The sequence below is a fragment of the Macaca fascicularis genome, chromosome 7 (genome assembly GCF_037993035.2).
Source record: "Macaca fascicularis isolate 582-1 chromosome 7, T2T-MFA8v1.1".
NCBI lineage: Eukaryota > Metazoa > Chordata > Mammalia > Primates > Cercopithecidae > Macaca > Macaca fascicularis.
This window is the reverse complement of record NC_088381.1, coordinates 114,319,318-114,391,406: the sequence shown is the minus strand read 5'-3', so window position 1 is coordinate 114,391,406 and position 72,089 is coordinate 114,319,318. Positions and strand designations below refer to the sequence as shown.

General features: G+C 34.2%; 1 long non-coding RNA gene across 1 annotated transcript; it reads left to right on the top strand.

Moving 5' to 3' along the window:
- Nucleotides 1-25,499: 25,499 nt before the first annotated feature.
- LOC123574381 (uncharacterized) lies at nt 25,500-58,582 on the top strand. Its single transcript, XR_006699233.2, has 5 exons — nt 25,500-25,731; nt 32,873-32,967; nt 35,955-36,057; nt 54,693-54,807; nt 58,414-58,582. It is a non-coding gene; the product is annotated as an uncharacterized lncRNA (long non-coding RNA).
- The last annotated feature ends 13,507 nt before the right edge of the window (nt 58,583-72,089 follow it).

Here is a 72,089-nt window from a genome sequence, read left to right as displayed (position 1 = left end):
TGCCTCTGGGAAAAAAAATGTATAAGGAATTTAAAACAACTACTATGTAGTAAATTTTAGTATGTCATTGATTCAACTATATTTTTAAAAATATTTGTGAAACTAAATATGTATTTTAAACTATTTCTACTTAGCAAAAGTAAAAAATACTAAATCAGCAAGGAAAAAAGCAGTTTATCAAAAGTATATTTAGTGCGACTTAAATATTGTGAAGAAAACATTCATAGTTTTGGGTAGCTTTCCATTCTTCCAAAGATTGGGTAGTACTTGTATGTTAAAGAAAAATATATTTCAGTGACAGGTAAGAAGTATATGTAAATATTTAAAGATTTTAGACTTAAGGTTCAATCTAGATTTACTAGGAATTTACAGTCCTATATTATACATGAAACAAAAAATGTGTAGAAAAAATAGTTATATAAAATAAAGGTAATTTAAAGTAAATTTAATAATATAAAAATAAATGTTTTAAAGCAAGTAATAACCTAATTAAAATACATTCAACTTACTTTACTTTTGATTGAGATTTTTCATTTTCAAGTACGCAATTTTCTAAGATAGAATATTTTATTTTTTTTCTTACCTTATCAATTTTACCTTTCCTCATAAGATCACAGAGCTTTTGAACATTCTTTTGAAGGATAGACTTCAATTCAACAACAAATAAATTTTTCCAAAAAATGAATACATGCATCCACAAGAAAATTACAAACTACAAGGGCCATTTAAATACCCCAATTTGTCTAATGTGCCTTTAACTTCAAAAAATGGTATTGCTGTCACAACCTGTTAGAAAGCATGCTTTTGTTTCTAGAAGTAAATTGACTGTATCTTTAGTAAAAACTTTGATGACTCTGAGAATTCACATATGAGAAGACATAATAGAATATGGAGTGGTTCCAAGTAATTTACAACTAAAATTTTTAATGGGTAGGGATTATCCCTTTCTTATGTTCATGAGAAATCATGCCTGATTACGTTTATTTTCTGTCCACAATTAAGATAAAATAATAAGTTACAGAAGAAAAATAAGACAGATAACATTGAGTATATGACTTCAGGCAAATAGAAAGTAATAAATACTCCTTCTATATGGGTTTCTAAAGAGAAATGTAGACACAGTTCAAACCAGAAACAGAACATCAGTTGCTAGTCATGTGAAATCCTATAATTCTGTGTGTGTATGTGTTTCACATATAACCTGAATTATTAAAATTAAGGATAAGTTCCAAAATAAGTATTTCTCTAAAAGATATATCCTAAAGTAACCTCAAACTAAAAAAAAAAACCATATGACTTTCACCATAATATTCTAGCTCTTAGCATAAGAGAAATTCACACAAAATGTCAAATGATAGGGTATAACAAAAAATGCTACCAGCACCTAGACTGATTCTGTATATCTTCTTTCTTTCTGTCATGTATCTTATTTTCTCATACTTACGTCAAAAAATAAATTATTTTTGCATTGTTTTATTTGAAAACAGAAAGTTTTAACCACTACCTCAAAAATGCTTGTTTAATGAATAATTATTTCTCACGATTCATAAAGAGCTTTACAAAAACAATTATAGTATAATTTAGTTTCATAATATCTTCTTAGTTCTCTTTAAGCATAAATTCTGTTTCTTTTCTACCTGATACTGGGATAAAATGATTTTTGGGTTGTGAATTACGAAGGAGGACATTTTTAGAATAGCTGAAATATTGCTGGGCAAAGAGAACATCAAATCAAACAGAAGTAATGTCACTAAAATACGTAGCACATGTGCATCAATATATTGCCCTGGTTTACATGACTGAATCTTCCAAAGCACACTCCAGTAACCATGGATTTTTGAATATTAAGTCTGCGAAAACTAATTGCAATTTATTGAATATGTCAGTGAAGCAGAACTTCAGTAAATCAAGTCCAAGTCACTTTTACGGCATTTTCCCCTTCTCTTAAGCAATTGACAGTTTCTTCTTTCAATCAGTGAAAGTTACAAATAGTCCAGGAACTAGCTGCAGTAGAAGAGTAATGGTTGAAAGACCAGATGATCCTGTTTTATGACCCTTGGCACAAAGATTAAACCCTTTGTTTCCAGCAATGCACAATTTCATGCTATTTCAGGGAGCTTGACCCTGAACTGAACTTCTTCAGACTGTTCAGTTCAATCTGAATTTATAAGAGCTAGTGACAGTCTGGAGCATGTAATGAAAAAAAATAATGGAGGGACAGCTGTTTGCTTTCACAATCCTGCCATTGAGGTTGAGAGAGAGGAAAAGCTGCGGGGCTGGTGGATTCAGAAGGAAATGAGTTGGGATTTAACATTTGCAAAGAGAAATCCTTTTGTTAAGCACTGATTTGAAGTAAATCTCTGGCAATGTTTCCCAGGGTCAGATTTGGGAGTGTTTTCCCTGCAATGCTGAAAGGAACATAACCAATTTTCTAGTAGCTGATTGTATTCTACTAGTTCTGGCATTTGATTAAATGTTATAGGTTATTTATGTTTTCTAAATCTAGTATCATGTGAAACATATAGCAATATTTCTTGAAAGTTAACAAATTTGTAAAAGTACCAATTTAAGATAGGATTATTTTTAATTACACATTGAAATATTATTTATTTAAATCATTACAATAGAAAATATATTGAGTACTTTGTATTTTGCATTTAAATATCATGGGTTAGAAATTTATAAATGCATTTTTGTAGGTATGTGTGCAAAATCTCATTCTAAAATAAACATAATAAGGAAAATATGCCTTTTGTAAGGAAAAGTTTCAATTTTCCTTACATGTACAACAAAATATGAAACAGATTTCAGTACAACTATCACAAAGTTCAGTTTCACAATGACTATTATTATTGAACTTTACAACTGTGAAATCTATGAACAATGGCATTTAAAATTTTGCAGAGAAATTTAGAATGCAAATCTACTTATACAGTTCTGAATTGGAACATGAAATTCTTGAAAAGGTTGGCAAATATGACAATTAAAACAATTTCCTCTGGGACACAGAGGTCTCCTCCCACAATTTTTCCAACAAGTACTTGGCACCTAAGGAATTTGATGTTTAGCCATTCTTAAATATGAAGAGGGAAGAGTCCGGTAAAAAATATTGAGGAGTCTTAAGATTATGAAATGAATATTCCATAATCTTAGGGATGAACTCCAAAGTGTCCTGCCTAAGGAAGCATTGTCTGTTTAGTGAACTGTATTATTCAGGAACATCTTTGTGACATCTTCCAAAAATAAGTGCTTGTGTAATTATTCTTCTCTATTAATGACAAATTATTAAGACAAGCTGTGGATTGCCTTTAGAATCATAATAATTTCCTATGGAAACAATATGGCAACTTTCCTGAACATACCCAGGGGCCAACAGATGACACCTTATCATGGAGTAGACCAGGGTGGTGACATTGAGTTATGCATGTAGCTCTGCTGCAGTATGCTCCACATGAAAGGCCAGTAGAAATCATCAGTATTAGACCGATATATGTTAGACCCTACCATGGCCAGTGCTTAATAAACACACACATTCTTTTGTTGTTGTTGTTTTCTTTCTTTCGTTTTTTTTTTTTTTTTTTTTCAAAGTCTACAATATAAAGCAGGCTACTAAATTTGACTCCACTGAAATCAATGATAAAATTATTAATGTTCATATGATATGTGCTGAAGGAATTTAGAGTTAGGCAATTATTTTTCTAACTACAGTGGTTGAAAATCTTTGTGGAATAGCTAAATTTCAAATGACTCTTACAAATCACTTAGGAGAAGTTCAGCTTTCCTCATGTGAAATATTTCCAAATGAGTACATTATGAATGAGACAATCTAGATTATGTGAGGTTCTGAATCACATGCTACAGTGTTAGTGTGGCTGTGTTAAAGTATAGTACAGATGTTTTCAATAACATTCATAAAACAGAATAATAAGCAGGAGAAGTCATACACTTTCTCAGCTCATGTACTTTTAAAAAATATAAAATGTTATTTAAATGAAAACATTAAACAGAACTATCTCACATTCACAGAGTTAGTAATTTTATTATATGAGACCTTAAAACTTGGGGAAAAGCAATAGAATTTTGAGAATTCATAGTAAATGAAATAAACGATTTAATTTCTTAACATAAAAGGCAAATATTTCTAATTATTTTTCTTTCCCACCCTCTCAGAGTAATATGAAACTAAGTATTGCATATTACGTCTCAAGGTGATATAAATCATACAGATCTTTGTACCATCAGAAAAGTTAATATAGATGGTTACATGTAACTTGACTTTAGAGTTGGTACATAATACAGACTTAGCCAAACTGTTTCCCCAGTTTAGAGTGATTGGTTCAAGAGAAAATCACTTGATTCCAATGAATGCAATCACAGGTACTCAATGAAAATTGGTATAAAAGTTACGGGTAAAAGATTCTCTCAATATAGAATTATAAGAGATAAAGACCACGTAGTGCTGGAGCTGTCAGTAGATATTGTCTCTATCTCTCATTCATACACACACACACACAAACACACATGCACAGACTGATTTGGAAAATATATAATTCTGGGCATATGGAGTATTAAACATTTGAAACTACTAACTCTAGGCACAACTGGTCCATGATTATTCTCTGAATTCTGTTATTTAAAATTGTTACCTTTTACCTTGAAGGCTACTTTAAAAATTGAATTTTGGTCTTCAAGACTTCTTTTGAGATATTGTTTTTAAGTCTATAGACATACTTATAATCCAGGAAGCAAGATTCATAATTGAAAGTGTTTGGTTTGTAAAATATTTGACCACTTAAGAACCAAAACCCAAAACTTAATTACCAAGGAGAAAGGAATTATAATTAAATGTACGTCCATTATTAATATTTTTACCCATTTAAAGATCACCACTTTTTAATATGGCATGTCTGAACTTTTCAAATATATTGTTTTTCAGGGCCCGAGGTAAACTGACATTTTCACTTCACAGTAGAACTGAATGCCACAGTCTACTTTAATGTGTTTGCTTTTTCCTTCATAGACACACATAAATAAACACACACAGAAGCCCTGAAGGGACTCATATTTCTTTAAGTAACGTTAATAGTCAATAAATACATATAAAATCCAGAAGAGAATGCATTGATTTCAGCCACTGTCTGATTCAAAAACATCCCAGAGATTGCATGTAACACCTAGATATTCCAATGAGTTACTTGATAAAGTTCAGATGCAACTACCCATAACATAACACTTAAAGTGATGAAATATGAATTGTTCATGTGAAAAAAAATCTGTTATAAATAACAAATCCAAATAGAGCAATTGGCTCAGACAAGGTAAATATTCTTCCAGTATAAAATTTAAAAGTTCCATGAAAATTATCTATGCCTTTGAATAATGTTTTCAGTAGAAAGTTATTTTGAAAAGCTATTTTAATCTAACTCCTCCTTCATATATTGTATGTGATAATTTACTTCTTTAGGCATAAGAAAAGCTCAAAGAAAACTTTTTCAATTGAGTGCTCAATTATTGTGCAGAAAAAGTAAAACAAAAATATACAAAAATATATATTAATGCTAACGAAACAAAGGGTAACTGAGACATTTAAAAATGAATCATATATTAAACCAGAAGTTGACACATATATGGATACTGACAATGGAATCTGGAAAGAAATTTCAGTATTAAATTTTCAGTATTAAAGTCTTCAGCTGCCTATTATATGGTCACACACAACATAGCAAAAATAATCTGCTATGCTTCCACCCCGTATTTCATCTTTTTGTTAACTAACTAAAGGTCACACAGTTAGTTTGATTTTTCATATAAAATCCACACAATCAGTTTTAACTTGTCATTTAGAATTTCATAAACTGATAAATGAAGTTAGTGTTTGAAATGCTTTAGTGAAAATAATTTGTGATTGTTCATATCATTTAGGATGAAGTCAGGAATTCAGAAAGAACTCTGGTTATTTTTAACAGACATAATTTAATACACGGAGCTAGTTAAACAGGAGTTAGATATACTAAAAATAAAAAATAAAACACTCACACAAGAAACAGGCCATCTCTAGGATTTCGTGAAACAATATGATAGTTTGAGAGGGAGCAGATAGAAGCACTGATGAAAGACTCCACAAGACAGAGGTACTTAGCATTCTAAGGAGGGATTATTTTTTTCCTTTTTAGTGCCTTAGATGATAAAAGGAGACTCATAGAACAAGCACTCAGACTTCTGGGGAGGGGTAGGGCTGGTTGGCTGGCCTTCATAAGGGGTTTTGGTAAACTGGCCTTAGAATTAACTAAAGAAGCTGGCTACTATAACCAACTGTTCCTGCCAGAGCAGAGCATTGGTAGGGAGGCTCTAACAAGAATAGAAAACAAACAGGAAAAAGCAAATCCTCTCTCTTCCTCATGGAGTGTCCCTTTCATGCTCCTAATTTGCAGACTCCCGTAGAATTCTAGTCAATGAAGGGGAGAATTGTAGAACTTTAACTCCAGAATCACAAAGAAAGGTAGATTTGAAGCTAAGAAACAATAGCTTAATTATTGGTATCTTTTAGTTATCTGAAATATTTAAATAAGGATGTCAAGAAATGAAGATTGCTATAAACCTAAAAATTTTTAAAAGATTTTTGTGGATCTTGCTTTTACTTCTTATGTTGTTAGATTAAATTTATTTTATTTTAGTGTTAGAAATTATTTCTGATGATGGTAATGACTGTATCAGGGTTCAACCAGAAAACACACACGCTAGCCATTACATGTGTTGGTTAAACACTACATGACTGCTCTCTTTGCTTCCATTGTTAGAGCTTGAGGTCCACATGGTGACCATTGAGAAAGAAAGATGAATGTAAAGTGCATAGAGCAAGAATAAATTTAAACACACGATCATAATCTGAAATGTGTGAGCATAAGCTGGCTGGAAATCATAAAGATGGACTAGAACCCTTAGGTATCCTGCAAGACAAGCTGTCACCTTTCATCACAGTGTTGAGCACATCTCAAACCCAGTCAGTAAAGATCCACTAGGGCAAGGTGGAGTAATTGCAGGCTTGGCTTCTGCCCCAGACCAAATTAGCCAGCAGATAAGTGCCACACGTAAGAGCTGCAAAAGCACTTGTTTCAACCTTCTAAGCATAAAACCAGTAACTGCTGCTTTACTTCCACTCTCCAAATCTCCGCACAAAAGTATCTCTTGTACTTAATCGGTCATTAAAGAGTTCAAAGGCAGCAAAGAGATACTCCTGAGGAGGTAGAAAACACCTTTGGGATGGCAAAAGTGTTCTGAATTGAGAGTGTTGTAAGATAACCTGCAAATTTTGACTGGAAAAAAATTAAACTTCTAATTGCGTTAATAACAGTAGGCCTAGAAAATATTTGTGATATATCATTTTAATTTTTAAAAATATTATTTTGATCACTTATTAGCCTGATTAACTAATACAAAAAGCATTCAATGCTGTTGCAAAAATATGTATTTTATAACTTATTTGTATAATTTCTGTATAGTTAAATGTTAAAATAAAATTGTATATATGTATATAATTCACTTTTTACTTTATGTGTACTTTTAATAGGTAAATATATTTCTGTACTACAAATTAAAGAAAACACAAATATTTTTATAAATGGTTTCTCCCAGATGAGAATATGCAGGTGATTTTTCAAGGTATAATATACAAAAGGTATGTATTTTATTTTTATTTTATTACTTACTATTTTTAGAGATCTATTTTAAGTAGCTCTTCGAACTGGAGCTTTTTGAGGGAGTCCCTAAAATACTATTAAAGAACAATACAATAGCAGTTTTCTCTTCATGCAAGACTCTGTATTTATCTATATTGTAAAACGTGAAGCTCTAGTGACTGCATGGTATCAGTATTATAAATATTTTGCTTCTAGAAAAAAAATCACTCAAATCTACTCTTGTGAAACACTTTTGCTATGCAGTTTTCTTCTTTTACATGTATCCTGTATTCCATTTCTACTGTACTTCAGGGTAAGCCTTCTGGGACTACAGAATGCTCTAAATTGAATATACACCATATTATTTTTGCACTCCTGTTCTCAGGAATCTAATACAGTTTCCAGACTTCTCACCATCTCATTAAAAATTAGTAGAGGGATGTCAGTAGGCACACAACCTTACAAATGCAGGTCTGACTTCGTAAATTAAACATCCTTTGTGTGTGTACATTATTAATTCCTGTTTGCTTTTAGGTGTCAGCATGTGCACACTCATTGGTACCATCTTTGCATTTGGAAGTTCTCTGGATTTTGGAGAAGAAAGCAAATGAATGGCTTATATATGAATCAGGATTATGAATTATGTAAATCAAGCCATCAAGTCAGGGCATAGAGAAACTTAAAGTTACACTAAGGGCGTACTCCAAGAATTTCTTAGGAAAGACAAGAAAAGAAAATGCCAGTTTTAACAGGTAATTCCACTTACCTACAAATATTTTTTGCAACAGATATGACAATCCTTATTTTGTCGAATTTTCTCTCTTCAGCTCTTAAGGCAATTATATATGAAACTATTGTTTGTACCTGTATTCTAAGGTAAATTATTTTAGAACTCTTTTTAATGTGTTTTTTCAAAAGTGTTAACCTCCAGAAAAATAAGCAACCATAACAGAAGGGTCAGTTAATAGATGTTCCTAAGTGAAGTGCCAGCATTCTGAGCCATAATTTTTGTGACTTCTTATGAGGTTATGTTTTATACAAGCCAAACTTATTTTTAAGGGTAAAACAGAAGAGCAGGTTGAAATGCGGAACAGCTCAGAAAGTAGCAGAAAATGCTAGCTATGGAATCTTTGCCCACCTCCAGCCTCTGGACCAAATATTTTACTATGTACCATGTGTATAATAAGCTATTGGTGAATAGTTTGGCAGATGTCTCTAACAGGAGTCATGTGGCAGATGTGTGGAGACAAGAATGTAGGCACAATGTCGACCTTAAATGAAGAGTCTGAGAAGGCAAAGGGAATGCTATAGTCAGAGATTCCTGAGATAACCAAAGGAAGGTAGGGATAGCCTTTATGCAAAGCCTGACAGCAAGATGGGAAGCCATGGTAATGTGAATTTCACAGCAGAAACAAAGGCAAACATGATGAAATGCTTGGACTCTGCTTTGTGGCATATACTTAGGACGAAGTTGTAAACCCTACATATTTTTGTTATCTAGGACCTTGAACCAGTTATTCAAACTCACCCACAGTAGAATTTCTTTAAAAATTTGGATCAGTGCTCTCAAAACCTGCTGGTACTTTATGAAATATAAAACTACATAAACAATTCTTCATCCATTCAAGTTTTATCATCAGACCCTGGCTATTCAGTCACGTCTTCGGGCTCCACTTTTAATGTTAATTTTCTTGCTATTTCCACCTCATCTGCCATTACTTTCTCCACTGAAGCCTTTAACCCCTCAAATTCATTCATGGGACCGAAATCAAATGTTTCCAAACTTTTTTTTTTAATGTTGATATTTTCACCTTCTCTCATAAATTACAAGTGTTCTTAATGACATCTAGGATGGTAAATACTTTCCAGAAGGTTTTCACTTGACTTTGCTTAGATACATCAGAGGAATCACTATCTATGGCAGCTAGAGCATTATGAAATTTATTTCTTAAATAATAAGACTTGAAAGTCAAAAGTACACCAGGTACAATGGCTCACACTTGTAATCCCAGCACATAGGGAAGTGAGGAGCGAGAATCAGAGGATCACTTGAACCTAGAAGTTTGACACCAGCCTGGGCAAAATAGTGAGACCCCATTTCTATAACAAATTAAAAACTTGAAAGAATAGCTGGCTGTGGTGGTGTATCTCTGTAGTCCCAGCTGCTTGGGAGGCTGAGACAGATGAATCACTTGAGCTCAGGAGGTTGAGGCAGCAGTGAGCTATGATGACAGTATTGCACTCCAGCCTGGGCAACAGAGCAAGATCCTGTCTCTTAAAAAATGAAAAAAAAAAAAAACCATTTTTGATTAATGGTCTGCAGAATGGATGTTGTGTTTGTCAGCATGAAAATATTAATGTTTTTGAACATCTCCATCAAGGCACTTGGTGACTAGGTACATTGTCAATGAGCGATAATATTTTGAAAGAATCTTTTTTTTTTTCTGAGAAGTAAGTTTCAAAAATGGGCTTAAACTATTCAGTAAATTATACTGTGAGCAGATGTGCTATCATCTATCTAGCCTTTATTGTTCCATTTGTGGATCACAGCAGAGTGACATTAGCATAATTCTTAAGAGCCCTAGGATTTTTGAATAGTACAAGAGCATTGGCTTCAACTTAAAGCCATCAGCATTAGCCCTTAATAAGACATCTTGTCTTTTAAAGCTTTGAGGGCTAAGCATTGAATTCTCCAATTAGATCATCCTCTTGAGCTATGAAAGTCTTAGATCGCACCTTCTTTCAATGGAAGGCTGTTTTGTCTACATTGAAATCTATTGTTAAGTGTAGCCACCTTCACCAATGATCTCAGCTAGATTTTCTGGATAACTTGCTGCAGCTTCTACATCAGGACTTGTTGCTTCACCTTGTACTTTTTATTTATAGAGATGGCTTCTCACCTTAATCCTCAGGAACCAACATGTGTTAGCTTCAAACTTCTTCTGCAAGTTTGTCACCTCTCTGAGCCCTCAAAGAATTGAAGGTAGTTAGAGTCTTGCTCTGGATTAGGCTCCGGCTTAAAAGAATATGGTGGCTGGTTTGATCTTCTATCCAGACCACTAAACCTTTCTCTGTATCACAATAAGCCTGTTTCATTTTCTTGTCATTCACGTCTTCACTGGAGTAGCACATTTAATTTCCTTCCAGAACTTTTCCTTTGCATTTGTGACTTGGCTATTTGGCATAAGAGGCCTAGCTTTTGGCCTGCTTTGACTTTCAACATGCCTTCTTCACTAACCTTAATAATTTCTTGCTTTTGATTTAAAATGAGATACCTTTTTCTGACTCTTTCTTTCACTTGAACACTTAGAGGCCACTGTAGGCCATTAACTGGCCTACGCAATATGTTGTATCTCATGGAATAGGGAGGCCCGAGGAGAGAGAGTGAAACAGGAACAGCTAATTTGTGAAGCAGTCAAAACACACTGGTATCTATTAAGTTAGCTATCTTATGGCACCCTAAAACAATTACAAGAGTAACATCAGAGATCACTGATACAGTTCACCATAACAGAGATAATAATAACGAATAACGAACAAGCTTGAAATACCATGAGAATTACCAAAATATGACATAGTGACATGAAGTGAGCACATGCTGTTGAAAAACCGGCATGGATAGACTTGCTCTAGGCAGGTAGCCAAAATCCTCAATTGTAAAACACGGAGTATCTGTGAAGTGCAATAAAGCAAAGTGTGATATTACAAGGTATGCCTGTAAAGCGTTGTTTTAAAAACCCTGCTAAGAAAAATTTAAATAAATTACATGTATCGAATAAGAATAAAAAGTGTTAATAATCTGATTTTGATACCTGTTCTCTGCCTGTGTATAAGAATCTTGTTATTAGGAGATCCACACTAAAGTATTTAAAGGTAAAGAACATAATGTAACTGTATGAGTTGCTCATACATTTGGGAAAACAGTGTGTGTGTGTGTGTGTGTGTGTGTGTGTGTGTGTGTGCGCGCTCACCTGTTTGTGTACAGAGAGAGATACAGAGACCGGAAAAAAGGGAGAAAGAATATTAATAATAAAGCAAATGTATTAAAATGTTAATGCTTGGGGAATCTGGATGAAGAGTGTATATGAATTATTTCTACTATTTTTATGGATTTTCTATTCTTACATTATTTCAAAATAAAAAATTTAAAAAATATTGCTCAACACTAGTCTCACAATGTTATGTTGACTTTATGGGAAATGATATGAAAACAGATGCAAGACTTGCTGAATGCCGTATCAGACCCCACATTAATTATTTATGCATGTTTACTTTAGTGTAGAAATCTGTATGTTTATTTTCTAATATTTTGATGGCAGTATGCGATATGTGAGTTGCAGTTATTTTTGAGTCCTCATCAACTTTGTATTTGACTTTGATTTTTTTCCTATTGATACTCACATTAGATGTCAGCAAAAGGGCTTGTTAATTTAACAGAAAGAAAATTAATAATATTCTCATATATTTTCCTCATTAAATTCACATTATAGGAGTAATGGTTATTTTAAATGGGCATAATTATTAATAGGAAAAATGCAGGCATTAATTTTAAACACTAATGACTGTAGCACTACTTAATTTTCTAGAAATAATTTAAGCACAGTTGCGTGAGTTTCAATTCCTCTTTAACCAAACTTATTAATGATTTTATGGCAAACTCAAGACAATGTACAGCAAAGGTCACTGGAATGGGGCACATATAAACCTTTCACATTTCCGTGCTAATATGGCATTGTTGTCTGTGTCATGCTGCTTTTTGATGATACCTCACTAAGAATATATCTTAACAACACAACATCCTTCATAAAAGTGACTGTCCATAGAAAAGTTTTCTCAGCCCACTTATGTTTGGAAAGTCCTTCTATATATTTTTCTTCCCCATCCTTTCATTTTCTTTTTCTTTTAAATCCTTATGTTGCTACATGAACCTCCATCTAGACATTTTTTTTAATTATGTGTATAATTTTATGTGTATATATAAAATGAATCCAAATATTAAGTAGATCTATTACCTTATTTTTTAGCATCTGTTTGCTTCTTAACATTCTCAGTCTGCCTTAAGTTCCCAATATTCCATGAAATCAAAAGTTCTTTTCTTTGTCTCCATTGATTTTTATCTCTCAAATACTTCAGCAAAGTAATGAAAATAAAAGAATTCCACAATTAGCACAACCCCATCATTTGAATCCTGGCCTTGCCATATAATGAAACTTGTCTTATTTGAAACATTTCTATGACTAGGTTTCCATCTGAAAGATATGGATGAAATACCCATTTTCCAAGGCTTTTTTTTTTTGTATGTATTGAATGAAATCATGGATACAAAACAAATAACAAATGAAAACATACATACTAACCTCTCAAAAATCTCAATGTTAAATAAAAAGAAATGTATTTGGCAAAAGTTACTCCAAAGATATGGAGGGTGTTGCCTAGAATATTTCACTAGAAATGTAAAACTTGAGGTAGTTTTTGAAAGGGTAGACTTTAGTTATGCAGATAAGTAAAAATAATGTATTCTATGTCTAGATGAGCAAGTTATATCTTGGAAATGGTGAAGAGACCACTTCAGCTGAAGTAGAGATTTTCAGGGGCAAAAGTTGGGGGCTGATTTAGAGAGATATGAATCTATGAATGCTATATAAAAGAGGTTGAACTTTATTTTGAAGACAAAATGGAACTATTGAAGTTTCCTTTTTGGCAGGAGAGTGACTTTATAAAAGCAGTGATTAACGCACATTGGTTTAGAAAAGCACTGGACAGTATGATTTGGAGTTTGAAAAAGAGGGCCCAAAGGTTACCCACTTAATGGCTTATCACAAGTGCCCACACATGAGGTTCTAAGAGTTTTCCTTTGTTGTTTGCAATGAGAAGAAAAACCAAAGAAAAGTTTGATTTTTTTCATAATAAAAGTTGATAAAATGTATTATCTGGCTAACTGTTTTGCATTACAGAAAACAACGTTTCTCATAAAATTTGGAGTTTTTTGTCTTAAGTAATGCAGGAAAAAATGTCAAAGACAAAAATTATGGAAACTATAGTGAAGAAAGGTACTTTTAGTTAGATAAAAAATTGATTTTAAAAACAGAGATTAGGCTGAAATAACTATGTATCAATTCTTTGGAGACACATTGCCACATGAGCCCGGAACTTGAAAGAAAGGGCCTCCAAAATATGCATGTATATGTATATATTGTATTACAATGGTAGTGAAATTTTGGTGCTTGCCTACCAGCTATTGACACCAAGAGGAACCAGTAAATGGTAAAATGGAGACAGGTAGGATAATCTGAATAGGACACCATGACAAAGGCCAGTGTAAGAAAGAATTTCAAGAGGGAAAGGAGAAACATGATTATGGTAACTTTCAGTGTGTCCAGAATATTCTAAGCACTGATCCTAACACAGAAGTTCATTCAATGCCTTTAACAATCCTATGAGAAAATATTTTACATGCAGCCACATATCCTGTGAGAGTTTTTCCTGTTCAAGAATGTATCATAAACCCTGAACTGAGGACAAAAGGCACTATATTCTTTTCACAATAAGTATACAAAGTTATCATAAATCAGACTAAACCACAATCCAGCAGAACTATTCAAAATAGCCATTTAGAAGTCTGGCCTATTCTACCTAGCCCAGCTGTAGTCAATGTAAGAAGAGGGCTGAAAATTAAGGATGCTATTGGCTTCTTGAGGAGTTTAATCATTTTGAACTATAACATTGCTTCCTTGAGCCAAGAGAAATGGGCTCCAAGAGACTCACTTATAAAGATAAAAGATCCCTAAAAACACAGAGTAGCATTTTTCCCCCCTTTTCGGGTATCCTTTGAAAGTCTCAAGTTGATGATCTCTCTCTGTGCTAAATGGACAAGGCAAAAGAGAGAATTGGATAGTAATAAATGATTTCCTGGGGGACTTCCAAGCAAAGAGAAAGCAAGGATCTTCTCTATTCAGGTTTTGTTTTCTAAAAGGTGCAGGAGATAGATATTGAGTTTCAATGCAATCTGGATTGTTGGTCAGAGAGGCTAAATTTGAGGCTTCGGCTTTATTGGGGCACTCAAAGCATTGGGACAAAGATCACATGTCAGAAGGAGAAACTGTGAATGTCACAGGTGAAGAACAGCAGGAGGATGTGGAGGGACAGACAGCACAGGCCTAAGGGAGATGCAGGAAAGATGTGACTCTCTAATAGACATAGCTGAAACTGCTGGAATAGTCATCTGTCTCCTTTTATTTGATAGTCACAAGGATAACAAGAAAGTGCTTAAGCCCAATAAAAAGAGAACTACAATTTTTCCAGTTGGGTATTTTACACATTTCACTCTTCTTGCCACTCCACCACTACCCTGAAAACACACCTTCGATGAAGAGGAGTGTAAAAAGAGTAGACCCTGCCTTCCCTTCACACTGTAAGTCCTTAAAGCCACTGAGACCTAGTCAGCACGGGCAGGGATGATAAGAAGAGACAGGGATTGAAGTATGAAGTTTTTTAATGAACAGGACTTTATAGCAAAGTGAAACTGTTCTGATAGGAGAGAGAAATTGGAAAGTCATTGAATCTAGCCCAAAAGGGACTCTCTAACAATTGGGTGAAGGGGAAGTTCAACATGATGTATGTGTAAAGCAGTTGTTTCAAACATACCTCTAATATTTACCTGTATTTAACAGATAGAGAAGTATTCCTTACATTTAATTAAACCCACAAGTGCTATTAAACATTAACCCATTTTAACTTTCTCTGGTAATGGAGAATTTTTTTCCATATAGCAATTATACAATACTTTAATATGTTAAAGTCACCATTTATATTTTCTTTCTACTAAGTTAATAGTTAATACTCTAGAACTCTTTATATTCACTTTTTGTATCAATTTAAATTTCATGTTTTCCAAAAGTCTAAAAATTTTAGAAGTATGTTTGACTAACTATTTTTTAGGCCACTTAAATAAACACTAATAAATTATTTAAATGCCAAAGACCTAACATCCTGAATTTTACAAAAAATCTGCTAAGTCATTTTTTTTTCACATTTACTAGCACCAAACATTTTTCTCTGCTGACCAAGATGGCCTTAATGTTTCCTTCAACTTCACTAAACTTCAGGCAGGCTTCTTGTTGCCTCTAGGCCCCTGATCTCCCTCTCACACCAATCCTTGCAGAATCCAGAGGGCCTAAGCACAGAGTTCTCTCCTCATTCTTTTCTCAGTGCATTTACTTTAGAAAATTTGTGATTGTAGATAATTTTTCTGACCCTTTGAAATTTAAATCTATTAAAAAAAAACCTTATTCCTACTTATTTTTTATTTTTAATTACTATGAGTACATAATAATTGTATGTATTTATGTGTTACATGTTATGTTTTGATACAGGTACACAATGTATAATGATCAGAGTAATCAGAGTATCTGTCATCTGAATAATTTATCATTTTGTGTTCATAACATTCTAATTCTATTCTTTTAGTTGTTTAAAATGTATAATAAATTATTTTTTAACTATAGTCATCCTGTTGTACTACAATATTAGATCTGTTATACTAGATCTAATTTACTCTAACTGTATTTATGTACCCATTAACTTTATGTCTCTCTCCCACTTTGTGTCTTTATGTCTTTATGTCCCACTTTATGCCCACTTTATGTCGCTCTCCCCACTATCCTTCTGAGCCTCCGGTAACCATCATTCTATTCTGTTCTCTAGGTTCAATTTTTCTTTTAGCTCCATATTTGAGTGGAAAATTGTGATATTTGTCTTTCCACGCCTGGCTAATTCACTCAACAAAATATCCTCCAGTTACGTCCTTACTTTTGCAAATGACAGAATTTCATTCATTTTATGTCTGACAAATATTTCAGTGTGCATATGTACCACATTTTCTTTACACATTCATCCATTCATGGGCCCTTGGGTTGATTCTATATCTTGGCTATTTTAAATAGTGCTGCAGATATTCCCAGATAAGCAAGTGCCTATATTCCTTCGATACAGCTTTTTGAGGAACCTCCAAACTGTTCTCCATAGTGCTTATGCTAATTTACCTTCCCACCAACAGTGTACAAGGGTTCCCTTTTCTCCCTGTCCTTTCTAGCATTTGTTATTGCCAGTTTTTTGGATAAAAGTCATTTTAACTGGGAGGAGATAATATCTCATTATAGTTTTGGTTTGCTTTTCCCTGATAATTAGTGATATCAAGCATTTTTTTCATATAGCTCTTGGCCATTTCTCTTCTTTTAAGAAATGTCTGTTCAAATATTTTGCCCATTTTAAACTGAATTATTTGATTTCTTAAATTGAGTTGTTTGAGTTCCTTATATATTCTGGTTATTAATTGCTTGTCAGATAAGTAGTTTGTAAATATTTTCTTTCATTCTGTGGGTTATCTCTTCATTTTTATTTTATTTAGAAAAACCTAAACATTCCAAAAAATACTGTTAAACTGATAAATTCTTACAGGATTCTAGAACAACATACAAAAATCAGCAGTATTTTTATATGCCAACAGCAATGATCTGAAAAAGAAACCAAGAAAGTAATCATATTTGACAATAGCTACAAATAATATAAAATACATAGGAATAAATTTAAGCAAAAAACTGAAAGATATCTACAATGAAAACTGTAAAACACTGAAGAAATTGAAGGGCACACACACAAAAAATGGAAACATATTCTGTGCTAATAAATTGAAAAAATCAATACTGTTAAAATTTCTATACCACCCCAAACAATCTACAGATTCAAAGCAATTTCTATCAAAATACCAATGATATTCTTCACAGAAATAGAAAAAATTATCCTAAAATTTATACAGAAGACCCAAAATAGCTAAATCCATCCTAAGCAAAAAGAACAAAAGTGGAAGAATTATTACCTGACTTCAAATTACACTACAGAGCTATAGTAACCAAAACAGCATGGTACTGGCACAGAAACAGACATGTGGATCAACAAATCAGAATACAGAACCCAGATTTAAATTTATACATTTACAGTCAGCTCATTTTGACAAAGGTTCCAAGAGCATACATCAGGAAAAGGACAATCTCTCCAATAAATGGTGCTGGGAAAACTGGATATCTAATTCAGAAGAATGAAATTGGACCACTGTCTTTCACCTTATACAAAAATCCAACCAAAATGGATAAAAGACTTAAATATAAGACCCAAAAGTATGAAATTACTTGGAGAAAACACTGGGGAAGCACACCAGGACATTGGTCTTGGCAAAGATTTCTTGAGCAAGACCTCAAAAGCATGGACATTCAAATACATAAATGGACAAATAGGATCACATCAAGTTAAAAAGCTTCTGCACAGCAAAGAAACCAATCAACAAAGTGAAGAGACAACCCTTTTCCCATTTTTATAACTCAGGACTGTCTTTCTCAAGGACCTTGGAGCCATTCTTTGAAATATAATCATCAAGGAAAATAGTGGCTCTATCTCCCAGTCTTTCTGTGAATGTAGAAGTTTATCTTCAGTGATATCTCTTCAAAGTTGTGAAACTACCTCCTGTGATGATGATACCAGGAAGGTTTTTTTTTTGGTAAAGTCAATTAGCAAACACAGATGGGATATGTTCCTCCCAATCCCAGTTCTTAAAAAGTCTTTACCTCTTGAATTCAAATTGCATCTTGGTCTCTCTTCTTTATTGCAAGATCCTTCTATAAAGGATCTTCTACCTTCCTTACCTGTTTAACATTGCCTTGTGCAATTTTTGCTTTGACACTACCATCTTTTTCTTTCTACTGTTCTTTAAATTATGAAACAAAGAAAACATTAGCATCTGTAAGTCTGTATATAAATAATACAGTCTGCCCCTTCCAGACTTCTTTCAATGAAATCTTAAAAATGCTAACAACAAGAGACGGCTATTCTATTACAAATCCGGTGCTAATGCTAGTAATATAAATTTAGAGGAAAGGCATATTTTAGGAGAAGATAATTACTAGCCAATTTTATCTACCAAAAGTTTAATATTGAATGCTTTATTCCAACAGCAACACAAGTATTTTATTTCCCACAACATGTGCTGATTTAGCCATTTATGTAGAGGCCTAAATATACACTTGATACCTCTAGATTTTCATCTCTTCAGGAATGCTCCAGGAATCATGGCATTGCTAATCTTGTTTTTTTATTTTCCCCCATCCCTTCCCTTCTCTTTCATATCCTTTCCTCTTCTCCTTTCTTTACTATTGTTGCTGTTGTTATGGAAATTTCAGTCACTCAATTTAGTAATTGTTTGCTATCACTTTAAAGTTCCAGTTCCTCATCTTACCCTGACAAGCTCTTGAGTTAGCTCCCGCAATGCACCTAATTGTCACACTCATCCTCACTCTTCTAGTAGGAGAGAGTACACCTGAGAAGAGTCCTATGTCCATTGAGTGGAAACGAGGGGAAGAGAGAAAAAATATTGCACATATTTGGGAAGTTCGTATAAGAATTTTCATTTTGAAACACAGCAGTATAGAATTTGTAACAGCCAGTATTTACTAACTGCTCACTACCTGCTAGGCATTGTTCTAAATGCTTTCCATGAATTATCTTCCTTAATTCCCACAGCTATGCTACAAAATAATTACCAATATAAGGCCCATTTTACAAATGAGAATGTTGAGACACAAAGAAATCAGAAAGTTAGCCATAGATTCAAAACCCTAGATTCAAAAACAGAGTGTTGATTTCCAATGCTATCAAAGTGCCATATCCGCAGTCTTTTCTGGAATATTACATACAGATTTACTTTTCAGCGTTACACTTGAAATGAGTTGTTCATGAAGAAACAAGGACTGAGCTTATCACTTAAAGAGTATTCTTCCCATCTCTTGGACAAATACAAGTATATGTTTGTACTTCTCTGTGGGAACAAAAACTTTATTTTCACTTCTCTTTCTTCCAACTCATTATACATAATGATTCTACTAATAGGCATATAAAAGAGTTCAGAATATGGAACTGTTGTAATTTTTGTCCGAAAGCCTACCTCTTTTTCAGCTCTTTCCTATTTTATCAGAGAAAAGAGTCTAAAATTCTCATTGGGTCAAGCATGTTGTTACTTTGTTTAAAGGCTTATGTAAACCCTTACGTATTATTTCATCAGTGCTGTAGATGGACTCTTAGAAACAGTGTTGATAACTTCCAACCCTACTGAAATACCTGCAAATGCCTATAACATTATGATTGCTTGCTTTATCCTAAAAGAGGCTTTAAACTTGTTTGATAATTTTAAAGATTATGTTCTGTGACCGATTATTTGGTTTTTTGAGGTATATCATGCAATCATTCACCCCTATCAAAAGAAAGAAGAAAAAAATGGTCTCAGTGTAATGAAAAAAATTGTAAACATGGCCCAAACATGTAAAAGCCAACAACAACAACAACAATAAAAAGTATATAGTTGCACTATATCATTTTCTTATATCTTCTTAAAAAGAAATATATTTTTTTAATTATCCAAAATCATCTTTTTGACAATTGGATACACATTTTTCAGGCTAGAACAAGATGAACGTACAATTGAGAAAAGAGCAGAAGAGAAATTTCACACACAAACGGTCTCAGAGGTCACCTTCAGGTAAAGTTGACTAATTTTTCAAAGCAGAGAAAAGAGCAAAACTTATTCAAAAATCTTTATTCAGTAACAGTGGTTGTTTAGGTTACACTATCTTTGTCTTTAAATAATGTGAATTTTCAAAGTGGATTACATCAATTAATTTATAGCACTTACTCATCCTTTGTTTTCATAAGCCCTGGTACTCAGTTATTTTAAATTCAGTATTTTTAAAAGTTAGCTTGCTTGTGCATGTTGCTCTTTTCCTTCTACACATCAATTTATAATATTAAAAATAATTGTCAAACCAGAGGCAGCACCTCAGAAGTTTCCTCTAGCAGCTGACAAAAACGTGTTTTCACCAGTAATTTAACAAGGTCAACACCTGGCACATAGATTTTGCACTTGAGCTAACACAAAAAAGCTATTTATATTGACAGGGTTTTCAGAGACTTACATAGAAAACAACTCTGAAAAATTATAAGTATACATGGCTAAATGACTAAAATTTCTTTTTAAACATGTCTATAATGTAGTATCTGACTATTAATGTGGGCTAAAAGTGAATGATAGCATGTTATCCAAGGTAAAACCTAGTAATAGGAGGACACTGAAAGTGATTTTGGGGGCAATCACTACAAGGAGATACTGAGTCAAACATCTGGTCTATAGCGTATGAAAAATTGTTAAAGCTCAAAACTAGATGCAAATTTCTGCTCTCTACTAGTTTTAAGATATTTGGAAAATTAGCAAATCTCTCTACACCCAGATTTTTTCATTTGTAAAACTGAGATAATAGCTCCCCTTCTCATAGAATTGTCGTGAAAGTTATCTAAAAAACTGTGCAAACCGATTAACACGATGTTTCACGAACAAAAGAATAATAAATATTAGCTAAAATTATTATGGCTATGTTTCCTACCATTATCACTATCATTGTACATAATTTAAATCCATGCCTAATTGTTTATAGCCTTAGAACCTTAGTCAATAATGTCACATATCCTTCTCCTTAGTAAATTACCTCTATTTTTTTCCTTCTCCTTCTTAAAAGTATCTGAACTATCATATCCATAGACAAATACATTCCACACATATCATGACACACACTTGAATTAGAACTCCCAAGTCTACCTTTAAATCCATTTAACTACTCATCTTAGAAACATCTTGGAAGATCACAGCGCTTATATTATATATGACTTTCAGATATATTTAATACTGTGTCCTCTACATTTTCAATACTGAGGAGCAGACACTGTTTTCCAATCTCATATTTCATTTTATTATCTTCCAGAAATGTATTATTATTTGAAGACTCAAATGCTAAGTAACACTAGCTCTTCTGCTTCCTGTATGGCAGAGTATGTCCCTAAGAAAACCCTACTGCAGAGAACAAATATAACTCAGATTTGAACACACACACAAAAACTAGCCAAGGCTCCAGAGAGTGGAAAAAATTAAAACTGATTTTAGATAGGGATCCAAACATGATATAACAAATCAGAAAAATTGGGTTTCTAATTTTTTTGGACTGGCTTGAAGATTGGCCATAATTGTGGCATGATACAAGGCGGATGAAACTTTATTATAAAATCCTCTCTATTTCTAACATAATTAATCAGGTAATAGAGTCTGAAGTGACCACATCTGCTGGAAATTGAGCGGGTAGGGATCCTGGAAAGGAAGAACTCAAAGAAAGAGTGCCCTAGGTTATATGTGTAAACTCTGCTGAAGTTGCTGGTTGACTCTTTGTCATGTTCAGAGCTCTTTGGGTGGTCTAAGTTAACTAGTTTGCCCGAGGGACAAATTTTTCTTTTCAGCTCAACTCACATTGAAGATGAGCTTTAGACACTGTTTGATGTTCCAGCAGTTTATTCTGGCAGTGCTATTAAAAGATGAATAGCAGATGGAAGCCAGTGACATGGACCAAATGCAGGGGCCATATGACTGCCTAACCAGAGAGTCTCTGGAGAATATTCTCAGAGTCTGGGGGATTCTTCTCTTCTTTATACCTGTATTCAGTCTGGATCAGTTACCAGGTGATTCTTTCATTAAGTGAGTTTAAGCTATTCCTGTAAGGGTAAGCTTTGTTTTAAGGTTTATGAAAGTTGTGTCTATGCTGAGGTGTTTTTTTTACTCTTGGAAATCCTCAGACCAGAGTTAGCAATTCCTGGATCAGCCTCCATTGTACTACAAAGTAACACATTGTATCTATTCTGCAAGATGCCTGAGTGGGCTTTATGACTATCATTAATCTTAGATGCACAATATGTCTCATAGTATATTACAACCCTGAACAATGAATATGCAGACATGTCTCAAAGCAGTTTGCAAATAAGACTCAAATGTGATATAAGCAGGTGTGATAGCATTTGTAGTGTGAATCTAACCAACTGCCTGTTAAAAAAAAATAGCTACTGCTTTTTGAAGCAATGTAATAGAATCCACATTTGACATTCAACGTTTTCATGACAAAATCTAAAACAACTTCTTGCAAACAACCAAAGCACATCACGTTTTCTTAAGGGAAAATAAAATTAACACAGGCCAGCTCCAAGATGACCCAGATATTGGAATTATTAAACTAGAACTTTAGAACAGTTATCACAACTGTGCTCAATGAAATAATGAAAAATACACTCATAACAGAATCAGAGGAATCTCCAACATTTGTAAAAGTGGAGTCTCAGCATGAAATATTTTTTTAAAATGACAAAAATCTTCTTAAATTTGGTGAAAAATATCAATTTACAGTTTAAATAACTTAGCAAACTTCAAATAAGAGAAATAGGAAAAAAAAAAAAACTCACCTAGAAATATCATAGTCAAATTGATAAAAACCAAAGATCAAATAAAATCTTGAAAGCAGTAAAGATAAAATCATGAAAAATTATGGAATAATAATAGCCTTTGTGAACATAGATATAACAATCTTTAAAAAATTATAGCAAATGAAATCCACCAATATATAATGCATTATAATCAAGTAGAAGTCTTCTAAAGAGTTCAATCAACGTAACTCACAAAATAACAAAATAAAAGAGAATAACCACATAATCAATTCAATAGAGGCAGAAAAATTATTTGACAAAATTCATCACCAATTCATGGTAAAAGTTACCAGCAAACTATGAATAGAAGGGAACTACTTCTGTCTTATAAAAGTCATCTATAAAAATTCTACAGTTAATATAATATAGAGTGGAGTAACACTTAATACTAATGCCACCTTCCTCTCTCACAAACACATAGAAGATTTAAAATAACTTCTGTTTTATGGGGTATGAAATGTTTAGCCATTGGAACAAGGCAGGATAAAGAAATAACAGTAGTAAGAATCAAAATGGAAGAAATAAAATTGCTTCTATTTATATATGACATGATTGTTTTAATAAAAAAATCCTCAGGGTCTTAAAAATTTATTAGAATTAATAAGTAAATGTAGCATTGTTAAGGTACAAAACTCGCCAATATTTTATATACTAACAATAAGCAATTGGAAAGCATAATTTTAAAATGTCTATTAGAATAGAGTAAAAACCTAATCATAAAATTGAGAAAAAATATTTATGAGACATCTACACTCAGATATGTAAAACATTGCTAAGAGAAATTAAAGAATACCTATATGAGGAGATATACCATGTTAATGAAGAAAAAATTCAATATTTTTTAAACACTGATGCTCTTCAAATAGATCTACAAATTCAAAGCAAATACCCCCAAATTCTAACAAGGTTTTGGAAATACTTGATAAGCTTATTATAACATTTATATTGAGATGAAAAAAATCAGAAAATCCAAAGCAATTTTACAAAATAAAAACTAAGTATGATAATTTACATTAACCTTCAAAACCACAATATAAATCTACAATAATAAAGGCTGTGTGGTATTAGAATAACAAAGGATATATAGGTCAGTTGAGCAATGTAGAGTCCAGATAAATATATGGTCAAAGATTTTCAATCAAGATTTTAAAGCAAGTTAAAAAAAAAAAATTGATGGAAGTAGGTATCTGTGAAGTAATGAACATCAACCCTTAACCTGACAGCCTACAGAATTTACTCAAAAAGGAGAATATAACTAAAAAATAAAAGTAAAAAAATAAAACTTCTAAAAAACAACTAAAGATAAAATCTTCACAGCCTGGAAGCAGGCAAAGGCTTTTTTAGACAGGAATTGTAAAATAAAACGTTGAAAAAAGTGGCCTTTATTGAAATGTAATATATTTCTCTTGAAAATAGAACATTAAGAAAGTGAAAAGGTAGCCAGATAATGGGAGAAAACATTAATATCTTACCTCACCAAGGACTTTAATCTAATTTGTAAAAACGTTTACAATGGGCAAATAATTTGAACAGCAAAAGAGGAGAAGTAGAAAAGAAAGGAGAAGAAGGAGAGGATCAAGCAGAGGAGGAAGAGGAAGGAGAAAGAGGAAAAAGAAAGGAAATATACATGTAGTAATTAAGCAAATGAAAAGAAGATTATCATGATTAGTCATCAGAGAAATGCAACTTTAGACTATAATATGACACCATTATGTAGATAATAGAATAACTTGATTTAAGAAAACTACATATACCACATGGTGTCAAGGGTGTAAAACAATTGGCACTCTCATATATTACTGTAACATGGTACAGCACTTAGGAAAAGTTTTGCAGTTTCTTAAAAAATTAACCACGTACTTACCATAGGACACAGTCATTCCATTCCTAAGTCTTTGCCCAAAAGGAATAAAGTTATATGTTCGCATAAAATGTGTGACAGACACAGATATTTATAGAAGCTTTATTTGTAAAATAAAAGCCTGGTAAAAATTCAAATATCGAAGAACAAGTAAATAAATAAATATAATGTGTAAGATTTGCATAGTGAAACTCATAACAATAAAAAAAGAAAAAGAGACCCATAAACTCTTCAATAGCGATAAATTTCAAAATTATGCTGAGTGACAGAAGCTAGACACAAAAGGGTACATACTGATTTATTGAAAATGCTAAAAAGTGCAAAGTAGTTTATAGTGATAAAAAGCAAATCAATGGTTCCATGCGGTCATGGGCAGAGGGGCATATGGATTGCAAAAGTGTATGTGGTAGTCAGCCTCCAATTTTGCCTACAAAAATTCCTGTATCAGGTATTTACTCTTTTGTGTAATCCCTTCTCACATTTTTCGGGGTTTTGACTCACAGGGCATAGCAGAAGTGATGCTATGTCATTTCCTAGATACTCTCACTTGGATCACTCACTCTATGGGTAGTCAGCCGCTCTGCCATGGGGAAACTTGGACAACCTATTGGGCCTATAATGATGGCTACAAGGATCTGAGCCCATCTACCAATAGCGATGTAGCTGAACCACTTTGGACACAGGTCATTCAGCACCACTCAACTTTCAGATGACTGCAGCCTAGGCAATATCTTGATAGCAACTTCATAAGAGACGTCAGACTAAGGTAATCCTAAAATCCTCGCCCACAGAAAACATGAAATAGTAAGTATTTGTTGTTTAAAGCCACTAATTTTGGGGGTGACTTGTTACACAATAGAGAACTAATACAGATTTTAGTAACAAAATAGGATGCTACCATATCAAAAACTTAAAACGATGAAATTGCTTTGGAACAGGGCAGTGGACTTTGATGATAATATTAGCAAACATTTAATGAACCTTGAACAAATTATTCATGAAATTTGGACTTTGAGGTGACTATCAGTAAAGACTTAAAGAGAAGTGAAGAAAATCTTATTGGAAACTAGAAGTAAGGTCTAATTACTAAATAGTGGCAGAAAGTTTAGCAGGACTGTCATTTATAATAATGTAGAAGGCAGAAAGTGTATATAACCATGTGATCTAGCTTAAGGTGATTATAAAGCTATTACAATCTATGGGCTATTTTGTTCTTTAATGGATTTCTTACCAATATATAAGTTTGAATTAATAAATCCCTGAAATGTTCTTGGGATCCTCTTCGTTCCACAATATTCAAACGAAACAATTTTTTCACTGACAACACATTTTTTAAGTGGTTGTAGGTGTGTTATAGAAAATCCATTGAAGGAGCACTGGCTGTGGCTGCCTGCTGTCTAAGCTGTTTGAGCTCCTTGGGGGAGGGACAGCAGCCAGCACTGTGAATCACAACAGCCTAACTCGCCTAGCTCCCTGGGTGGGGGAAGGGAAGCACCCATTTCTATAGCTCCAGGCTGTGTTTTTACCCCACTGAAGCCAGGAAAGCTGAATGGCTTGGCCCCAAGACTTGTCCCTACAGTCCAACACAACAGCTGTGGCAATCTGTGGCTAGAGTGCCTCATCAGGCCTAACTCTGACACCTCCTTCCTCCGTGGGTGGGGCTTCCCCACAGGAACTCCAATACCTACAGCTGGAGGCTCAGGGACAGAATTTGGATGGCCCTGGGCCTGAGTCCCTAGGGGAAGGGGTGACCACAGTCTCTGCAGACCAGCAGACTAGCCTTTCCTCCTGGTGGTTCTGAGGAATCTGGGAAGCCCAGGCGAGTAGGTTCCCCCCAGTGAAACACACCCTCTCCACCAAGGGACAAAGTGTGCTTCGTAAAACGGGTCCTGCTCCCTGTGCCACCAAACTGGCCGAGACCCTCTAACAGAGGTTGTCAGACACCCTATACAGGAGCGATCCTACTGGCATCGGATTGGTGCCCCTTGAGGTCAGAGGTCCCAAGAGAAGAAGTAGGCATCTATCTTTGCTACTCTCCAGCCTCCATGAGTGACATCTCCAGGCACAAGAGTGAATCAGTGGAATAGGGGCTGAAGTGAACCCCCAACAAACTGTAAGCCTATAGAAGAGGGACCTGACTATTGAAAGAGAAACAAACAAGCAGAAAGCAACAATGACTATATCAACAACAACAAAAAGGCCCCCACAAAACGCCATTAAAGGGTAAGCAGCATCAAAGACTGAAACTAGACAAACTCACAAACTCATGAAGATGAGAAACAATCAACAAAAAAATGTTGAAAACCCAAAAGTCCAGAGTACTTCTCCTCTAAATGATAGCAACATCTCTCCATCAAGAGTGCAGAACTGGACAGAGGATCAGATGGACCAAACGACAGAACCAGGCTTCAGAAGATGGGTAATAAAAAACTATGATGAGCTATGGAGCATGTTCTAACCCAATGCAAAGAAGCTAAGAGCCGTGATAAAAGGTTAGAGGAATTGCTAACTAGAATTACCAGTTTTGAAGGCCACCTTACTGAAATAAGAGGTACAGATGATAATAGAGAAAAAAGAATGGAAAGTAATGAACAAATCCTCCAAGAAATATGGGACCTAATAAAAAGACCAAATCTACAATTGATTGGAGTACCAGAAGGAGACAGGGAGAATGGAAACAAGCTGGAAAACACACTTCAGAATATTAACCAGGAGAACTTCCCTCATCTAGCAAGACAGGCCAACATGCAAATTCAGGAGATACAGAGAACACCATTAAGATACTCCATGAGAAGATCAACCCCAAGACATATAATAATCAAATTCTCCAAAGTCGAAATGAAGGGAAAACTGTTAAGGGCAACCAGAGAGAGAGGCCAGGTCACCTACAAAGGGAAGCCCATCAGACTAACAGTGGATCTCTCTGCAGAAACTCTGCAAGCCAGAAGAGAGTGGGGGCCAATATTCAACATTCATAAAGAAAAGAATTTTTAACCCAGAATTTCATATCTGGCCAAACTAAGCTCCATGAGTGAAGGAGAAACAAAATCCTTTCCAGACAAGCAAATGCTAACGGATTTTGTTACCACCAGGTCTGCCCTGCAAGAGCTCCTGAAAGAGGCACTAAATATGGAAAGGAAAAACTGGTACCAACCACTGCAAAAACACAACAAAATATAAAGACCAATAACACTACAAAGAAACTGCATCAACTGGTGTGCAAAATAACCAAATAGCATCATGATGACAGGATCAAATTCTCACATAACAACACTAACCTTAGATGTAAATGGGCTAAATGCCCCAATCAAAAGACACAGACTGGCAAATTGGATCAGGAATCAAGACCCATCAGTGTGCTCTATTTAGGAGACCCATCTTAAGTGCAAAGACACACACAGGCTCAAAATAAAGGGATGGAGGAAAATTTACCAAGCAAATGGAAAGCAAAAAAAAAAGCAGGGGTTGCAAACCGAGTCTCTGACAAAACAGACTTTAAGCCAACAAAGATCAAAAAAGACAAAGAAGGGCATTACATAATGGTAAAGGGAACAATTCAACAAGGAGAGCTAAGTATTCTAAATATATATGCACCAAGTAAAGGACCACCTGGATTCATAAAACAAGTTCTTAGAAACCTACAAAGAGACTTAGACTCCCACACAATAACAGTGGCAGACTTTAACACCTCACTGTCAGTATTAGACAGATCAACGAGACAGAAAATTAACGAGGATATCAGGACTTGAACTCAACTCTGGATCAAGTGTACCCAGTAGATGTTTACAGAACTCTTTACCCCAGAAAAACAGAATATACATTCTTCTCATGGCCATGTGGCACTTGTTCTAAAATCAACCACATAATTGGAAGTAAAACACTCCTCAGCAAATGCAAAATAATGGAAATCATAACCAGAAGGAGTCTCTCAGACTACAGTGTAATCAAATTAGAACTAAGGATTTAGAAACTCACACAAGACCACACAATTTCATGGAAATTGAACAATCTGCTCCTGAATGACTTCTGAGAAAATACTGAAATTAAGGCAGAAATCAAGAAGTTCTTTGAAACCAATGAGCACAAAGAGATAATGTACCAGAATCTCTGGGACACAGCTAAAGTTGTATTAAGAGGGAAATTTATAGCACTAAATGCCCACATCAGTAAGCTAGAAAGTTCTCAAATCAACACCCTAACATCATGATTAAAAGAGCTAGAAAGGCAAGAGCAAACTAATTCAAAAGCTAGCAGAAGACAAGAAATAACTAAGATCAGAGAAGAATTGTAGGAGATAGAGATATGAAAAACTCTGCAAAAAATCAACAAATCCAGGAGCTTCTATTTGAAAAAAATTAACAAAATAGACCACTAGATAGACTAATAAAGAAAAAGAGAGAGAAGAATCAAACAGACACAATAAAAAATGATAAAGGAAATACCACTGCTGACCCCACAGAAATACAAACCACCATCAAAGAATACTATAAACACCTCTACACAAATAAACTAGGAAACCTAGAAGAAATGGGTAAATTTCTGGATGCATATGCCCTCCCAAGGTTAAATCAGGAAGAAGCTGAATCCCTGAATAGAACAGTAACACGTTCTGAAATTGAGCCAGTAATTAATAGCCTACCAACCAAAAAAGCCCAGGACCAGATGGATTCACAGCTGAATTCTACCAGACATACAAAGAGAATATGGTACCATAGGCTCTGAAACGATTCCAAACAACTGAAAAGGAGGGACTTCTCCCTAACTCATTTTATGAGACCAGTATCATCCTGATACCAACCCTGGCAGAGACACAACAAAAAAAAGAAAATTTCAGGCCAGTATCCCTGATAAACATTGATGTGAAAATCCTCAATAAAATACTGCAAACCGAATCTAGCAGCACATCAAAAAAATTGTCTCCCACAATCAAGTCAGCTTCAACTCTGGGATGCAAGGCTGGTTCAATATATGCAAATCAATAAACATAATCATCACCATAAACAGAACCAATGACAAAAAAAACATAATTACCTCAATAGATGCAGAAAAGGCCTTTCATAAAATTCAACATCCTTTCATGTTAAAAACTCTCAATAAATTACATATTGATGGAACATATCTCAAAATAATAAGAGCTATTTATGACAAATCCACAGTCAATATCATATTGAATGGGAAAAAGCTGGAAGCATTCCCTTTGAAAACCAGTACAAGACAAGGAGGCCCTCTCTCAGCACTGCTATTCAACATAGTATTGGAAGTTCTGGCCAGGGCAATCAGGAAAGAGAAAGAATTAAAGCATATTCAAATAGGAAGACAGGAAGTCAAATGGTCTTTTTGCAGATGACATGATTTTAGATTTATAAAACCCCATTGTCTCAGCCCCAGAACTCTTTAAGCTGATAAACAACTTCAGCAAAGTCTCAGGATACAAAATCGATGTGCAGAAATCATAAGCATTCCTTTACACCAACAATAGGCAAGCAGGGAGCCAAATCCTGAATTAACTCCCATTCACAATTGCTACTAAGAGAATAAAATACCAAAGAATACAGCTAACAAGGGATGTGAAGGACCTTGTTAGGATGTAAGGAGAACTACAAACCACTGTTCAAGGAAATAAGAGATGACACAAACAGATGGAAAACATTCCACCCTCATGGATAGGAAGAATCAGTATTGTGAAAATGGCTATACTGCCCAAAGTAATTTATAGACTCAACGCTATTCCCATCAAACTACCATTGACATTTTTTCACAGAATTAGAAAAAACAATTTTAAATTATTTTTGGAATCAAAGAAGACCCTGTATAGCCAAGACAATCCTAAGCAAAAAGAACAAAGCTGGAGGCATCAGGCTACCCGACTTTAAACTATGCTACAAGGCTACAGAAACCAAAACAGCATGGTACTGGTACCAAAACAGACATATAGACCAATGGAGTAGAACAGAGACCTCAGAAGTAACACCACACATTTACAACCATCTGGTCTTCAATAAACTTGACAAAAACAAGCCATGTGGAAAAGATTTCCTCTTTAGTAAATGGTGCTGGGGAAACTGGCTAACCATATGCAGAAAACTGAAACTGGACCCCTTCCTTACACCTTATACAAAAATTAACTCAAAATGGATTAACGACTTAAATGTAAAACCCAAAACCATAAAAAACCTGGAAGAAAACCTAGGCAATACCATTCAGGACATAGGCATGGGCAAAGACTCCATGACAAACACCAGAAGAATAGAAACAAAAGCCAAAATTGAAAAATGGAACCTAATTAAACTAAAGAGCTAGTGCACAGCAAAATAATAATAATAATAATAATAATTAATTAATTTTAAAAATAAAAAAATAAACAACCATCATCAGAGTGAACAGGCACCCTACAGAATGGGAGACAACTTTTGCAATCTACTCATCTGACAAAGGTCTAATAACCAGGATTTATAAGAAACTCAAACATATTTACAAGAAAAAAACAACCCCATCAAAAAGTGGGCAAAGGATATGAATAGACACTTCTCAAAAGAAGACATTTATGTGGCCAACAAACATATGAAAAAAAGCTCAACATCACTATCATCAGAGAAATGCAAATCAAAACCACAATGAGATACCATCTCATGCCAGTCAGAATGACCATTATTAAAAAGTCATGAAACAACAGATGCTGGCAAGACTATGGAGAAATAGGAACACTATTACACTGTTGGTGGGAATGTAAATTAGGTCAACCATTGTGGAATACAGTATAGATGATTCCTCAAGGATCTAGAACCAGAAATACCACTTGACCCAGCAATCCCATTACTGGGTATATACGCAAAGGAATATAAATCATTCTACTATAAAGACACATCACACGTATGTTTTTTGCAGCACTATTTACAATAGCAAAGACATGGAACCAACCTGAATGCCCATTAAGGATAATAAAGGAAATTTGGCAAATATTCACCATGGAATACTCTGCAGCCATAAAAAGGAATGAGATCATGTCTTTTGTGGGGACATGGATGAAGCTGGAAGCCATTATCCTCAGCAAATTAACACAGGAACAGAAAACCAAACACTGCATGTTCTCACTCATAAGTGGGAGTTGAATAATGAGAACACATGGACACAGAGAGGGGAACGACACACACCAGGGCCTGTTGAGGGGTAGGGGATGATAGGAAGGAACTTAATGGATGGGTCAATAGCTGCAGCAAACCACCATGGCATGTGTATATCTATGTAACAAACCTGCATGTTCTGCACATGTATCCCATTTTTTTTCTTTTTAGAAGAAATAAAGAAAAAAAGAAAATAAAAAAGAAAATCAATTGAAGTCTTCAAAGTACCAGTATTTAAATATTAAATATCCCATAAAAACATACCAGATTTTGATTTATTCCAAAAACAACTCAATATTTACTCTAGACATGATTTATTGAAAAATAATCAGGGACAAATTAAAGACACTGAACTTGTCACTATTTTCATCTTGATACAAAAAAGACCAGTCAGTAACCCTACATAATAAAACTGAGCTATAACTTTGTAGAAAAGAAAAACCCAATGAAAAAGTAAAGAGGACAATAAGCACATTTTATTTCTGACCTGATTTATTTCAAAGAAATGAAACAATTAAAAAGGTAAATCACTAAATAAATAATATTTCATGTTTAATATTTTTACATTTATGCAGTTGTATATTTTAATTGAAAACAAACTTGAAGACTCTAATATTGTCCTATTTATTTTGGTTCCTAGTGAAAAGACAGGCTATTAGCCTGACTTAGAAAAAGAGACGTTACAGAATCATTTTCTTGAACCAAGATGTCAAAATGATTTGAAGAAAGATAAATGTTTCTCATTACATTTTAATTACCACATGGAATTTGAATGGAAAGATATTCATAAATGCTTGTATCACTTTTTATTTTTAACTATGCAGGAATGAGAAGTCACTAAGGTCAACTTGTAAATAACTATAGAACCATATCATACAAGGAATAATTTGAAGAAAGACAAGAGTCAGGTTGTTATAAGGTAAAATATATTTAGGTTTTCTATCATCTAAAGTCACACTGGAATTAAGAGTCATGACCACTCATAGCTATTGTGGAAGGAAAACAGCCTATCATTGTACTTGCCACGTGCTTGGCAAATATTGAATGTGTCATATTTATAATCATATAGGGGTCTGATATTCCACATTAATATCAAAGCAAAGCTAGAGATTATTTCAGACAGATAACTTTGCATTTACTACTCTTCTTCCAGTATTCTTAAGACAAGAATGGTTATATGTGGCTGGTCTTCTGCATAAATGACTTCTTTCTCCCCAAGCATTCTCCACTAATTGAGGAATGGAAGATAATTCTAAGCAGAATTCTACGAATTTTGCTATCAAGGCACATTTTCTTCTCAAGTAAAGTTTCTTAACGTTCACAATATTAACATTTAGAGCTTGATAATTTTTGTTTTGAGGGACTGTCCTGTGCGTCATAGATTGGTCAGCAGCATTTCTAACCTCTACCTACTAGATGCACCTTCCCCCAAGTTATGACAATCTAGAATGTCTCCAGACTTTTTTTTAATGTGGAAAATTGTACTCCTCTACCCTTGGGAACAATTGCACTAAAGTTAAAAAAGGAAAAAAAAAAAAAAAAGAGAGTGAGAGAGGGCGGCGGGCGGGGGGAGGGAGGGAGAGAGACAGAGAGAGAGAAAGAGAGAGAGATAGATTATGGAGTAGGAAATGTTTCTGCTTTCCCAATGATCAACAAAATATAGGTCACTGAGGGTTTCATAGTTGAATGCTAAAGAGTTCCTTAAAATCTAATTCCAAGTATCAATTGGAAGAAAATTCTTTGCACAGAGAAATAACATCCATACTTTCCTTTTGTACCTTTTTTGCTATGAGGACTAGTATCAAGATAGGAAGAATTTGCTGAGAGTAGATAGTTGTGATAATTCAATGAATAAGCCTGGGGAAACTGAATTTTTCCCAACATGATTGGGCCATGACTTGTCCTGAATCACATGGAAAGGGGCTTATAATTTAGATACAATAAAGTCCTTTCATGATTTTCTTTACTAACAGTCTGGTTTACTCCTATATCCTTGCTAGTTACTAAGATAGTCCCCAGAGTAATCCAGGACACTTTGATGGTAGCATACGTCACTCTCATCATGCTATTATGATTGCCAGGACCTTTCCTTCTTCTTTCTCACTGTTACAATATCCTTGCGGGTTTCTAAGATATTCCTCAGAGTAATGCAGGACGCTATTGGTAGCATATGTCACTCTCATCATGCTATTAGGACTGACAGGACATTTCTTCCCTCTTCTTTGCTGTTTCAGTGTTGGATAACATTAATCAATAATGCCACTCTTTCCCCTGATCCCTTTACTGCCTCAGAATCCTCACCAGAGCTCTCTGAGAAATGTATGTCCTAAGTAATTTCATGTCCAAAAGATAAGAATGGGTGACAAACATTTGCATTGTTCTTTAAAAATAGAAAATGTTCAAAATTCTTTTTTATTTGAGTTTCAATACAGCTTTTCGATATATCAACAGAAAATCTTATGTTAGTTATGAGTGCTGTTAAGGGAGATTGTTCAAGTTCTTGTGACTAGAAAGTTACAAAGACAGCCTGTGGTATCTTTACTCTGGAAAAGAACTGCTCTACTTCCACCCCTAGGAAAAGATCCAATTTAAGGCAGGCTAAAAGTGTGATGTATTCTATATATTTTATTTATGATATTAACTATATCTTAAATACTTTATTAATATGTTTAATGATTGGATGTTTGTCTTGAAACAGCCCTAAGGGCAAGGTCCTTGTCCAAGTGAAAGATATTTATAAATTTTACCATATAACAAAGACATTTAAGTGGATTTCGGTGAATCATAAATACACTCTCTTTCTGTTTTAACTAAATCAGACATTTTGACATAGTAGGAATCTCAACTTGAAATCAAGCAGTCATTAGCTTAGGATTCATCATTGTCTTGTGCTTAAGAAACTGATAACGTCAGCGCTCTAGGATAGGTATGACTGCCTGGGTTCTAATTGGATGAAGGTCAAAGGAAGGAAAACAACCACCAAATTTGGCTTAGAACAATGTCTTAGAGACAGAGGGGAGACAGGATTCTGAGAATAACATGGTATCTCCCTCAAGTTATTGTAACATCTGGCACAGCCGTCACAGGTTTATGCCTGAATCATTCAGAGACACTGACTATAAGCAAAAACTAAAAGAGCTAACAAATTTAAAAATGCATATTCTTATGATACTGAAAACAAGCCCAATAATGAAAGAAAATCCTGTGAGATGCTGAGAGCCGAAGCAGCTCTGCCTGGGAACTTAGGCAACAGAGTTACCTTCCCCAAGGAAGGGGTGAGGGTTTTCTCCTATTCTCCCCGCTTTGGCCCCCATAGAGGGCTACAGAACATGGTGGTGACTCATTAGACATGCACAACTGTGACTTGGCACAGACCAGTTTGTGCCTGCAGTGCTGGTAGTCAGTGACTTGGCAGGAGCAGCGACAGAAGCCTCTGTACAGATAGGAGTTGCAGAGCTGCTTGAAGGACAACACGAATTTCTGGAGCCCTAACACCACAGAAGGAAAATAACATGTCACAGGGCAGCCAGAAGAATGTGTTCATTTCTATGTGCAACATGACTGAAAGACCACTTTTCTTCTAATGTGGATTCGGAAACCCAGGCTGGGTATTACTGACTTGGTTTAATTTTTCCTTGTATTACCTTATATTACATAACATCCTGAGAAAACACATGCAACTAATTAACACCTTTGATTGAGTTGACCAAAGAAGCCTAGTGAAAATCACATTAAAAGAGAATGGTGCTAGTGGTTTCATTTAACTCATTGATCCCCTGTCCAAATGTTCACTCTAGTTATATATCTTTTCTGAAGTTCCAGATTAAAGAGAAATAGTATATCTCAATTGCTTTTCATTTACTAATTCATACGATTAATTGAAAACCTATTATCTGCCCTTCCTAGGTATTGAAAATAGAGTGGTAATGAGAGAACGGGTGCTTGTTCTCGTAAAAGGCACATCCTTGTGGGAACCAAGTAAACAAGTAAACGAATTACATAATTTCAGGTAAGGGCAAGCACAAAGCAAAAATAAAATCGGATGACATATGAGTGACTGTGAGGTGGGGGGTCTGCTTTACATTGGCTTTGTTTTAGGGGGGCATATTTCAATTGGACTTAAATAATGAGACAGAGCCAGACAAAAAAAATTCTGGGGGAGACATTCTAGGAAAAGAGGTGTCCGGTGCAACGGTTGAAAGAGGGGGAAAGTTTGGCATGTTCAAGGAAGAAAAGAGAAGTCAGCATGGCTAGAACTTAGTGAGACAGAGAAAGGAAGAGGTGAGATTGAAGAGTCAGAGGCAAATTCTATTTGGCTTTAGAGTCCATGATAAAAACATAGATTTCATTCTAAGTGTGATGGGAAAGGCATGAAAGTATGAAGCAGCAGAATGTTTGTTATTAGCTGTGTGGAGGCTAGTTTTAGGGAGTCTGTGTAGTACTTCAGTTAAAAATTAAAAAGAAAACAGAGCTTTCTAGAGTCCAGTATTTAGGACTGCATAATTTACACTATTTTTTCTTCTTATGAAGATGATTACATTTGTTCATTAATGTCAAGAGTTTAATGACAATATTACTGACTTAACAGTAATATGTGGAAAAGAAAATCACCGTTAAGACTATAATTTCTGATTTTAATATTAGTGTCATTTATAATAAAGTTATGATGCTACACTGCATAAAATTCAGTCATAACCAGAGTATTTATAATAATTTTTAAAGTAATTATTGTGCCATTTTTAAGGTCAATAAGACAATTGCCCTTTTGAATTGAAGATACATATAAAATCAGCCATTTATCATTTTATTAACAATTATTAACAGGAGAAAGCCAATTTTGCCTTCACTAAATACCTATTTTTAATAAATTCAAGTGAAGACAATTAAGGTTTCAATTGGTGTGTCTTTATGAATAATTAGATTCCCTATATTTTGACACTTGAACGATTTAATTCATCAATTACTGAATACTCAAATCTATTATTGCAACATGAAGTAAACAGACCATTAGTTGAAGGGTTGGAAAAATCCTAGTTTTACTTTTTTTTTTTTAAACAAATGTAGACACTTGGATGACTATTTGTAATACAGAGAATATTTCAGTTTCATTCTCTATCCTAGTAGAAACAAGCGTAGTTCCTTGTTCATAGTCGTAGTTTGAGAAATGTGTGGTTATTATTCTAAGTAAATCTATGAGATATTAATTTTCTTTTCTATAGACAGAATAAATACATACATTTTACTCTTTAGGTTATAGCACAATTTCTGGAGATCCATTTTTGTAAGAGTAAAATTGAGAATTAAAAGGCTAGTATTGGCCGGGCGCAGTTGCTCTCACCTGTAATCCCAGCACTTTGGGAGGCCAGGGCGGGTAGATCACGAGGTCAGGAGATGGAGACCATCCTGGCTAACACAGTGAAACTCCGTCTCTACTAAAAAATACAAAAAATTAGCTGGGCGTGGTGGCGGGCGCCTGTAGTCCCAGCTACTCGGGAGGCTGAGGCAGGAGAATGGCGTGAACCTGGGAGGCGGAGCTTGCAGTGAGCCAAGATTGCACCACTGCACTCCAGCCTGGGCGACAGAGCAAGACTGTCTCAAAAAAAAAAAAAAAAAAATTTAAAAAAGGCTAGTAATGCTTCTTACTCTTTCAAATATAGAAAAACAACTCCATAAATTTTGCTAATATTTCCTTGAATTGTTTTTATATTTGAATAATAGTCTTTTGAGATATCCTGAGGTCAAAAAAGTATTATGAAAATAAAATGAATGTCATACACTATAATGTAACGATTTTACAAAATATTTTAAAGTAAAATCATATAATCCAGAAGCCATTTAAGTCAACTTCCTGCCTTCGAGTACGATAAACTATTTTAAAAATTGAACTTGAGTGTTTGTCATATCAAAGTATTATTTCATGATATATAAGCCACAAATGGGGAAATATCTGAGCTAGGATAAAAAGATGTATTTTGATGTCTAGTATCTCAAACAATACAAAGAATCACACATTATTATACCCATCTTAGAAATAAAAAAAATAAGGCTCAAAAGAACTGAAACACAGATTGAGAAGCTCAGGTTGATTTAGTCCTAAAATTTTTATGATGCTTCCTTTCCTTGTGTTACTTGCATACTTATTTGTTAAAATAAATTCTCACATCTATATTTAAAGAGCATTGACGTTTTGTTTCATATTTAAATGTTTTCATTATAAACATTATGCCCTAAAGTTACATATCACATGGGCTAGATACATGGGAGATGTACTACTTAATTAGCTGGTATACTTTTTCGATAGGCCTCTGCCTATAGAATTTAGGTTGTGTAAAACTGTGATATTCAGACATTATTAATATTCCTTTAGAAATAGTAAAATAAAAAACCAATAATTTTACTGCAGCTTGCTAATGAAATTGTATCAGACATTCAAAAAATGAATCAGTCCATTCAAACACATATCATGTTAACATTATAATTGAGTAGGTCATCCAAAACGATACAGAAAAAATATATGCATATCCAAACTAGGGGAAACAATGAGGATCCAGAACACCATCATTCAATTCACATTTAGATCTTTTCAAATCACATTTAATGTGTTTTTTCAGGCAAATGCCCTTCATGAATCCTCTGCTCCAGTGAAATTATATGCTTTGAACTCTTCTTGTGTCTGCCACTTTGTGTCTGCCTTGCTGAACGGATGCCTCTCCTTTCTCTTCTTTGCCCAACTAAATCCTGTCTGCCCTTTAGATACAAATAAATAATTACTGCCGTAACTATGATGTATTTTGTCATAAGCCCTTTTTCCTCTATAATCCAAGAGCATTTAAAATTATGTCAATACTTATATGCATTTTGAATACATAGTGTATTTTAACATTACAAAATGAAAGTTTGCATAAATATAATTTTTATAGAAGTATAACCTATACTTTTCTAGGTTTTCTTTCTATTTCAACTACAACCACAGTCGCTAAATATTTCTCTAAATATACAAGTTTCTAAGTATCTATCTTCTTATGTTTTCTTTATATTCCTATGTATTTTCTTAATTTCACTGAATATAAAAATTTTTGTTTATTTTCCTCACAGATGTCTCCCCAGTGACTAAACAGAGTCAGGCACATATCTTGGGCTCATGTAATATTTGTTGTATCTCTATTCAGAGACTCTGTTAGGCCAAAAGGTAGAAGATAAAATCTTAGGTCAATTCTAAGTAAACCCAGCAATTTGAAGCTTAACTCTCACTAATTCAGAATTCCCAGCAATTCTCTCCTTCTTTTCTCCCAATTTGTTGGGCCTCATGTAGAGAAAATGGTGTTGGAAGAGGTCATCTATTTGTAATTACTAATCATTGTCCTCTCATTGATCACTCTCAATGGCATCTGCCCAGACATTCAGTTTGTCTCCATGATCCTTTGAGATGATCTCCAGGGTTGGTCTGAGCACTCTGTACCTACTCATCTTTACTCATGGTATCTTTAAGTTTCCCAGCCTTCTCACAGTCACTCAAGTGCCTACCTCTGGGGCTAATGAAGACTCAGTAACATGACCCTTATCTCAATGGTAACAGTACCTAAGAATCACATGTACTTCCTCTACTGTTCACCTCCTATATTTTCTAATGCTTCTGCCTAGCCAGCTTGTAGAATCATCTCTCCACCTCTACCATCTTTCACGTATAGTTTAGGAACTAGTCTGCAGGAAGAACCAAAATGAATAGCTTCTGTATCAGTGTTCTTCACGCCACCATTAAGTAGACTTCCCTATACCCTGATGCCATTTGTACCCATAACTTGAACTGGTAGGGACAGAAAATGAAACACTTGCATGGATGTGAAGGTCTGCTCAGTCAATTGACACTTTTTCCTTAACTGTTTTTTCCTAATAGGTGAATTACCATTGGCCCAATGTCATTACCTCAAGAGAGAGGATGTCACTGTTTTTTTTATTAAAAGTTATAGATAGAATATAATAAACCATCTTAATCTAATGGTTGTGAAGAAAAACAGGCAAATAGAGAAACAAACAAACAAAAAAAGCAGAATTGAAAATTTGACCTGGTTAGCATCCTGCAAACTTACCAAACAAGATACTGAGTAAATCACAGGCCCTTAACCTTAGATTCAACCACTGAAACACAACTAAGTCTCCTTCATTCCCACCATGCCTGAGATCTGGTGCCCTTGCACTAAACCCAGAGAAAACTTCTACTACCTAATTTTAAAATTTGTCATGCTCAGCATGTCCTCATTCTCTAATCCCTTTTTATGCAAACTAGTTTCCTATTATAATAGGAACACAATGAAAAATGCTCGCTATTTATTGCATTCTTAGTGTAGGTCAGAAACTGTTCTAAGTGCTTCAAAAAGAGCATTTATTTGTGCTCACAGCAACTTTATCAGGCCATCCTTATCATTCCCATTTTATACATGATAGATCCAGGTATTGACCAAATGAGCGAGTGGTTCAATGTTTTGCCCAGGATCATAGAGCTAGTGTGTGGAAGAGAAAGGATTCAAACCTCCTGACATCTAAATCTATACTTCTAACTTTTAAGCCAAACAGCTTCCAACAAAAGATCCTTAACCAATGATTTTTTGAGGTTCCTCCGCTCCGTGAACCAATATGTCCCATGCAGTTCCATCATATTTACTGAACCCTGATTTTAAGGAAACAACTTGTGAAACAGCTCAACAGGTCCCTGACTATTCAGTTACCACAGTGCATCCAGTATTTAAGTACCAATCAGAATTAAAGTGGATACAACTGCACCTTTTCAGACAAGGTATCTCTCCAGAGACACTCTCAGTAGTAGCTCAGAAAATTTTTCTAGCTCCTGTTCTGCAGTGGTTTCTTCCTGTGGTGGCTTCGTACTCTGCCAACTTAACCAAGTTGGAACTATGTTTCCCAGAATCCCTTTTCCCCATAGTTCTTGGGTAGGATTGGCCACATTAGTTTATTCCATGAGTTTCTGGAAGGAAGAAGTAAAGCCACGTTTATTCTCTGACGATTAATGTAGGGTCAGAACACATTGCAATTCATATACATTTTCTTGGACCTCATAGCCTATCTTGTTGGCCTGAAGCAGCAGCAGCTCTTTCAACTCTTTTTGTTTTTCAGCTTCCCTGACTCCTAGGCCATTGTGTATTTAACAACAAAATGAAGGGTGCCTGCTTCTCCTGCAAGTCAGCCTCATCACTAAAATGAGGGGCCAACAGAGATTCCCGCTCATACAGGCTCTGCTTAATTCTGACTCTCCCCTGCTTCACGATAAATCTTTTCTTTCCAAGTGACTGCCCTGTGGACTTTAGGTCAGGCTCCAGAAGCAGAAACAACAGCCATATAAAAAGTGCAATATAGATTGCATCTAGGGATTCTGCTTTCAAACCATCCTCCTCCTACTCTTTGACAATTTCCCCATATGCCTGCTAGCCCTCTCTTTGTGTGTATAGAAATAATTGAAGGAGAATCTTTAGTAAATCGCTTGTACCTAATAAGCACTTGTTTCATTAAACCTGTCTAAAAAACCTGAAGAGGGTGTACACATCAATGTTCTACTCAGTCATAAAAGCTTTGGTAAATGTGGTCAAGAAAGAATAGAAGGGTGAAGGGGCATTTGAGTGGACTTTTCATGTATAAGCAATATATGGCTGTTAGAGAGAATCCTCCAGGAAACATCCATGCTCAGTGGGGAAGCAGTCTGGGATCCATTCACAAAGGTATCAGTCTTGCAGATGAGTATTTCTCAAAATTTTGACATCCACTGGACATTTAATGAGCACTTGGCATTCACATAAAACACAAACTTTAGGAGCGTAAATCTTTATATATTATATATTATATTAAATCAATAGTAGTCCCTAGTAACGGTAATAACAAAACTAGTTTCATATAAATGATAGGTTAAAATTGTGTTAAATAATTCATCACAATTCCTATAGTCAGCTTGATGGCAAATAACCACAGGTAAATATCTACACCTAGTGGGTTTTGTTTCTTATATTTCTTCTATTAAGTTGGAAAGTCCTAATTCACAATGATTCAACCTAAACATCTGGTAGCCCTGTTCTGAGCATTATGAGATTTTTTTTTTAACTAAAAGTAACACAGTGATTTAGCGATTTCTCGCTGAAGAAAATAGAGACTATTTTGATAGCCACAGTACGATGAGTGCAAATTGGGGCTGAAAAGGATTTTTTTGTTGTTGCATTGCATGTGATTTAAATGTGATTTTTAAACATGCATAATAAAGTTTCTGAAGAACAAATAAAATGATTATGTGATGAGACAAACCTCAAAAGCAAAACTATTTTCTTTGTTTTTTAGAAAGTTTATTATACCTATTCAAAAAGATGGTGTTATCTGCAAAAGGTAGTACAGTCTTAAAAAGAGTGTCTTAAAAATCAGTGTTATTAAAAATATTTAACAAGGCAAATTTTAATTATAATACTTGTAGATATTTATGCATTACAGTGAGAGCATTTTAATCTTTACATTATGTAATAATCAAATCAGTGTCTTTAATTGATATGGTTTGTCTGTGTCCCCACTCAAATCTTATCCTGAATTGTAGTCCCACAATTTCCACATGTTGTGGGAAGTAACTGAATCCTGGGGATGGGTCTTTCCCATGTTATTTTTGTGATGGTGTAAAAGTCTCACAAGATCTGATGGTTTTATAAAGGGGAGATTCCCTGCACCTGCTCTCTTCTCTTGTCTGCCACCATGTGAGACGTGCCTTTCACCTTCTGCCATGATTGTGAGGCCTCCCCAGCCATGTGGAACTTGTGAGTCCATTAAACCTATTTCTTCTGTAAATTGCCCAGTCTCAGGTATATCTTTATCAGCAACTTGAAAATAGACGAATACAGTAAATTGGTACGAGTAGAGTGGGACACTGCTGAAAAGATACCCGAAAATGTGCAACTGACTTTGGAACTGGGTAACAGGCAGAGGTTGGAACAGTTTGCAGGGCTCAGAAGAAGACAGGAAAATGTGGAGTTTGGAACTCCCTGGAGATTTGTTGAATGGCTTTGAACAAAATGCTGATAATGATTTGGACAATGAAATTCAAGCTGAAGTGGTCTCAAATGGAAATGAGGAATTTGTTGGGAACTGAAGCAAAGGTGACTCTTGTTGTGTTTTAGCAAAGAGACTGGTGGCATTTTGTCACTGCCCTAGAGATTTGTGGAACTTTAAACTAGAAAGAGATGATTTGGGGTACCTGGCAGAAGAAATTTCCAATCAGTAAAGCATGCAAGAGGTGACTTGGATGCTGTTAAAGGCATTCAGTTTTAAAAGGGAAACAGAACATAAAATAAAAGTTTGGAAAATTTGCACCTGACAATGTGATAGAAAAGAAAATTCCATTTTCTGAGGAGAAATTCAAGCCAGCTGCAGAAATTTGCATAAGTAACAAGGAGTCCAGTGTTAATCCTCTAGACAATGGGGAGTATGTCTCCAGGGCATGTCGGAGACCTTTGTCACAGTCCCTCCCATCACAGATTCAGAGACCTAGGAGGAAAAAATGGCTTTGTGGGCTGGTGCCAGAGTCCTGCTGTGTGCAGTGTAGGGACTTGGTGCTCTGCATCCCAGTCATAACTAAAAGGGGCCAAGGTACAGGTCAGTCCATGGCTTCAGAGGGTGCAAGCCCCAAGTCTTGGCAGCTTTCACATGGTGTTGAGCCTGTGGCCCCACAGAAGTCAAGAATTAAGGTTTGGGAACTGCTACCTAGATTTCAGAGGATGCATGGAAACTCTTGGATGAGCAGGTAGAAGTTTGCTGCAGGGATGGGGCCCTCATGGAGAACCTCTGCTAGGGCAGTGTGAAAGGGAAATATAGCATGTGAGCCCCCACACAGAATCCTTACTGGGGCACTGCCTAGTGGAGCTGTGAGAAGAGGGTCACTGTCCTACAAAACCACAATGGTAGAGCAACAGATAGCTTGCACTGTGTACCTGGAAAAGCTAAAGACACTACTTGCCAGCCTGTGAAAGCAGCCAGGAAGGGGTCTATAACTTGCAAAGCCACAGTGCATTAACGTGACCTGGATGTGAGATGTGGAGTCCAAGGAGATCATTTTGGAGCTTTAAGATTTGACTGCCCCAGTGGATTTTAGACTTGCAAGGGGCCTGTAGCCCCTTTGTTTTGGATAATTTCTCCCATTTGGAAAGCCTGTATTTACCCAATGCCTCTACCCTCATTGCATCTAGGAAGTAATTAACTTACTTTTGATTTTACAGGCTCATAGGTGGAAGGGACATGCCTTGTCTTAGATGAGGCTTTAGACTGTGGACTTTTGAGTTATTGACTAAATAAGTTAAGACTTTGGGAGACTGTTAGGAAGGCATGATTGGCTTTGAAATGTGAGGACATGAGATTTGAGAGGGGCAGGGGCAGAATAATATGGTTTGGCTGTGTCCCTACTGAAATCTCATTTTGAACTGTAACTCCCACAATTTTCACGTGTTGTGGGAGGGACCTGGAGGGAGGTAATTGAATCATGGGGGTGAATCTTTTCTGTGCCATTCTCATGATAGTGAATAAGTCTCATGAAATCTCATGGTTTTATTAAGGGGAATTGCCCTGCACAAGCTCTTTTCTCTTGTCTGCCACCATGTGAGACATGCTTTCCACTTTTCTCTATGATTGTGAGGCCTCCCCAGACACGTGGAACTGTGAGTTCATTAAACCTTTCTTTTGTAGATTGCCCAGTCTTGAGTACTTCTTTATCAGCAGTGTGAAAATGGACTAATACATTAACATTTCCATTATCACAGATTCATTCTTTATGGTGAGAACATTAAAATCCTCTCCTCTAGCTGTTTTGAAATATATCATATAAAATTGTTAACTATATCACTCTTCTGTACAATAGCACCCCAGAAGTTATTCCTCCTAATTTATGACCCTGTGCCTGTAAACAACCTGTTCTCACTCCTTTTTCTCCTCCCTTCCCCAGCCTCTGGTAACCACTATTTTACTGACTACTTCTGTGAGATCAGGTTTTTTAGATTCCACTGAATGATATCTTGTGATAGTTGCCTTTCTGTGCCTGGCTCACTTCACTTAACATGATGTCCTCCTGGTTCACCCATGTTGCTGCAAATGATAGAATTTCATTCTTTTTATGGCTACATAGTACTTTATTGTGTATACATATCACATTTTCTTTCTCCACTGATCCACTGATGGACACTTTGGTTGATTCCATATCTTGATCATTGCGAACACTGCTGTAATCAACACGGAAGTACACACATCTTTTTGACATGCCAAAGAAATACTAATTTCATTTTTTTGTGTGTATGCCCAGTAGTAGGATTGCTGGATCATATAGTAGTTGTATATTTAATTTTTTGAGGAACCTCCATGCTGTTTTCCCTAGGGCATGTACTAATTTGCATTCCCACCAATATGTGAAAGTTTCTCTTTCTCTATATTCTTGCTACTATTTGTTATCTTTTGACTTTTTGATAATAGTAACAAGACAGTTTTAAATAATTTTGCTCTGAAAAATTAACTTCAGGCTCTTTATGATCCCAAATACACTGTGAGATCCACTACTACATCCATTGAAATCATAGGTTTATATTCAATATTTTTTAAATCAATTTTTTCCCCAGAAATTATATGAGAATCTTTTCCCTTCAAAGTCACTAAATCTTAGTCATTGCATATCTCTTCATTGAAAAGACATAGTGTCTATGAGTTGGTAATTTACTATTTTTAGCTTTCACCCCTACTGAACAAATATGATAGGTATATTCATTATTTTTTAAAATCAATTTTTCCCCCCAAATTATATGAGAATGCTTTCCCTTCAAAATCACTAAATTTTAGTCACTGCATATCTCTTCACTAAAAATACATTGTATCTATGAGTTGGTAATTTCATCATTTAAAGCTTTCATCCCTACTGAACAAATAGTCATGGATATGTTATTTACCATCATTTCTGAGAAAATAAGGTATTGTATAGAGTTGCATTGAAATATAAATACATTTTTAAAAAGAATATCAGGCTTAATGAGTTAAATGAAGGGTATTCCACAAGTACCCACCCTGCACTCTGATCTTGGTGAGCCTTGGCCAGTCTATGCCACAAGTCATAAATCAATTGATAAATTAAAATGACAAAATTTTCTTGTATCCTGTTTTCCAGTGTTATAGACAGCAATAAATATTTAACACTTATCCATCACATATATGCATACATGGAAAATTAAGTCATCTGCCTAATGGTAATTTAATTCAACTATATAAAATGGAACATTTATAATCTCATTTTAAATTGAAACTGTTTTTTTTCAAATTAAATGTTATTAATACTATGAAATATCCAGCAGTGATACCAGATAGACAATTTTTGCTAATAGCCAGATTCTTGCTTTTTTTTCTGAGAACATTGGTCCTGAAGTACTGGTTTAATTAGCTTCTCAGCAATCTGGGACATGATATCTACTCATGCCATGAATAAATTTTTAAAATAAGTAATTACTCTTTTTAAATTTTGTTTAAATTTTGCTATTCTCTTACCCCAATAGTGCAGTGGTATTATTAAGAGATAAAAATGAATCTTTTTAATGATAAACCTCATTTTGCATAGATACTAGAAAAACTCAGATGATTTATCGGAAGTCACATATAGAAAATGACAGAATTTTAATGACTTCTCAAAGCTCATATAAATTATATTTGACAGTAGGATGAGTAACTATTGGCTTACAGTCTAAATAGCTAATAATTAGATATTCATTCATTTTCCCTGTTTCCTTTTCAATTACATGTGTGAAATTTTCACCCATGTAGTCACTTGTACCAGTGTAACAGTGGAGAAAATTCCCCTTGAGTCTCTCACATTTCTGCATGCATTCTGAATAAAAGCATTCAGTTTTTGTTCTGAACTATGGACTATTGACTTTGTTAGGGCTACTATAACAAAATACCAGAGACTTATAATAAATGTATTGCTCATAGTACTGGATACTGGGAAGTTTAAAATTATGGCACCAAGAGATTTGGTGTCTGATGATGGCCCCATTCCTCATATAGGGTGCTTTCTTACTCTATCTTCAACATGAACAAGCTCCCTTGAGCTTCTTTTATACGGGCACTAATTCCATTCATCAGGGTTTTACTCTCATGAACTAGTCACCTCCTAAAGATCTCATGTCTTAATATTATTGCCTTGAGATTAAATTTTAACATATTAATTGGGGACTGGGCAGAAACATTCAAACCATAGTAATTACTTTTTATGGATGTTTATATAGAACCTCAATTCTGGATGACAGTCAGCTGCCTTGTTTCTTCTTAACATCACATTTTCTTCTGGGGATGAAATCTTAAGTATGGCTTCCACATTCACATGTCTGATGCCTAACTAGTTGGATGGAACATGTGGGGCTGGCCGTATATTGTTTCAATGGAGCCCCTTCACATATCTAGCCTGAGTTTCTTCATAGCATGGGCATCCCAAGATAGACTTAAGTGATCTCAAGTTAGCCAGGCTTCTTACTTGGTATCTGTTTTCCCTTGCTTCCCACTTCAAGCAAACATTCCAAGAAGGCAGGGGGACTCTAGAAGGCTCTAATGACTTAACTTTGGAAGTCCCCAAAACTTGGAAGTTTACAGCCTTCTGTATGTCAAACAAGTGACTAGGGCTAGTCCAGATAAGTAAGAAAGAGAATTCCCACTTTTTAATGAGAGGAAAAGCAAATAATTTGCAGTAATTTTTATTCTACTATTTCTATAAATACATTCCTGAAAGGAGAAAAACAATTACCTCAGCAGTATTAAAATGCTTACAATTTAGCTTGGTATTCCAAAGCTTTCTTACAAATATTATAACACATATGCATTTATTTACATACAACCTATTTTTGCTTCCTTTGATAAATTCTTAGGCTTCAAGTCAATGAAACCTCTAATGCAATTTCTATAAATAAACTGATATTATAAAATCAGGTATGCCATTTTTAACATTTTTCTAGAGGGAATGTAGAAAATAGCAGTTCTGATATTTCCCAAGCAAATTTTCATGTCATAATTCATATTGGTGTCAATAAAAACCAACCATAGGGAAAACACATGTGGGATAAAAAATGTTAAAGGTAATGAAAATGCAAAGTTAAAGTTATCTTACTAACTTTTGAACTTTAACAAAGCAAAATAAGGCCAAAGAAAAAATATCTTAAAACTTCATTCTTGTGGAAAGTAAAGAGGATAAAAAATTGATAAGTAAGGACAACAACCAAAAGAAGAAATTTAATTAGAAATGCAGTGCAATCAATTGGAAATATTTAAGAAAAATAGCAAATGGGAAATTCTTGTTGAAATAACAAAGCTAACAACGAGTTAGATAAGAATTAAAACATTAAAATGCCTTATATAAATAAAAATATAAATTTATTAATAGAGAAATATATGGAAATAGCCTTAGACTGATATATGACCTGCAGAGTTTGGTCTCAATACCAGTTTTAATTTATTCTCTAAGTCAACATGAACTAACCAAAATCTCTTTGGTCCTCTTTTATTGGTTAAATTGAATTAAGTACGGGATTATGTAGACTAGATTTTTCCCCGTTGAAGAATTTGCTTCATTTTGTTCTTTGTAATCTTTGTAATACAAAATGTACATATAAATGTACACTTGTACAGTGGGTATGCATATGTATACACATACACACATATACATAGGTACACATACAAACACATATTCACACGTAAATACACATTTAACTTCCAATATACAATATACAAAACATAATGGATGGTATAAATATAAGGTAATAAGTCAATTAGTTTATAATTATAAAATAATACATTCATATGATTAAAACTGCAAAGATTACAAATGATATATGCTGAAAAGTTAATCTTCCTGCTATACAAGACGTCTGGTTCCAATTTCCAGAGTAGACAAAGGATAATAGTGTCTGACATACCCTCTCAGAAAGCTTCTGTTCATACCGATGAGCGTGCATGTATGCACAAATACACACACTCATACATACATATATTTTAATGAAATGGAGATATTATGTACATGTCAGCATAAATAAGTTTACTGTACTGTTTTAATAATTTATTTTCATATTCTTTTTTATTCCACTCTAAAAATATTATATATATATGTATGTATACACATACTACTTGCATGCATGTTTAAAACATACAGATTAATTCTTAGAAGGGGAAATGATGAATGATGAGTGCATATTCAGAAATCTGAAAGCTATTTCTAAATTGGCTTATGAAAAATCCACCAGTGATGCCCATTACTACTACTACCGGTGATGTGGGAAAGAACATTTTCCCAAAACTCTGATAGCAGTTCTATTATCAAGCTTTTCAACCTTTATTTTTTATACAAAAGGTAATATTTCATTGTTTTAATCATAGGTGAGGATTTGTATATTTTCAAGTGTTGATTAGCTAAATATATTTACTTTTATGATATGCCAGTCTAATTATTTTGACTCTCTATTGTTATTTTATGATTTTTAGAGCATTTGAAACATTTTATGTGGGATAAATGTTATTTTTCCCAATTTTAAGTTCATTTTTAAATTTTTAAAGAATTTTTAAATTTGTTGATGATGATTATTAAAAATTATTATGAACACAATTTTATCTTCTTTTCTATTAATTCCAATTACATACATGTGATGCATTCACTGTTTGATCCCTAATATTCAATATAGCTTTACATGTGAAAACTATTACTTGTCATTCCTAAACTTAGAAGACAGATTTAGAGAGGGACACTTTCTGAAGTCACAGAAATAAATGCAACACATAAAAATCCAGGAAACAAACAAAATTCATCCTAAAGCTCTCAGGTGATGACTGATAAATATGTGTGAACATTTAGCATCTTGTCTTAGCTCTAAATCTTGACTTTCAGTTCATTTCAGTGCGTCTAACAAAAGAGTTACGTTTTCTCTAAACTTCATACTGTTACCTATGGTTTAGGAAACAGCTTCAGATACTAGTCAATAAATTAGTAAGTACATGACTGACTTGGTTATATGTCGAGCAGTGTTCTAGGCATGCAAACTATGACAAGAAAAATATAAGACCTAGTTTTTTTTTTGTTTTTTGTTTTTTGTGTTTTTTTTTTTTGCATTTAAGGTATATAAATACTAATTTGGGGGACTAGTTACACAATATTAAACAAAAAGAGAATAATAATTGGGTGCCTCTGAGTCCATTTATAAATTTTAAGTGAAGGGAGAAGTCTATAATGGTAAATATAGATGAGGAGAAAATCTTAAGCATCTGAGCAGTATGTTAAAATATTTATATTTCCTAGACAGGATTAAACTAAAAATGCTTGACAGTAGAAGGAATTAAACAAAAGGAATTAGGAAGAAGAATATGGAGACTAATCTTACTAGATTGGAAATCTTGTCCTGAAGAGGAATGAGACTGAAGATGAAGTTTTAGGAAGAGTCCTGATTTGTACAGAAGGAAGAAAACAATCCACAAGTTTTCCAGACATTACATGATAAGCTCAAAGTGCATTAGAAAGATTAGGTTTACCATTCAATGTGATATAAATTGGATGGCGAGCTGGAAGCAGGGAAACCTGCTCTAGCAGTGACATCTGCGCCTTAAATGGCAAATATTTCACTTAAATCAATTAGTGGTAGAAATGGGGTAAGATAATGAATCCGAAAGTCATTTAGGAAGATTTATGAATGAGTCAAAGGTTAAAGCTTGGCAGCATGGTTTAATCTGTATCTATTGAGAAAAATGTCAATTGAGAAAATGATGGGATTTTAGGAAACAAAGATGTATTTGTTATGCTTTTGTGTGGAAAAAGATCGCTTTTTTTCTCAATGAACTTCTAATTTTCACTTAAGTAATGATATTTTAAATTTGTTTTATGGTAGTTGGAATATGGCTTATACCACTGGGTAAAATTTGTATTTGATTAGAATAGTGGATAAACCCTCATCCACAGTTTTTCTAGGTTTCAAACAATTCTATTGCAAACGGTTTTAGATTATTAGGTTGTTATTAAAGTATTTGTGATTTTTGCCATTTCTTTTAATGAAATGTCAGAAATCAGCAGAATAGATCTCTTAGATATTGGAACCAAGGCAGTATTAGACAACTTCTTCACCTAAACTAAGTCAAAAGAATTTGTTAGTAAATTTTCACAAGACTTTCCTAAGGTTATAAAATCCTTTCCAAGGGTGTATTTGTGACAAAAAATGTTTCTTCTAATATATTGACTGCCCTTAAAAAGGGGAAGAAATAGGAAATTTACTCAATATTTGCCTTTGTACATCCTAAGTGTTGTTCATGGAAACATTAGAAAAGTTATCTAGAAATACAGTATTTCTTTGAAAATCTTGTTTGCAAATGTTGTTTAACGGAAAAGTATGCTTGTTTGCAAGTGTTCTTTCTGTCCACCTTAGAAGTTAGGACTATTCTCATAATACCTTTATTTTCTATCAGTCCAAAATGTCCTACGATCATTTATCACTAGTCATGACATGGATATAAAGAAACAAAAGCTATAATCCTAACTTTAAGAACCTATTAAGGCCAGTCACAGTGGTTCATGCCTGTTATCTCAGCACTTTGGGAGACCAAGGCAGGTGGATCACTTGAGGTCAGGAGTTCGAGACCAGCCTAGCCAACATGGTGAAACCTTGTCTGTACTAAACATACAAAACTTAGCCAGGCATGGTGGTGTGCTCCTCTAATCCCAGCTACTCAGGAGGCTGAGGCAGGATAATTGCTTGGACCCATGGGACAGAGGTTGCAGTAAGCCAAGACAGTGCCATTATATGCCAACCTGGTTGACAGAACAAGACTCTGACAAAACAAACAAACAAACAAAAAAACTCAAAAACCTATTAAATATTCAACCACTATATCCCCTTATTATAATGGAACTTCAAAGTCACCTTAACTGCTCATTTTGATAAGTGTTTTCTTAACTGGTAGAAACATTCATCTTTACAACCAAATAATATTGATAGAGTACTTTCTACCTAAGAGTTTTAAAAGAAAAAAAGTAAGTTTATATTTTCTGATCTCATATCTACATTTTGCTTCATGTATAACATTTTTCTTTGTCAACATTTTTAGGATGACTAATTATCTCACTTTGCCAGGGAATGAAGGGATTTCTGAGACATGGAACTTGTAGTTTTAAAGCCTAGTTGGTCACCCAGAGACTGGTATGCATTGTAATTATGAGTGTTCTTTCTGTATAACCTTCTTAAGTGCTGTAGATCTGCAATAAATCTTTTTCCCCTTAAAGTTAATTCATAACACAATAGGAAAAGTTAGAGGGACCATTAATTTATCATCCAAACCACGACACTTTTGAGAGTTAAAGGAAACACAATTAATAGTTTACCTGGGACAATAGCGGAATAACAGACCAGACAAACCTAGGATATCTGAGCACCTTTGCCAGGGTGACCCTTTGAAATTGTGTCATTATTTCATATCAAAACTTATGGCTTCTTCATTTCTATAAAATAATAGTTTTACATTGGACTACAAAACCTTTTATGACCAGACCCCCTTTACATCTCTAATTTTCTCTTCTACACTCTCCCCCTTGTTCCTTCTCACATTGGACTCTTTGTTCTTCCTTGGACCTGCCAGGTACTTTCCTACAGTAAAATATTTCCATTGATTGTTCCCTTTGACTTTCCATCGTCTCTTTTAATGTTTCCTCAAATGTCACTTTTTCACTGAAATTTGTACTGACCACACCCTACATAAAATTGTTATCTCTTTCCTCCCTCCAGCATCTCTTACATTCCTTACTTTTTTCCCCATCATAATTGTCACCTGGTAACATACTATTCTATTTGCATGTTGGTTATAGAGTGTTGTGTGTCTCCTCGCTTTTAGAAAATAAACTGCCTAAGGGCAGAGAGCTTTCTCAGCATTGTTTTCTGATTTGCCCCAAATGCCTTGAACAAGGCCAGACACATAGTAGGTGACTAGTATATATTTATTGAATAAATAGATATCTCTTTTTGACATTTTCCCATATACTCCAAGTTTAGGCACAGATTTCATCCTGCAATCATGCAATAGTGTAGTCCTCATTTAAACACATTTTTGTTTGATAAACACAGCCACCGAGCATACTCTGAAAACTTTCTTCTGAATGTTTGCCATCACTTTACTTGTATTAATATGAACCACTGAAGTTAGTATTTTCTAAACTTTGTTCTGTAAAACACCAGAACAGCAGGATGTTAATGGATATTATACACTGACACACACATCCATATACATCTATACACACAGATTATGTATTTAAATATATTTCATATGCACTATGAATCTGCAAATGAGGGTTTTAGGATATCATGTTTCCCAAACTTATTTTTCCATGGATTCCTTTTCCAGGCCCTCTCAAGTTGAAATTTCTGTGGTCATTCTTCAAAATGTATTCATTATTGGTTTATATCTGCTGCTTGATCCTATGTATGCACAGAGGAGGACATACTCAACTAACAGCTGATGCATACAATTTGGATACATATGAAAATTTCTCAACATGGTAGGAAAGTGTTGTGTGTCCTTAGGCACTGAGTGTTTAAAAGAGGAAGATAAAATGAGACCTCCAAGGTCAAATTAAGGATGCAGATTGCATCCTCAATCTTTCCTTCTAACATCTCCAGTCATGCTTGTTTTGGGATGTGAATTGTTGTGAGATGGTGGGCGGGGGGCAAAATTGGAAGAGGATGGCAAACTATTTACATATATAATATTAAGCAAAGATACTCATTCTAATTTAAGGGGAAGCAAGGCAAAACATCTTGAAAAGAAATCTCTATTCTTTAAATAAATCTGTGCATTAAATAGAACTATATTGAAACACTAGAGTTTCTATCAGTTTCCATGCTGGTGACTGATTTGTTGGGATGGGCAACATCTTTGACATCTGCCTTACATTAATCAAGGAATCAAGAGTTTGATTCCTAGAGGAATTAACTAACTTATTGGCAGTATTAATGAAAATAATTCTTTCTTTTCAAAATGAGGGATTTCAAGAGAGCTGAATAAGTATCTCCTACCAATAAATAAAATATTTAAAAAGAAAAGTAGCAGAGTGGGAAAGATAGGTAGGAGAAGAGACAATTTAAGAAGTTAAAAAGCAAAAATAAAGACTAAACTAACAGAAATAATAGATGAAAAACACTCAAGTCAAGCATCAACAAAATGTGCTTTTTTCTTGCTTATCCTTTTACCTCTATTACCTAGAAGCATGCGTAATTCAATTACTATTTCTTAAATGAATAATTGAGTGAACAGTAGTTACCATGGGACATTGAGTTAAGCCAAGAAACAATTTTAAACCTCAGCATCATTGAGAAAAATAAAGGGGGGCTGGTGGACAGTGCCAGAAATAAATATCAATAATATATTATGAGTGAAACATAATAGAAAAGATCAAAGGATCAAGATGGAACTGGAGAAAGGAAAGCAGGGTCATAGTCACCTCTGAGTACCTACAAATCAGGAAAAATTGATGATCAGGACAAAACACATACATATGGGTATTGTCTTAATCTATTCTGGCTTATGTAACAAAATAGCATGGACTGAGTGACTTATAAACTACAAATTCATCTTTCACAGCTCTGGAAGGTGGAAGTTCAGGATATGGTTGGGTTCTGGCGCGGACCCTCTTCTCATTGTATCCTTCTGTGGCAGAAAGAGGGTGAGAGACCTCTCTGCAGTCCCTCTTAAAAAGGTATACATCCCATTCATTAGGTCTCCACCCTCATGACCTAATTACTTCCAAAGGTTCCACCTCCTAATACCATCCTAACATTTTGAGTCAGGATTTCAACATACTAATTTAAGGGTAGGGGCATGTAAATTTAGTCCATAAAAGGTATCTTTTAGATGCAATGCTTTTAGTGGTCAGTGTTGTTTCTTGGCCTTCTTGCATGCATGCATTCTTCCCAAGAGAATTCAAGTTCCTTGGGAATAAGACATTTTTCTTGCTGGTTATCATCTTGTGATACTCTATTAGATTTTCTGTACTCCATTGGTAAATTGAATATTGCTTCCCTGAAATTTAAATTTGTGGAGTTACTAAGAGAATGAATTTAGTTAACATTCATTTGTCTCCGTGATTAAGCCTTGAAAATAAATCTGTTTCTGCAATGAAATCAGTGCAGTAGTTTCTCTGCTATTATTTTCGTTCCTGTGGGTTTGTAAGTCTCATTCTACAGATTTCTTGGAAGCAGCTATAGTTCATCTTGCAACCAAATATCTGAACTGAACAATGGTGGATAATATTTATAATCTGTCATATAGACTTAATTTAAATTATTGAATAAATATACTGTTAACTTAAAAAATATAATTTATAAATTTAGATAAGGAAAAGAAGATACTTCATTTCTTATAAAGGGTTACAGCCTGCAGGGTGGCCACTCTGACAGGCTGGGATGCATAGTCTCCAGTAGAAGCTAGAAACAGATACTCTGAGGGAGGAGCAAAGGGAAGGTAACAGGAATTGATGCTGAATGAGGTGGCCAAATATAAGTTTTTAGTAAGTTGTATGTGGAATCATAGTTAGGAAAGGTGTGCAACTGAGCTTCATGACTCTCCGTGGGTCCTATGTACAAAAAAATGTTAGGGTTACTATGTCTCAAAGGTGGAGTTTCTAGCCCTCTGTTGTCAAACAGTAAATCAGAGGACATGAAAACTCTTACTCTGCATTCTCCATAGACTGTCTGGAAACTCTCTGTGTTGAGTGGCCTCTTATCAGGCAAAAAAAAGAGGGGTAGCAGCATCAGGTAGTTGGTTGGTATCAGTGGTGACATTTCTTAAAAGGGCCGGTTTCTGTTTAGCCCTTAGGGAAGAAAGACTAATAGCAGTTGGCGAGGGATAGGAATGCATAAACAGGCATGTTCAACCTCCTATCCCTTCCTATCACAGCCAATGACTTAATTTTCAAGGTTACTCTGGGGTGTCCATGGCCAAAAGATGGCCAGTTCAGTCAGTTGGGGGTTTTAGAATTTTATTTTTAGTTTGTCACACACACACAAGCACATATACATATCTTTTTGTAATTTATATTCTTAGCACTATTCTTACTGTATTTTATATATTTATAATGTGATACATATCACAATATATACAGACATATGTTTGCTGTACATGTTTGTTTTCATTTGTAAGATCCTCATGAAATTATTTATCTTTGCATTCTTAGTACATTCCCTAGCAAATAATGCATTATTATTAGTATTTATTAAGTAAATAACTATTTTATTGTTTAAATAATCTTTTGCTTATAAAGTCCCACTATAGTATTCGACTAAAATGGCATTCAGACAAGAGCTAACTACCCCAATATATATACCTAAACCTTAATTTATCAGACCTGAGTGGACTAGAAATTTACAATTACATGAACATAAACCATTCTTCAAAATATGTATTACATTGTCTAAAATGTGTAAACATCTAGATGTTTATAACTTTTGAACGACATTTGCATGACTGACAGATTTTTTCACTTTCCTTGCATGTACTTGATATATAGTTTTTAAGTTATATTCATATTTTCTGCTTTAAATGAGTAATTAGTTTATATATGATAATTTTTAAGACTTAGAAAAGTCTTTAGACCTAGTTCAATCCAAGGAGTTCTCTAGAACTTTTGCTAATTTATGTCTTTCCACAAAAATTGAGGAAGGCTGGAGGAATGTACCCACTGAGGTTGGCATCAAAAGAGAAATTAAACTTATGAGAAGACAATAGAGTAGGCATTTTTTAGCTAACGATCCTAAAGCATTTCCCGGCCTGTGTCCAACCAAGTGCCCATTAGAATTGAGGGGAATCATAGGGAAATACTAGGACTCATTAGCAGTCTAAGTGGTTGCTAATGGGAGAGTTGAGAAACACTTAATGTAGAGTCCACAGAAACTCTCAAAGACAGTTGTGGTGAATACTACCATTCTGTGTTATTCAGAAAACTTTTCAACTCAATTTCTCTTGGACGAATATCAGAATTTTTGAGAGAATGTAGTATTATATGGGAAAGTAACAATTTATACCTTATTATTGTTTCAATAATAAGATATTTTTCATTTGTAAATTCACATCGTGATGGTATTTAGTATTGGCTAGAACACCGGAAATAGAAGCTCTAATATACTCTCGCTGGGGTTGCAAATTAATACTGTCACTTTGGAAAGAAATTTGTGTTTAACTTATATGATAAAATTGAAAAGGTAAATTTCCCATTAGAATTCTAATTCTAAGTATATTGCCTGATAAAAGTCTTGTGTGTATATATACACACACACACACACATATATATACAAACAAGATATTTGGATGGGTGTTGATTGTTACATTTTGGGGAATAATTAAAATCTAGAAACACTCAAAGGCCATAAATATGGTAAATGATAGTGATGTGTTATGTATTTATATTTGCATATACAGTCATGCAATAAAATATTCTAATCAAAGGTAAATCATTGCATTTATAGTTATATTCATGGCAATCAAAAATAATACTGAATTAATAGAACAAAGTTAATAACAATTTATACTAATATCATTTATATGAAATGTAAAAAAGCATATGCAAATTATATGTGTATAGACATTCATACATATATGTGAAAACATCGGTTGTCTGGCTTGCTTGTGTGGTCCTTGGAGGAGAGTATAACGCTATATTAAGAGCAATGAAAGTGTGATAGATTGTAGAAATAGCTTTTCTCCCTCACAATATTCATGCACTTTGCAATGTGACTTTCCAGGTCCTCCCAACAAGAGGTGGAGACTATCCCTCCATCTCCTTGACTCTGGAAAGTCCCAGTGACTTTCTTTGGTTATAGAATGTGATGAAAGTGAGCCCCAGCAGCTGACTTCAGACACTAAAATGAGAAGAACTGCCCAGACCAAATTGTTTACCTGTAGAATTATGAACTAAACAAATGCTTGTGGCTTTACATCTTGTGGCTTTAAGGCATTTGGGGCTTTTTTGTTATATAAGAAAAGCTGAATGATAGCTAAGGGAATCATAGATAATGTCCACCTGGAGACCGGAAAGGAGATATCGGTTAATGAGCTCACAGTTCTGCTGAATAAATAAGAGATACAGAAATCCCATTTGGTTACTGTGTTGTTTTCTTCTGGTGCGAACTGACTGTACCCCTCATTGTAGCCCTGAGGCAATCATCAAGAACTTGGGAACACTTACAAATGCTGTAACATGACTTCTCTGCTTTTATGTTTTATTTTTTAATTCATCCAAGAACCATGCTTATTTTAAATTCATACTATAAAATTCTAAATTATAGTAACAGATATTTTTCTTTTTTAGGAATGTTATGCGGTAAAGATGGAAGCTCTCAACTCTTGAAGACATTAGAAATTACATCAAATTCATCCAGCCCATTTTAATAACATACATGAAGCGTGGAGGTGAATCAATATTGCTTTGCTTCTGCAGTTTTAACCTACATAATAAGCAAGAGCAATGTATTCTAAAATTATAAAAACATATTTCATATTGTGTTGTAGAGCATGTACCAAGGTTTCTTTTTTACTATTAAATACTGTCATAAATATGGAAGTAAAGACTATTCTTTTCTACATAATTTGTGTTCACTGCATTTAAATGTAGTAGATTAAGACCCTGACATTAGAAAATACATGGGATTGTCAATATAAATTTTAATTAAGATCCTCCTTCCTGATGGTTTTAAAAGTGTAAATATCAGTAAAATATCTTACCTGTACTGAATTTAAATACATTAAACACTTAATGTATTTAAATTCTTTAATAACTCTCCTGTGCTGTTCACTATTATTATTCTGACATGAGCTGAAATTCTTGTTTGAAATGCTATGCTGATATCTAAATAAATAGAAAATTTTAGCAATTCATACACCCAGAGACACTTTAAAATTGTCTAAACTGGAAAAATCAATATTCCCAAGAGCATTAATTTAAAATACAATTAATATATATTTGTTTTACAGTTCATTTCAATTGAAACTAAAACTAATAGAATGCAAAAAGTACAAAAACTTGTGTAGAATCGTATCTTTATGTTGATTAGGCACTATCAAATATATTAAATGCATCACACCATATAACACTAATTGTATCATACAATTTTCCTTTATAAATACTCTGTTTTTCCCCATTTTCTGTCTCTAAAACTTAGACTTCAGGATTTTTAGCTTTGCATAAAATTCAGCCTGTATGTCTCCCTCCATTTCACTTCCTGAAAAGTCTGCTCTGAATTCTGTGCACAGTCCAACTTGCAATCTACAGATTTAAATTTTCAATATACTAACATATTTTGGGAAATTCAATTCTTCTCTGCCTCTCTTAGCCAAATATGAAGGTGTGACTCAAATCACTTGCTCAAAGATTTCTATAACCATTTCACCTGAAGTTTTCATTTCTTCCTACGCATTCTAATATGTAACACATATTCTGCAGTAGTTGATTAATACATACTTCTTAAGGGCACTTCTTTTTTGCTATCAGTAAAAAAATACAGTATTCAATAAATGTTGATGAATTAAATAACTCATCTGGAAGCACAACTAAAAAGTTATAATAAGAGACTATTATCTACAAATGACCTGGTAGAGAGTTTTCAATGTATAAAATCTTTGATTGTATTTCTGAAGATTTGGCAGAGAAGAAAAGGTGGCACTTCTCTACTTGGAATGTGAGGCAATTTAATTTGCTTTATTCAGTGTAGAGATAGTTTCTAGAGGTGATACAGATTTCTCTCTTACTAGAAATCATTTTTCTACCATTTATTTTAATGTCACCACTAAATATAAGTAACGTTGGGCATTTGAACAAAAAACTGCTTTTTGAAAAAAATTTGTGCAATTATAAAAAGTAAAAACAATATTTATTTCTATCAAATGATGAAGTGGTATACAAATTATAGTCTATTCATACACAGATTATTAATGAAAACTAAGCAGTGTATATATAAAAACAGATTTAAAAATCTTAATGTTGAGTGAAGAGCACATGGGAAAATGATGGGTATAAAATGTACATTAAAAAATATTTAGATATGCCTATAAAAATGTCTACATTAAAGAGCATGAAATTGTTTTTTATGAGAAAAAAACCTAAAATATTTGAGAATAGAAAAGGGTGATTTAAATTTTTTCTGTAATATTCTTTTTATTTTATTAGAAGCAAAACATAATTGTTAATATTTATTAATGGGGAAGTTTATTCATGTTAACCTATGAACATTTCAGTATTATGACATAATTTGAAATAAAAATATACTTCTCACTCTATCAAAAATTAAGGCTAAGTATATATAAAGAACACTCTCATTTATCTCCAACACCAACCCCATATGTTTTCATGGTAGGTCTTAAGTTATGTGATTTCTCAAAGGTTATATAAAGAGGAAAAAATAGAGCCTGAATAATAAATCTGAAGGCTTAGCTTCCATTTCAATGCCTTTTTCATTAAATCAGGCTTAAAGAGTTGATGCATTTTACATTATCAATGTAGAAACTTGTCTTTATCTTCAGTGAAATCCAGGCACAAACTGAGTTGTTTGAAAACTCCATGGTAACAAAGAACGTTTGAAGAAGGAAGAAGCAGGTTGGCTTTAGCCAAATACATATAGACAACAGAGCGCGTGTGAAAACACTTTACATATTTTGTATGAGTTTTTCTTTAACAGAAAATGATTGTCAACCTAGAAAGGTAAACAAATATTGCTAAAAAGAAATGGAAGCCCAAGACTGATGGATGAAGTAGTAAAAGACCTCCTAGTTATTATAAATGAGCTCAAGTGTCTTGTGCAGTTTATTGAAGACATTTGTAAGTGAGGTCATGGAAATAATCTTGCTGATGTTAATGATATATATGTATATAAACATATATATAATATATATTGTGCTTTATAAGTATGTGTATATATAAACATCTATACAAATGTAAACACATACTTGTAAATATATTCACATACATAAGGTCACCCTCTTTGTACACATACATAAGTTGAGAGGGAGACCGACATTGGAGAGGGGTGAAACAGCCAATATTAATTTGTATTTTACCTATATTATTTCATTTATTCTTCTCAACAGAGGAGGAAAACTAGCAGAGAAAGGTTCGAATCATTCAAGTACCTACATCTTTTGAGCATTAGAGATGGGCTCCAAGTTCAGGAAGCTTGGCTTCAGAGCCCACGTTTTTCAGAAATCTCTCTTCCCACTTTCAAAAGATGATTTTGAAAAGTATTTAGATCATCAAGTTTGACACTGATTTCAGGCAAATGCTGAATGGGTTATCATATAGATTAACTGTGGGTTTTTGGAGAATTATTTTACATAATAGACTAAGCTGCTATATGAAAAGATCTGTCTTACCTAATATAAACAGTTACAAATACTGGACACACAATTTAAAAAAATCCTTAGCCTATATTTACTAGGGAATAAACAGCTACTCTTCATCACAATACTTATAATGAACAGCTTCCCCCAAACTGATCAAGTGCAGCATCCACTAATTTCTTAATTAGACACAAGTCAAACTTATTAATTATGATGCTGGGACACATATCACTAGCAACAGTAACCTTTTTGTAAGCTGACTTTCCTGGAAGGTCATCATTACAATTAAGTAGAAAATCATAGTGAATTGAATTTGGAGAGGTACATAAACTATGTATGGTATAATTTCTGACAAGCCAACATGGAAAGTGTAAACTAATGCCAGAAAAGATAAGTGCCTCAGATTATGCAAACGGAGTTGTAATTTAGAACTTCTGGGAGGAGGATGTTCAAATCCTCTGCAAAACTGGAAGTCTCAAAAGATTTTTATCAGTGAAACTTGGCCAAGAAAAATTGCTAAGTAACGGAAGAAAAAAGTAAGGAAGCCTGTGGAAGCATCAAGAGTTGTGAGTAGAAAAATAAAAGCAAAGTTCACTTATGAGTAATAAAAATCCCAGGTTAGCACTAAATGCAAGAGTGTTGTCTAATTTAATCATCAGAGTTCCTTCAGAGGCAAACAGAAAATTGCTCTGCAGGTAATTCCCACAATTCAGTGTACAGATGTGGGAATAAAGAAAAAGAAAAGAACACAAAAGACCAGAAGATGTGTTCATGTTGAAAATTACAGATCACACAAGATGACAAACTACCAACACTACCAGGTACTCACAGGAGAAGGTCAACAGATGCAAAACAGATGACTAGAATCACAGTAATAATAGAACAGTGTTTGAAACATTATATAATGCTTCAACTATCTAAATAGATAAGGAATAAAAATATTCTAGAAATTAAATAATATGTGTTACTAAAAATTTAACACTTCAAGCGATTTCCAACTTCTATTCAGTGATGTAAAATGCTGGAAAGAATGTTATTCTCCCAAGAAAAATCTACAAAAACTCCAAATCCATAGCTTTTCTTTTTCTTTCTGAATTATTTATTTATTTATTTATTTAGAACTTTTAGGTGCAGGGGTACACATGCAGGTTTGTTATATAGGTAAATTGCATGTCACAGAGGTTTGCTGTATAGATTATTTCACCACCCAGGAGATAAGCATAGGTAGATATGCTACCTACGCTACCCAATAGGTAGTATTTTGATCTTCACTCTCCTCCCTCTCTCCACCCTCAAGTAGGCCCCAGTGTCTGTTCCTTTCTTTGTGATTATCTGTACTCAATATTTAGCTCCCATTTATAAGTGAGAACATGTGATATTTGGCCTTCTGTTCCTGTGTTGGTTCACTTAGGATAATTGCCTCCAGCTCGGTCCATGTTACTGCAAAGGACATAATCTCACTCTTTTTTATGGCTATATAGTATTCCATGGTGCATTTGTACCACATTTTCTTCATCCTGTCTACCATTGACTGGCATATAGGTTGATTCTATGTCTTTGCTACTGTGAACAGTGCTGCAGTGAACATACACGTGCACATGTCTTTATGGTAGAACAATGTATATTCCTTTGGGTATATACCCAATCATGGGATTGCTGAGTCAAACGGTGATTCTGCTTTGAGTTCTATGAGAAATTGTCAAACTGCTTTCTGCAATGGCTGAACTGATTTACAGTCCCACCAGTAGTGTGTAAGCACTCTTTTTTTCTCCACAACTTCACAGCATGTTATTTTTTGACATTTTAATGATAGCAATTCTGAATGGTATGAGATGGTGTTTTATTGTAGTTCTGATTTGCAGTCATTAGAGAGAGACCATCACAGGCTAATCTACTAACCTAATGTCTAGGGAGAAACAGGTACCTCCAGGGAGAGTCAGGATTTGAAACTTTGCTTAACTAGTACAGATACCGGACAACAACAATAAGGAGAATTCAGCAAGGATAGTTGACAAATTGGTAGAGTGGAATGGTGAGCCTGGTGGCTGCAGAATTTTCGGTGAAAAAGTTATTTATTTATTTATTTATTTATTTATTTATTTATTTTGAGATGGAGTCTCACTCTGTTGCCCAGGCTGGAGTGCAGTGGTGTGATCTCGGCTCACTGCAAGCTTCGCCTCGTGGGTTCATGCCATTCTCCTGCCTCAGCCTCCCAAGTAGCTGGGACTACAGGCGCCCACCACCACGCCCAGCTATTTGTTTTTGTATTTTTGTTAGAGACGGGGTTTCACCCAGTGAAAAACTTATTTTAAAAAAATTTCCTAGACACTGGAGGGTTTACTGGTGAACTTTACGGAACATTAAAGGAAAAATAATACCATTTCTACATAATCTCTTTCAGAAACTTGAACAAAATAAAAATACATTACATGAACCCAACACTACTGTAATGTCAAAACTGGAAAAAAATCATTACAAGAAAACTGCATTCCAATATCTCTCATAAACAGAGATGCAAAAATCCTGACAAAATATTTTAGCAAATTAATAGTAAAACATAATATAAAAGTAATAGCATATTCTAGCCAAAGCTGGTCTATCACAACAATACCAAACTGGTTCAACATGCAAGAATTGATCGATAAAATTAACAATATTAAAATCATATTTAAAAAGAGGAATCATGTGATTAACTCTAGATGCAGAAACTGGATTTGACAAAATTCAGTATCTATTTATTGAAGAATAGATATTGAATAGATTGTGGAAAAATCTTAGAACACTGGGAATAAAAACTTCTTTCACTCAATAAGAAATAGATACAAAAACATTTAACTTACATTATGCTTAATGATATAAACAATGGATGCTTTGTGCTAAGATTGGAAACAAGCCAAGTCAATATCATACTGGAAATCTTAGTGTAATAAAGCAAGAATAAAAATTGTGTACAGATTGAAGGGAAAGAAATAATAATGTCTTTCTTTACAAACATGACTGATCCCATAGAAAATCCCATAGACTCTTTAAAAAGCTTCTAGAACTAATACGTGAGTTCAAAAAGATCTAAAGATAAAATGTCACTCTGCAGAAAATCAATTGTATTTCTGCATACCAGCAATGAACCATAGTTACTTAAAAGATAAGAATGAATCAATAAAACAAATAATGAGATATGTATATATTCAATGCATACATACATATTTCTGTATGCAGAAAATTATATGGATAAAAGAAATCAAATAAGATCAAAATAAATGGAAAGATATACTGTGTTAATGGATTGAAAGACTCACTTTGTTAAAAATTCAATTCTCTTAAAGTTAAATTATAAATCAAATGCAATTCCAATCAAAATACCAATGAATTTTTTCTTTAAATATATACATTAACAAGATGATTATAAAATTTATGGAAAGAAAAAAGAAACAGAATAACCAAAACAACTTTGAAAAATAAGTAAAAAGTTAGATGATTCACATTACTAGATGTCAAGACTTACTATGAAGCTATAGTGGTTAAGACAGTATGATATTATCTAAAGGACAGACCTTTAGATAGAATGGATTAGAGTGCCCAGAAACAGACCCACCCCAATATAGTCAATTGAGTTTTTTTGAGAAATGTACAAAGTCAGTTCAAAAGGGAAAGGATAGTCTTCTTAACAAGTGGAACTTGAACAACTGGATGTTTATATATACAAAAATAAACCTTGACCCAAGCCACACACCTTACAAATTTGACTCAAAATGATCACAAGACAAATATTAAATACAGAAAAACAATACAAAACAATAAACCATAAGGAAAATTGTATGATCTTGGTTTAAGCTAAGAGTATTTAAATACAACAACAAAAGCACAATCCGTAGAAACTTGGACCTTATAAAAAATTTTTTTTCATCTAAAACAGTATTTTGAGGAGAAAAAGATAAGACACAGACTGGGAGAAACAATCCCATTTCTGACAAAGACAAATGAAATTATGTCCACATAAAACCTGCATATAAATGTTTATAACAGCCTAATTTATAATTGCCAAAACCTGGTAACAACAGGATATCCTTCCCCATGTAAGTGGATTGATAATCTATGTGCGATATGGCTCACAATGTTAATACTAGTCAGAAAAGAAGTTAGAAACCATTGATTGAACAACTATTGATTTGACAACAACATGGATAAATCTTTAAGTGATTCTTTGAGTCTGGCTGCTAAATGAAAGCAGCTGGACCCACAAACGTGTGTCAGGGTTTCTCAACTTGGGCATTACTGACATTTGGGGCCAGATAATTCTTTATTATCCGGGGTTGTCCTGTGCATTGCAGGAGGTTTAGTGGCATCTCTAACCTCTTCCCACTAGAGGTCAGTAGTAACCCTCGCTCCAATCTTACCAATCAAAAAACGTCTTCAGACATTGTCAAATACCCCCTTGGGAACAAATGTGTCTCTCACTGAGAACCCCCAGTCTACATATTGTATGTTTCTATTTATATGATATTACGGAAAAGAAAACTATAGACTGAAAACAGGCTAACAGTTGTCAGATTTAGGAAAAATGGAGTGGTTAACTACAAGAGAATTTTTAGTGTGGGGGACTGTTCTGTATCAGGACTATGAATATATGACTCCTCAAAACCCATAAAGCTACATACTACAAAAGGTGAATTTTACTGCATGTAAATAAAAAATAACCAGTATGTGGGGGGATCCCAAAATCAAACACAAACTGTGACCTATGAACCTAAATGAACAACAAAACCACATACAGTGTAGTAGAACATGAAAAGAAAACTAACTACAGTTACTTTGAAAAGCAGTGTTTTAACTAAATATTGTAAGGTTAGAGATAAAAATAATTGTTTTGGTTTGAACATTTGTTCCCTCCAGAACTCATGTTGAAATTTGGCTGCAGTGTTAGAAGGTGGGACCTTTGGGAAGTGATAGTTCCACCCTCCAGAGTGGGATTAATATTGTCACGAAAAGCCGTATTTGGGCCCCCATTGGCCTCTTTGCCTTTTGCTTTCTGCCATGTGAGGAAAGTGTTTCTTCTCTGCAGAGGATGCAACAAGAAGACCCTTGAAATGTGTCAGTGACTGAATCTTGGACTTTGCAGCCTCCAGAACTGTGAGAAAATAAATTTCTGTTCTTTATGAATTATCCAGTGTCAGGCATTCTGTTATAGCAGAACAGACAGACTAAGAGAGAATAGTAAACAAATATTGCACTCTAGTTAGCAAATTATTTTAATCAAATGCATGCAGGTTAGGAAATTTGAAACTAGTAAAGTTGAACAAATAAATAAATGCATTGTATATACTGAGACTCTGGTTTCTCAATGGCAGAGAAAAAAAATTCTAGGACTGAAGTGGAACAGCTAGAATAAAACCTGCAGTTGTTAGATTAATAAGTGAAACTATCATTCTACATATATGGTTTTTAAATATTTGTACAACTATTTAGAGAAAATATATAAATATGTTCTATGCATTTGTGTGTAATCTAAGCTTTGTGAGTTGAGAAGTCCTAGAAACAATATTACTCCAGTAGCAATAAAAGCACACCAAGTATTCAGACCTTAGTGTTTTAATAGCACTCTCCATTACAAGGAACTTGAGCGCTTAAGAGGAGTGTTTGATTCCAGGTCAAGAAAAGGAAATATACAAGATGAATCCAGAGCATCCTGTGCATCAAAAGTAAGGAAATGCTCATAAAAAAGATGAGGGCACATTAAAAGGGCAGAGGGGACTCTGTGAAAGAGCTCCCATGACCATTATAGAACAGTTTGAGCAACAAAATAATGTAGCATTGTATTGTAGCTCACAGAATAAAGTAAATATCCATGTGTCCAATTGATATAAATGTATAATTGAGTAAGTAAATAAATGTGGCAGAATGGGTAGTTATTCTTTGTAGAATAAATCCAATTAATAAATGTAGAAGAAATGAAATTAGAACATTTTCATTAGAACAGCACAGTAATAATTATTAGTGGCAAGATTGTATGCTGAAATTATGCACAGTTGTAGAAGAGATACATTATAGGATATTTGTGTAGTGTCAGAGTTTCTTCCTCTAAGATATTTATCAATACAGAATGCAAAAACAGTAACTTTACAGTAGATAAACCTGTCATACATGACATCAACCACATTATCAAAGCTAATATCACCAGTTATAATGACATACGACATTTTGCATCCCCTGATACAATGCACAGAAATGGACACATCCCTTCTGTGATATTATTGCCAAAAATGCATAAACTCAATCTAAACATGTAAAAATATCCGACAAAATAAGCCTCACAAAAGTGATACCTGCTCTAGGAAAAAATAAGATAAGATGGTGGAGAAGAGTAATGACTTATTTAATGAGTGTCATTTTTATTTGCATTAAGAAAACTGAAATAATGCATAGCCAATTCGGTGATTTTATGCACATGAATGAATCCCTGAACTTGGCTGGTAAGCACTCCACTTAGGAAAGGATGAAGATAATCTCTCCTTTCCTCTCACTTCATAATACATTGGGAAATGAACACATCAAAAATTATTTTTTCAGGTTTAGATGTTTGCTTTTTTCCTCTACATCATTCTTGAAGTTATTCTACCTTTTAAAAATCAAGATTACTCAGACTGATTTAAAACAAAAACCCTACAGGACTGCTGATTATCCACAGCCTTTCGATGCCTCAGAGGCAAGCAGAGAAGCCACTAAACATTAGAGCACAACTGATTTTCCTTTTGTACTGACTTCAGAAGGTGAACTGAAAGTAACCTTCAATTGAACATTCACCTTCAACATGAAGGCCCAGTGAAAGAATCTGAAACTGGATTTGGTATATTTAATTAGAGCTAAGTTATTTCAAGGACTTTAGATCCTTCTAGTAAAGATTTAATAAAATAGTGTTAGAGTTAAGTGTTTGGCTATTTTAAGCTCAATAAATAGCCTGTTCAATTATTAAGCCTTTAACAGTTCCTTGAAATAGAACCAGTAATCCCTTCATCCAATGGGATTATCTCAACTATAGAATTTATATGGCACTTATTATATTAGACCTTGCCGTCCCAGCCTTTATTTTACAGGTATATAAGCCTGATCTCATCTACTAGGCTTTATTTACATTTTTTGAGGTCAGAGTAGTAGTATTTAACTAAATAATCACAGGGTCTTGACCAATGCCTTCTATATATTAGGGTACAGATAAAGGTTTATTGAATAAAATAGATTCTGATAGTAGTCTTGTTATCTTTTCTGGGAAGAAAATGGATATCTCTATCTCTATATCTGTACTTTCCCTTTACCTATATCTATATCTAATCTATGTCTACATATTTACCTGGATATAAATATGGATATAGATATCCATGTAGATACAATTCTGCATCTGGGTTGCTTTTCAGTATACAACTGTTGCATTTTTATGGGTATACCATATTTATATATATGGCCAATCTTGTTAATTCATACCAACAAATAATTTTTAGATGTTTTCCGTTTCTAATATTCTTCATAATGCACTTAATGGTTTACCAATTACTTCTAAGTACACAGATTGTAGGCAATGAAGCCAGGACTAGATCTCAAGTCCTCTGAATTCAAGAGCTCTTTCCCCTATAATTCACTGCCTGTGTTCAATCTTTCAAGAAGTACTTTTCCACCAAATGAGAAACTATATCACAGTCACACCTACTCACACTTTTTTTTTTCGCAAAATTTTGCATTTGAGGAGCAGAAAGATGAGGTTGTAAAAATATCCAAAATGTTTCCTACCCCTCACCTGGCAATCTGATTTAAACTTGGCATCCTCAATTCCAGAAGTTCACTCAGAGTTATACAGCAATTAGAGGCAACATTAATTAGGATTTAAATATAATATGTAGTTTTTCTTCAGAGATATCTTAACATTTAATATGTTTTCTAAAAGCATAACCAGACTCTCTCTATATAGAGGTCAAATTATATATAAAAAATATAATTATATATATGAAGGACAAATTTGGGTAACAAAAAGGAATGGTAAGTCAGTTGATCCATATTAAAGTTGCAGTACTATCATCTATAAGCCTTCTTTGGGTGAATGTTTTAATATTTTAACTCAATTGCCTTCTGTGTATAATGAAGATGATACTTCCTACCACATGGGTTTTAGTCTTCCCTGAACAAAACATTTTGAGAAGATGATACGTATGCTGTGAAAAAAAGGAGGAGTTTCAATTAAATTTAGAAAAATTAGGTTAGACTTAATTTAAAATGCTTCCTGTATAATATTTTACACAGAGTAATTTGCTAATGTGAATTATAAACCCTAACAGGGGATAGATACTCTATGTAGCATTTCATATGTATGTTTGCATGTATGTATACCCACACACACACACAATTTTTTAATCCAAAACATTTTTTGTCCGTGGGCTTGGAAAATATGCACTACAGTTTATTGTCTCTCTGTAATTGATACATTTTGTAAAAGGACAATTACACATGTAGTAAGATCTATAGATATTTAAAAAACGTTTCAGCAAATTGTTGATTACCTACAGGGTGTAGTTATAAAAATTTCACTGCTGCTAGGTCTCTCTCTTTATACTTTCCCTGTGCTCTGCTGTGTCTCAGGGGAAGAAAAGCATGTTTAGGTCACTGTGCTCAGTTTTTATTACTAAGCATATTTTCTGCATGGTGCTTTTGGAAGGAACAACAAAGGTTACAATTATAACATGGAAAATAAAAGGAAAATAATTTTAAGAGGAGAAAAGCACCCTTTAAGTGATAAAACTAGAAATATTCTTCCATATAACTCATGCACAGATTAAATGTCAGCAATTAAAATGACCTTCACATTTATTTTTAAGTTGGAGTTAATTATAGTATTAATCAAATACGTTATAAACTGGGTATGCAAGTAAAATCTGCTGGCATGTTATAGTAACAGAAATATTCACTCTGAGATTTATACATTAGAACCTATCCTACCTCATTGTCACTATATTTCATTTATAACATAGTTCTAATTGGAAAAAAATGAGGTGAGGGTGAACTCCATCGTACATATTACTGATTTTATCATATATTGACTTGTCATTCCTAAAATGTGCTAGATCTCTTGAGTGAAGATATTTATCTAAACAAATTAATGTAGAACTATATAAGTCCATCATTTTAGCCTTAGGAATGATGAAATTCCTCAAAATTTTCACCAGAATGATTGCGATGTTGTATACAATTTGTGTTATAAAATTGTCCTGATATCTTACTTTATATTGACAGTAATTCATCACAACTACTGTGTCTCACCACCTGCTGAATTTATAGTCATGGGTCTATTATTGATAAAGAATTATAAAATCAACTTTTCACTCAAGTTAAATTGAGGGAAAAACTTTCATTTTCTAAAGGTCGAGATCTTTTTTATAAAGAAAATAACAGTTTATATCAATCCCATTATATATAGATATAAATAGTAATCATCATTTTAAAAGTATACTTTCTTTAGTGTACAAGTTTGAGTTGATGCTATCAGAAACTGGTCATACTGAGTACATTTTGTTGGGGGTGGAAATAAAAGGTGCTTTAATAAAATCTTTGGAGACGTAAATTCACTTTTACTGAGAAGGTATATTTTATCCTAATTGTTGGACAATGTTTTTTTTCTTCACACTGTCTCTCATAACTTTAGCAAATTACTGACTTTGTAAAAATGTGCTGTTTTCAATCTTACTGTGATAAAGATAGAATGAAGGTGTAGTGAGTCAAATTTTGATACATAGGACATATGGAGGAAGAAGAAAAGGCAGTGAAAGGTCTGAGAGTCTTTATTCTGAGGCAATGATAATAGAGGAAATGATAAAAGCTTATCCTCATCATGGAGTTACCAAAATTGTCTGACAAATAGTTGGTGAAATCCACGTAGGCCAACTGAGAGCTCATTTGCACTCAAGGAAGAAAAATCTCGGGAATCACAGAGGTATAAGAATTAAGAGAGAAAGTATGGTTGGTTTAGGGACCAATCATGCTTTCTTTGTGAAATGTAGAAGAAAGAAACCATATTTTCTTTATGAAATGTAGATGCAAGAATGAAATTGATGATCTTTCTATAACAAAATCTGAATGAATGCATGGTGTCTACTTTCAAAAACCCCAATGCATACATTTTTAATATTTATGTTACTTTATATAATAAATTCATAGGAAGCTAAACTGCAATAATCTGCTTTACTTCTATATGTTTGATACGACTGTATTTTGTAACATAGAGGCACCAGGCCTGATATCCTGTCTTATTGGACAAATCAGGGAAGTCATAGTCCAGGAAGAAAGCTAATGAGAGACAGCAACAATTCTGAAGTTTAAGAAGTTATTACTCCTCAAACCCCAAACTTAATCTTGTTTTGGGATTAAGACTGTAGTATTCATTCTAAACTCAGCTGATTGGAGACTAAGACTGTTGCAGACAAAGTGAGCCCCCAAATTGGGAATTAGCCCCAGAAATCTTTTGGCTTTGTTCAGGTGAGAATTCAGGTAGGAGTCAGTGGTAGAAGAAAACAGCCTTATTGAAGCGGCAGTATTACAGGTCCGTGACTGCTCCTGTGAAGCAGGGCCACTCCACAGGCAGTGAAGAGTAGCAGCTCAGAAGCAGGTCTGCAGTCATATTTA